The following is a 72,089-nucleotide window of genomic DNA, read 5'->3' on the forward strand; positions in this document are numbered from 1 at the left end:
AAGCAGATTGTGTTTTTATCGCTTCATTTCCTTTTTATAGCATTTTGAAAACCACTCGGTTTCGAAGAAAAAACAACACATTCCATGATAATCGCCTTTTACTGGAATATTCCAGAACGTTATCATTTGTCTGTCTACTTATGAATCGTTTTCAAATAAACGCTAGATGGTCGATAGTATATGTGTGCGCACGCACGCTCGTGCCGTGCGCTGATAATCGCTGCTATTATTTCCTCATGGCTTTTACAGTGAAACAGCACTTATATCTCCATGAAAACGAGTCTGATTATCCTAACACTGATAACATAGATTCCTTACCTGACATCAGATGGTATCCAAATGGTATATTCCAATTCCTGATCACCATTCGAAAAAATCTATAAGTATATTGATCCAACGTGTGTACAGTATAACCCATGATCGCCGCAGCTCAGAGGCTCCGGAATGAACTCTGGTAACTCCGGCTGCATCAGTGGACTGGAAAATGTGGACTGGAATATTTTTTCCCCCCATCCATTTTCATTGAGTCCATTCCAAAAGGGTGATTTACCATCTGGGAGACGATAGGGGGTGCTTTTTTCACATCTGATCGCCGGCGGCCCCTGGATCTCCAACGGTAGGCTCGCGTGATGCAATATGATTTCAGATCGCTAATAAAAATCAAATAAAAAAATCCAGAGAAAAGCCGTGACGTGGCTTTCAACGTCACAATCGTAAACCCGAGATTAGCCGTGAGTGGCGCTCAAAGTGTTAAAGATAGACATCAGTCTGTATCCTATAATGGGATAAATTCTCCTTTTCTTCCTTTACTTTGCGGTCTGCCCCAAGGTTCAATTCTTGGGCCTTTGTTATTTTTGTTATATATTAACACTTTGGATGCCACGGACGACATAACACGTGTTAGCAGGCCGCCCCCTGAATGCCCAGCACGACAATTAGCGTGATTATTTTTTTTATTAGCGATCTGAATTAATATTTCATCAACTGAGTCTACCGTTGGGAAACCAGCCCCATCAGGAGCTCAGATGTGAAAAAAGAGCCCCCTATCATCTCCCAGATGGTAATGCACCCTTTTGGAATGGACTCAATGAAAATGGATGAGAAAAAAAAACTCCGGAATCCACATTTTACTACTCACGCATGTAACCGGAGATGATCCCAGTCATTGTGGACCATCAGAACAGCGTGTAATATGTCTTTACAGTACGTAGCATTGGATCAATAAAATGATTGATTTTTGGAATGGCGATCAGGAATTGGAATAATCTTTTTGGATACCATCTGATCTCAGGTAAGGAATCTATTTTACCAGTCTTAGGATAATCAGACCTGTTTTCACGGAGATATAAGCTTTTCCCCTATGTGTGATATGGCTGTTTGGCTGTGCGAGCGATCAGGAACTAAGAGAATACATTTTCAGCTCGCGTGGGGCACCAGCGTGCATACGGACACATATACTATCGATAATCTAGCGTTTATTTGAAAACGATGTCTGTCCGTCTTTCATCATGATTATATACTCAACATATTTATTTATGTTCTCATTCTAGATTGGTGTGATTTACAAATGTATACTTGCTTGAATAATTCGAATCTACTGTAATATACTCTAATGAAATATCTGAATGCAATTTCTTTTTTACTTTAGACTCAAAACCTGCCCACCAGCTCGAGAAGGTGCTCCTAAACACGAGGATCATCAAAGATGTCTCTAAACTAAGTCCACACCATCAAACCTCTTCACTGGAGTCCTATCACAGTGTCATTTTACGTTTTGCCCCGAAGAACGTTGTCTTTTCATACATTGGAATGCTTTGCAGGTATTTTATATTGTGTACAAATGACTAATTATGGACTCCTAATGTGTCGAATCACTCATTATGTTGCAAATAGATAACCTCAGATCAACTAGAAATATATTGCTTATCGAAATGTTCCTTTCAGACTATACCTAGCTGCAATGCATTTCAATTAAAACGCCAACCGCCAGCAAGCTTCTGACGCTTTGGGAGCGCCTGCCTACCGAATGAGCTTTCCCAGGGCAAAAAAGGGTGACACAGTATAAAACCGAGGAAAACCACTCAGACAGTCAGTATTTGCATATAACGGTATGCTGCTCTTTATAAAGTATATAGCAAGTTATCGAAGCAAGCTAGTCAGAAGTAAGTACTGCTCAATACACACAACTGCTTGAGGATGCTAGGATGGAGACCAGGAAAAGACTTTCGTCTTGTTTACATCAGGGTCCCCCATTTTCAATTCATTATAACATATGACATACAGTTAGGGTGACATGACATGGTGTCCCACTTTTGATTATACTGCACAGCCAATTGACCTAGGATGCATGTTCCCAAATAACTTTACTTTATACTAATGTTACTATTGTAGTGACTGTACATAATTCACACAGAACTGTTGTTGGGAATAGTAGTTCCCCCCGGACGATATTGTGTGTAGCACTTCCTGCCTCGAGCATTCATTCTCTCTATCGATTTGACTACGTTGACATTGTTGTTATGCTGCTGTTGAATAAAGGAATTAGGTTCAACTTCGACACACCGCCTCCGACTCCTTTATCCCAGCGCTACACTGGTGACACCGACATTAGTCTCGAGGAAGTTTCCGAGACAGATAATACAACAAACATGGCAAACAACGCTGTTTTTCTCAGACTGCCTGAGTTTTGGGAGCAGTCGGCAGCTGCGTGGTTTGCCCAAACTGAGGCGCAATTCGCCCTACGGGGAATCGTGGATGACGCCGCAAAATACTTCCACGTCGTCTCGAGTCTGAACAACACTACGGCGGCAAGGACGGTAGGCTTCATTACCGCTCCACCGGCCCAGAATAAATATGAGGCGTTTAAGACGCACCTACTCAGGATTTTTGAGTTATCACAGTCTGAGCGGGCCCGACGCTTGCTGGATATACAAGGCTTGGGAGACAGCAAGCCGTCAGAGCACATGGAGATGATGCTGAACCTACTGGGCGCCGAACAGCCGAATTTTTTATTTAAAGAGCTGTTCCTCAGACACATGGCACTTGCCAATACAACCATTGTGGATCCCCGTGCTCTAGCAGAAGAGGCGGACCGGTTCTACCTGGCCACGCAGCACTTGGCCCCAGAGGTACTAGCCCCGACACGGGCGCACATGCCCAGAGGGGGAGGGGCGAAGATGGAGAGAGGCGCCGCGGCCGACGGCAATAATGACACAGGCCTGTGTTATTTCCATGCACGCTTCGGCGCGAGAGCAACAAAGTGCCGCCCACCTTGTACTTTTGTCAGGGCAGGAAACGCCAACACCTGCGCAGTAGCGGCCGTGAGCGCAGGTACGTCTAACAGGCTACTCTTCATTAAGGACACACTCTCCGGTCGAAAATTCCTCTGCGACACCGGAGCACAGAGGAGCGTCCTACCGGCGACGGTGGAGGACACCGCCGGCGGGGATGGGGGTCCGCGACTGACGACCGCCAACGGTAACCCGATCCGCACCTACGGCACAAGGACCGTGGAGTTGTGTTTTGGGGGACAGCGGTTCACGTGGGAGTTTGTCACGACCGACATCTCGTTCCCACTACTCGGGGCGGATTTCCTCTGTGCACATGGGCTCCTCGTGGACGTGAGGCACGGCCGCCTGGTAGACGCCCAGACATATGCTTCCTTGACATGTGTGCGCAATGAAGTAGTATACAGCGGGCTGGCCAGCTCGCTCGCAGAAGGTGACGTGTACCAACGCCTACTGCAGGAGTTTCCCGGCTTGACACAGCCTACGTTCTCGGCCGCGACCACGAAGCACGGGGTCGAGCATCACATCGAGACTCAAGGAGCTCCCGTGTACGCTAGGGCCCGCCGGCTCAACCCTGACTGACTAGCAGTCGCTAGGTCAGAGTTCGCCAACATGGAGAGGTTGGGGATTATCCGACGCTCGGACAGTCCCTGGGCCTCGCCGCTGCACATCGTGCCCAAAGCGGACGGGGGATGGAGACCGTGCGGTGACCACAGACGCCTCAACGACGCTACCACGCCAGACCGCTAACCGGTCCCCCACATCCAGGACTTCTCAGGGCACCTGGCGGGCAGGGCCGCCTGGGAGAAATGCGAGGCCCTGTGCGAGATTTAACGCGAGCCCCCTCCCCCCCCCCCCCCCCCCCAAAGGTAAAAAAAAAAAAAAAATGTATACAGTCAACATATTCTTAAATAATAGCGCTGCCCGAGGCGGGGCATGATACAGTCAACATATAGCAAAAGAGAGAGCGAGAGAGAGCTCCCGTTCTACAGTCAATATACAGTGTACAGAGAGAGAGAGAGAGAGAGACACATTGGAAAGAAATTTAAATGCTATTTGGCCCTAAACAGAGAGTACACAGTGGCAGAATACCACAGCCTAGCCATCGAGAAAGGCCGCCATAGGCAGACTGTGTGTGTTAGAAAGAGAGAGAGAGAGAGAGAACATGTGTGTTTGTCATGTGTGTGTTAGAGAGAGACTAGAGCATGTATGACAGATTCAAAAGGACAAAGATCAACACTTAAATCCAAGAGAGAGAGAGAGAGAGACACATTGGAAAGAAATTGAAATGCTATTTGGCCCTAAACAGAGAGTACACAGTGGCAGAATACCTGAGCACTGTGACTGAAGATCCTTGAGCACAGCCTAGCCATCGAGAAAGGCCGCCATAGGCAGACTGTGTGTGTTAGAAAGAGAGAGAGAGAGAGAGAGAACATGTGTGTTTGTCATGTGTGTGTGTGTTAGAGAGAGACTAGAGCATGTATGACAGATTCAAAAGGACAAAGATCAACACTTAAATCCAACAAGAAGAGGGTATACCAGAGAAACCAAAGCAGCAAGGAGCCAATGGCCGACATCAGCTAAATAGGCTAGCCAGGTACTGTGACACCAGGCCACACACAGCTTTGGCCAATGGCCCAACGCTACCCAAGCTACACAAACGACCATTCACACACAGCACATGTCGTATCTCCAAATGTTGTGAAGTAGCATATGTTTTGCCTGGAAAAAAACATCGTTATTAACAAAACATTCGGGAGGGGAAGGAAGGAAGAGTGGGGTAATGTCATGACATTTTCATTAATCCAAGTTACCTGCACGAGGAATGCAGGGCGAAAGGCCGCAACACAGGTCTCCACGTTGACGAAAGGCCTCTCGCTGGCGGGACAAAAAGAAGCTATGGCCAGAGCCTTGTCATGGTGCAGGCCCGACTACATCTTCTGTCAAAGGGCCTGCTATTCTCAAGGCTAACTGATAGCATCAAACGAACGTTCCCAGCTGACGCTAAACAGCTAACTGGCTAACAGTTAGCTCACACAGTTAGCTACTAGTAGTATTAGCTAGTCGACCAGTTTGGCTCCAGAGAGAGAAAGAGAGATAGGGTCAGGTGACTCAGGTCCACGGCGGGTATATAATCATAGGTTGACTCACCATAACGCAGTATCAACGTGGAAGGAGACTTTCTTGGCCCCAGGTGTAATTTCTTCTTCTTCTTCTTCGAGTACTTTCCGGCAGACTGGACACCTTTCGGCGTATTGCTGCCTAACAGATTTATCTGCTCACAAGTTCTCTTCTCCTTCTTTTGAAAAGACATCCACTCGCCTCGCCTCGCTCCTCTGAATAGGTTAGCTAACGCTAGTTAGCATTTAGCTAAGCTAGCTACTAGCCGACATCATGGCTATACCATGAAAGGCTCCGGCCATTTGTCCCGCTAGCGAGAGGCCTTTCGTCAACGTTCCTTGGTGACCGACCGACTGATAATGACCGACCTCTTTCTTCGTCTTGGCTATTGGGCATAACTAAGCATAGTCAAAAGCTGCACGCGCGAAAATGTCAAACGCAGCCGACTCACGCTGCCACGCCGGCGTACTGCACTGTCTACACATGATGTAAGTAAAACCACTCCCTTCGTTGAAACCAATGCTGCTGCAGAACCCCAGAGGCTGAGCTCCAATAGTGAGTATGTCTGCAGCTGCAGGACTGCAGACCCAGGAACAAGTCAGACACATTCTACAAACGTGTCTAATGTGAAATATATAAGCATATAAGCAAAACTAGATTTTAGGTCTGTGATGAAAAAGGGCCTTGCGGGAAGGGGGGCCTCGCAAAAAAAAAAAAATTAATAAAAAATATATTTTTTTTTTGCGAGGCCCCCCTTCCCGCGAGGCCCTGTGCGACCGCACTGCTCGCACACCCCCTGAGGCGGCCCTGCTGGCGGGTAAGCTGTTCTTTTCAAAAGTAGACCTGGTACACGGTTACCACCAAGTGCCGGTACACCCCTTGGACGTCCCGAAGACGGCGGTGGTAACACCCTTCGGTCTATTCGAGTTCCTACGGATGCCGTTCGGACTTAAGAACGCGGCACAGTCTTTCCAGAGGCTAATGGACTCGACGCTCAGAGACATGCCGTTTATTTTTGTCTACCTGGACGACATCCTCGTTGCCAGCTCCTCGCCCGAAGAGCACCTGGCGCACCTCCGATGCCTCTTTACGAGGCTTGGCCAACACGGACTAATCATCAACCCGGCTAAGTGCCAGTTCGGGTTGACCTCCATACAGTTCCTCGGACATTTCATCGACAGGAGGGGGGCCGCACCTCTCCCGTCGAAAGTGGAAGCCGTTTCCGCTTTCCCACGACCCCCGATGGCCCGAGCACTCAGAGAATTCCTCGGGATGGTGACGTTTTATCACCGGTTCATCCCCCGAGCGGCCCACACCATGCGGCCGCTTTACGAGGCTCTGAAGGACAAGTCCCCCAACCAGCCTGTCGACTGGACGGCCGAGAGGACGACAGCCTTCGCGACCACCAAGACGGCCCTGGCGGACGCAGCCATGTTGGGTCACCCGGGGCCCCGGTCGCCATTACCACCGACGCGTCAGACTACGCGGTGGGTGCGGTTCATGAACAGTACGTTGACGGCGCCTGGCAACCGCTGGCGTTTTTCAGCCATCAACTGACCCCCAGGGAGCGCAAGTACAGCGCATTTGACAGAGAGCTCCTAGGCCTCTGGTTGGCGGTGCGCCATTTTCGTTTCATGCTGGAGGGCCGAGAGTTTACGGCCTTCGTCGACCACAAACCCCTCACGTTCTCCATGTCCAAGGTGGCTGAACCGTGGTCCGCGCGACAACAGCGCCAACTCTCGTATATTTCTGAATACACGACAGACATACGGCATATCGCCGGGAAAGCCAACGTGGTCGCAGACTGCCTATCCAGGGTCGTCATTGGAGCTGTGCAACTGGGCCTCGACTACGTCGCCATGGGCTCTGAACAGGCCTCCGACCACGACATCCAGGCCCTCAGGACAGCGGATACCAGTCTGCGCCTCAGAGACGTCGCGATTGGCGGCTCGGGCGCGTCCCTGCTCTGTGACCTCTCCACCGGGCACCCCCGGCCGCTGGTCCCTATAGGCTGGCGCAGGCGGGCTTTCGAGGCGGTGCACGACCTGTCTCACCCCGGTAGGAAGCCTTCAAGCAGGTTGGTGTCACAGAAATGTGTGTGGCAAGGGCTCAAGAAAGACATGATGGCCTGGGTTGACGCGTGTGTGTCCTGCCAACGGGCTAAAGTGCACCGACATACCAAGGCCCCGCTTGTGACATTCGTAGTTCCCGAGAGGAGATTCGACCACGTCAACGTTGACCTCGTGGGCCCGCTTCCTTCCTCTCACGGGTTTACCTACCTGTTCACTATGGTGGACAGGACCACCCGATGGCCGGAAGCCGTTCCCCTCGCCTCGACATCTTCTTCCGACGTGGCCCGCGCCTTTATCAGCACGTGGATAGCACGTTTCGGCACCCCGTCCTACCTCTCCTCCGACCGGGGCTCGCAGTTCACCTCGGCGCTCTGGAACGCGGTCGCCAGCGGCCTGGGGGTTAAGCTGCACGTACAACCGCGTACCACCTGCAGGCCAACGGGCTATGCGAACGTTTCCACCGGTCCATGAAGGCAGCGCTGCGCGCAGGCCTGACGGACGGCAACTGGGTGTGATTAAGCTGCCGTGGGTCATGCTCGGACTTAGGAGTGCCCCCAAAGAAGACCTGCAGTCCTCGTCCGCGGAGCTGTTATACGGCCAGACATTGCGCGTCCCGGGGGATTTCATTCCGGACGCGACAACCCCTTGGTCCGCGGCCAGCCAGCGTTCCACCCTGCGGGAAGCGGCTCAGACCTTCGCCCTGATTCCCACGTCGCAGCATGGTACCCCCGTTTCCCGGGTGCCGCGCAGCCTGCACACTGCGGAGTACGTTTTTGTTCGCCGCGACGCGCACCGTGGGCCCCTACGCCCCCCTTACGATGGCCCGTTTAGGGTCCTGCGACACGGTGGTAAGGACCTCATGGTCGACATGGGCGGTAGAACGGAGACCGTGTCTATAGACAGGATCAAGCCCGCTCACATGGACGTTTCCCAACCTTTGGAGTTGGCCCTTCCCCCCCGCAGCGGTCGTCCGCCGTTGCCCCGGGAGCCGCCTCCCACAGAGCCACCGGCAGCCTCACCGATGCCAGTGCTCCCGGGTGTCGGAGAGGGTACGGGCGCTTGCGACGTTTTCCCCTCTCCGCCCCCGGTTTTCCAATTGTTCCAATTGTTCCCCCACGCCGGGGGGATTTTGACTATGGGTGAATTCTGGGGGGGCTTGTGTAGTGACTGTACATAATTCACACAGAACTGTTGTTGGGAATAGTAGTTCCCCCCGGACGATATTGTGTGTAGCACTTCCTGCCTCGAGCATTCATTCTCTCTATCGATTTGACTACGTTGACATTGTTGTTATGCTGCTGTTGAATAAAGGAATTAGGTTCAACTTCGACATACCGCCTCCGACTCCTTTATCCCAGCGCTACACTATATACATTTGTGGGGGGACATTAGGTCAAATGGCTGTGCAGTACAACCAAAAGTATGGGACACCTGGTCGCGTATACAGAACTGTTGCATATAGCGGTATGCTGCTCTTTATAAAGTAACGTTATAGCAAGCTATCGAAGCAAGCTATGTTGTGACTTTTTGATATAATATAATTTGAACAGCTTGAAATATATCATTTATTATTGTAGCAAAAGGTGTAATCGAATTGGCATAAATATGTTTTATAATAGCCTAAATGGAGATTCACTTTAAATTGTTTATCATATTGTTTAGAATTAGATTGCATTATAGACTAGATTCTGTAACGCACCATTTTTGCCCCCAGTGGGAAGTCAGCTGCGCGCAGGCCTAGACTACACAATTGAACGCTAATTAGTGACGCGTGCCACCTGTAAAAGGGTGTGTTTGATCCTTCGGGAGAAGTTGACAGAATGTTTGTTAGAATACAAGCTACGTTATATAGACAGGTCATGTTTTGTAAACTGACGTTATGTTTAGAATGGGAATACATGGGTCGGGAAAGATAGTTAGCTCAAAGCTAATCCGGAGGGCAGCTAACAGTAGCTACTGTCTAACTGTGATGCATTTTCTGTTTGCAGTCCAATGTTCACCAAAACACACACCCACACACTTATAATTTGTTCCTCAACGTTATATAGACAGGTCATGTTTTGTAAACTGACGTTATGTTTAGAATGGGAATACATGGGTCGGGAAAGATAGTTAGCTCAAAGCTAATCCGGAGGGCAGCTAACAGTAGCTACTGTCTAACTGTGATGCATTTTCTGTTTGCAGTCCAATGTTCACCAAAACACAGACCCACACACTTATAATTTGTTCCTCAACGTTATATAGACTGGTCATGTTTTGTAAACTGACGTTATGTTTAGAATGGGAATACATGGGTCGGGAAAGATAGTTAGCTCAAAGCGAATCCGGAGGGCAGCTAACAGTAGCTACTGTCTAACTGTGATGCATTTTCTGTTTGCAGTCCAATGTTCACCAAAACACACACCCACACACTTATAATTTGTTCCTCAACGTTATATAGACAGGTCATGTTTTGTAAACTGACGTTATGTTTAGAATGGGAATACATGGGTCGGGAAAGATAGTTAGCTCAAAGCTAATCCGGCCTGTTTAACCACTAGCTTCTGTTAGCTAATGAAGGCTAATGCTGGCTGAGCAAGGAAACTAACAGTAAACGTTTTTACATGAAATACAGCCCAAAAACCCTGCTGACAAACGTTTGCTTATTAAATACAAACGTTTCATTGCCTCTCTGTGCCGACAAAGTTGTTTAAATAAGGGGAGAAAAGTAGCTAAAACCAATGTATTTGGATGGGACAGGAAGTACTATTGGCAACCGGAAGTCAGCCGGAAGTGCCTACTTTCAATTTGTGCAAGTGGAGAATACGGAACGTTTACAATTACGGGACGATTCCGTATTTTAAGGGACGGTGGCAACCCTATATGCAGCATCACTTTTCACATCAAAACAAAAGTAGAACTGTAATGTGGACTTTCTCATATTATTAACATTGCCAAACATATTTACAATTAGCATTTTATAAAGTAGAACTGTAATATGTACTTTCTCAGTCAGTGCTAAGTGCAGTCATCTTATGCAGCATCACTTTTCACATCAAAACAAAAGTAGAACTGTAATGTGGACTCTCATATTATTAACATTGACAAACATATTTACAATTAGCATTTTATAAAGTAGAACTGTAATGTGTACTTTCTCAGTCAGTCATTTTATGCAGCATCACTTTTCACATCAAAACAAAAGTAGAACTGTAATGTGGACTCATATTATTAACATTATAAAATGCTAATTGTAAATATGTTTGTCAAAGTAATAATAATAACTTTATGTTCAAAGTGCTTCACAACAGTAAAAAATACAGACATGAGCGAGCATAGCAAGGTATGGTAAATCACAGTGTTTCACATTAGGATCTAACATCCTAATAGGCTCTCTATTCAGTAATACAAATAATAAAATAGTTTAAAATGATTAAGTTTAAAAATAGTCAGAAAAATTATAAAATAGAACGGACATACAACAGTAAAAAATACAGGCATAAGCGAGCATAAAAATAAAAAATGTAAATAGCAAGGTTACAGTGAAAAAAAAGTGTGATAAGATTGTTCACGCAGATGAAAATGGCCCAGTTAGGAGAATCAACCTTGGCACGATGTACCTAACTGGAATGGTAAACAACTTTGCTAGATTTAGGTCAAAAGTCATCTTCTCCTCACAACAGAGCATCACTCTAACATACATATGAATTTCATTGGACGTGTATGAAAGTAGGTAGGGTAAGAATATAGCTCTGTTTACAGTTTGATTCAGTAATACAAATAATAAAAATAGTTTAAAATGATTCAGTTTAAAAATAGTCATCAGTAAGAAGTAAAAAGTGTGATAACCGACACATGAATTTGATAGGCAGTGTATAAAAAGTAGAACTGTAATATGTACTTTCTCAGTCAGAGCAGTCATCTTATGCAGCATCACTTTTCACATCAAAACAAAAGTAGAACTGTAATGTGGACTCTCAGGGAAAGATAAAAATATATATATATATTAAATAAAATAAAAAAATTCAGGGAAAGATCTACAGGGAAAGTCTCAAAGATCGGATCACGATCGACGGGTTGGTGACCACTGCCTTAGGTGGTCATGTTACATATGATCTGTAAATACTAAATACCTGATCGATATACAATATCTACTAACCTGATCAATACAAGATATTCCTACCTGGTCGATATAATAATAGCTTTACTGCATTTCAAGTTTGTTATTTGTAATAGTAAACTACAGACTAATGTATAATGCAATGGTTTTTCCTGTGATTCAAGAAATAAGTTTATAACACGTTCGATAACTTCGCGCCCCACCCCCATGTTGGTTTTGATAAAGGAACACTTGTCTTGTCATGACGTGGAAATAATGTTTCAGGCAGCAAAGAACATGATTTGCGCATCGCGCAGAAAACGGCTCATAACTATCTTTCTAGGAAATTAGCCTGGATTTCCGTCAATGTTTACCTTTTTTAGCTTGGAATTGTGAACGAACGAAGGCATGTAGAAACTAACGTTTTTTTTTCATATTGTACAGCAAATAGTGTTTGTCAAATGTACCGAACCATTTCCCCATAGCTATAAAATAGAATATAGAAATAGCTCTGCAAATATCATGAAATATCGCGAAAACAGTCCCAAAACTCTGGCAGATCCACAACTCTAAGCAATTTCCGCATGGCACTTAATGTGTTAATGGGAAGATATTGTGCACACGGACATGAACCCATGTGTGTGTGTGTGTTTCTGCGCTTGTTTTTATGTTAATGAATGATTGACTAGGAATGCTTGTGGTGTGGTTATGTGCTTGTGTGTGTGGACAAGACTAGGCTTTATGTTGCTGTTATGTACAATACCTTTTGACAGAGTGCTGTGTTTTTCTTTTTATTGACACCTACAGGTAATAGTCGTGAGTGAGTTTGTTGATGGCTAATTACATGGAGATGCTAACTGCCACATCTGACCTGGAAAAACTAATTCCCTAATACCAATAATCTCAACAATAACTGCAGGCATAATTTATCTGCCAGTGTGTCTGGCTGTGATTTAGAAAAGCTTTTATAATGTGTGTGTGTGTGTGTGTGTGTGTGTGTGTGATAGCGAGAGAGAATGAGAGATTGTGTGTCAGTGTGTCTCTGCGTCCGGTACAAATACTCTCCCATGCCTCAAACAAACAAATGAGGACAGCAAATCTTCCTCTGCCAAGTAGATTTACTTTTATCTACAATATCACTTTGCTCCCTTACCACTCATAAGATTAGAGGAAGCAAGCTGCAATATTGGATCCCTTTTGTCAGCTTTGATGACACGCTGTCCAGCTGCGATTTCCTCGCAATAAATCGGAAGCCCCCCCCCCCCCCCCCCCCAATCCCACAGACACAAAGCACAGAGCTTAATCCTGAGGTTTCTCCAACCACCCACCCCCCACCCCCACCAGGAGTAGGAAAAGTAATAAACTCTGTATTGGGAAATAAGGATAACGGTTGCTCTTCCACTTAGAAAAAAAGAGCTTCCCCCATCTAATACCCTTTAGAGCCCCCCCACACACACACCGTTTTCATTTTGTTTGGTGCCCACAAAAAGCCATCCATCAGGTGAAAAGACATTGTGGGGGCCGGACTATAGGCGGGGCGACATCGTTTCTCGCTTTGTCACGGCGACCGGGGCAAGGCTCCTGATGGGAAACGAAGCTGTTTCCCCTGGTCATAATCTGTTTATATTTATGTCGTCCCCTTTTGTCAAGGGGGGTCGATCCAAAGCTGCTTTTGTGAAGCCCTTATCGGGCTTTCTCGATGGAAGCCAAGGGCTGACCCAATCTAATTCTGCGCTCCAGCAATATTCCACAAACCAATAACCACATTCAGCCCCGGCTTTGATCATATCACATCCAAAGGAAAAGAGCAATATTTTCCCATCGTTCTTCTCTTTCCTTTTTTCCCCCACATACCCCCTTTAATGTTGTCCCCCCCCCCCACAAGGGGCCTGTGTTTATTGGATAGAATGAAATAAGCAATAGTGTTAATCCCCTCGAGCCCCCTGTTATCCAGAGTCACGAGGTTGATGGGTCATCCAAAAATGTGCTATGGGGGAGACATTACTCAGCCTTTTGTTTAATTAGTTAGACTCATTTAGATATCGATACCACTGGCATCAAAGGGATAGTCCAATTTGCTAAGAAGTCTTAACACAGAGCACAACGCTTCTGGTTACGAAGCAAATGAAAAACAGATAGCGTGCAAAAAAGAAGAAGAAGCAAAGCAGGCACAGCCGCTCTCTATCTCTCTCAGCCGGGCTTGTCTGTCCCTGAGGCGTGTATCCTTTCGGAAACTTGCTTTTCCTTCCGCGTTGCTCTGATTGGCCAGCGACGCATGAGCCGCGATAATGCCCATAATAATAATAATGCAAGAGCCCTCGCATAGATAATAATAATAATAAAGAATAGTATACTATAGTGTGGCAAGTGACCTAAGCCAGGTCACCCACACTAATAATGCGAGAGCCCTCGCACACACGCAGGTTTTGCCGGTAGATAATAATAATAATAATAATAAAGAATAGTATACTAGTGTGGCAAGTGACCTAAGCCAGGTCACCCACACTAATAATGCGAGAGCCCTCGCACACACGCAGGTTTTGCCGGTAGATAATAATAATAATGCGAGAGCCCTCGCACACACGCAGTGTAAATTATGCATTCGTCACTCAGTTTTAACATCGACGCACTTAGCTCAACTCGTTCGTCAGCTCGCTCTGGAGCCTATGGTCACAAGTTCAAATCACTCTTAGTTAAATTTTAACGTTTAATAATCTCTATATTAATGTAACTAGCTATTCATATCAATCGAAATAACGTTCATCTCTCTATATTAACGTAACTAGCTATTCATATCAATTGAAATAACGTATTGTATTGTTTTCATCTCTCTATATTAATGTGATTCCATCAACACATAGGTAATATGCTCTTGCGCGTGACATCGTCTCCCAGATGGTAATTCACCCTTTTGGATTGAACTCAATGAAAAAACCCCGGAATCCACGTTTTACTTCTCACTCATGCAACCGCCGTCGACCAGTTTCACTCTGGAGCTTCAGAGCAGCAGAGATTATGTGTTTTTACACTATACTCCGTGGATCAATAAAATGATAGATTTTTTCGAATGGCGATCAGGAATTGGAATAATCCATTTGGATACCATCTGATCTCAGGTAAGGAATCTATGTTACCAGGTTTAGGATAATCAGATCCGTTTTCACGGAGATATAAGCTTTTATGTGATTACGTGATATGGCTGTTTCACTGTGCGAGCGGTCAGTAACTAGGAGAATAGATTTTCAGCTTGCGGCACGAGCGTGCATGCGCACACATATACTATCGATAATCTAGGTTTTATTTTAAAACTATTCATAAATAGGCCGAAAAATGACAACGTTCTAGAATATTCCAGTAAAGGGCGATTATCATAGAATGTCTTATTTTTTTCGTGAAATCGAGTGCTTTTCAAAATGCTAGAAAAAGGAAATGAACCGTTAAAAAAACAATCTGCTTTGACAATGTTGACTGGAAAATGAGTCTTTGATAAGCGACGGGCAGATTAGACACATAATTTAAAACATAGATTAGGCGATATTAACGCTAACATTGAAGTGGTGCTGGGCATTCAAGGGGGTAAAATGGAATTAAGCTTGGGCAATCAAACTGTTAATATAGAGATGATAAATTAATTAAACGTAAATTTTTTTTAACTAAGAGTGATTTGAACTTGTGACCATAGGCTCCACAGCGAGCTGATGAACGAGTTGAGCTAAGTGTGTCGATGTTAAAACTGAGTGACGAATGCATAATTTACACTTGTGCCAATTGCGTGCATTTGTCTAAGTATTATTATTCTAAGTATTATTATTATTATTATCTACCGGCGTGGGGGCAAAACCTGCATTATTATTAAAACCTGCGTGTGTGAGCATGTGGGGGGCAAAAAAAAAATTTGCATGCGCGCGCCACCGGCATAGGGGCGAAACTAACGTAGATCGCTGGCCAATCAGAGCAACGCGGAAGGAAAAGCAAGTTGCCGAAAGGATACACGCACGCCTTTGGCGTGTAGCTTATTGCCAGCGGAAGAGTGCAAGAATGCTTCCGCATTCGTCACCGCACGCCAGTACGGTAATGCGCCTTTCCTTTCGCCCCGCTCAGACAAATGCATGTAGTACATTGCAACACAACGCAGCATTTCCGCGTACATTGCAACGAATCACTTGGAGTTTGAAAGTGATATCAGAAGAAACTACTCAACCTCGGCTGTCTTTAACTATGAGTGAACACAACGCATTGTACATTTACATTTAGTCATTTAGCTGACGCTTTTATCCAAAGCGACTTACAAGTTCTGTATGACAAGCCATCAGGAAGGGCACAACTCTATCAGCTGAGCAACAATGTTCATCAAAGTGTTGAGTGCTACAGTGTAGGTTAGTTTATTAGGACAAGTGCATGACAGTACGGTTAGTTAGGGTTAGATTTTTTTTTTATTTTTTTTTCAGATAATGGTTGAAGAAGTGCGTCTTTAGTCGACGGCGAAAGATTGGACGTGATTCGGCTGTCCTAACTGGGGTGGGTAGTTCATTCCACCATTGTGGGGCAAGGACTGAGAATAGGCGACTTCTCTTTGATGACCCTCCCGGAGCTTGGATAGGAGTAGGTCTGAGGCGGCCAGAAGATGCAGAGCGTAGGGGTCTTGAGGGTGTGTAGTTAGAGACCATTGACCGGAGGTAGGCGGGAGCGGTTCCCTTTGCCGCACGGTATGCTAGGTCGAGGGCCTTGAAGCGGATTCGTGCAGCAATGGGGAGCCAGTGCAGGTCCCTAAGAAGTGGGGTGACATGGGCCGACTTCGGTAGGTTTGAGATCAGGCGGGCCGCTGCGTTCTGAATGAGTTGAAGAGGCTTAGTGGCAGTGGCCGGGAGGCCAGCGAGCAGTGCATTGCAGTAGTCGAGGCGGGAGATGACTGTTGATTGGACGAGGAGTTGGGTGGCTTCTTTTGTCAGGAAGGGGCGGATCCTTCTGACGTTGCTCAGGAGGAATCGGAATTGTAACGTTAACGCAGCTGTCAACTGTACTTTACTATGGAATACATCATGTATATTATCGCGACGCGTCGTCACAGACTAAACAGTGTTCTGGATTTTCCTACAATGGATTATTGATTGTAAATTGAACCCTTGCACTGAAGAACCATTATGAATCTGTGTTAGAAAATGTTTTGGATCTAAATCACTTGGAGTTTGAAAGTGATATCAGAAGAAACTACATCTGATGCTAGAACACCTCTGCACTCACTGTGTGTATAGCATTTAGCACAGTCCCAATAGCTTACAGCACACACACACACACACACCACACAAGATCAAAGGCATGAACCCTCTCCAACACCTTTGAACTTCGCAGCACATGGCGAGGCCTCTATGCATTATCCAATAATGTAGCTTTAGCATGCAACTATCGATTTGAACATGCATGACATCCAAATCAAATATAAGCAGATCACTGCCTGCATATCACACACCACACTAGGGCTGACCCCTATTAATCGATTAGTCGACTAATCGGTCGAAAGGGGCCGTAGTCGACTGGCCAACCTCTTAGTCGAATATAATAATAAAAAAAAAAAAAAAAAAAAAATTATAATTTTTTTCAAAAGAAAAGAGGCATAGAAGCGTGGCTAACACTAATGGCACGCATACCAGAGGCTAACTGCCTACGAAAACAGGCACAGAGGCACTGAAAGAGGATTTCACCCATCTAATGAACACACTATAGAGTGTTCTCACGGCGCGTCATCAAACCGGAAGTCGGCCATCTTGGCGATACACTTGGATGTAAACAACGCGTGATTGCATCGAACTAGCAACTCTTCAAGTTCATTGTTGCTCAAAATGGTCAATTATTGACGTGTTCTTGGCTGTACTAATAGGTCGGATAGGGAAAAGCATTTGGAGTTCTTCAGATTGCCAATTGTCATCACAAATCAAGGAGAAGAGGGCAAACAATTGTCTCAGGAAAGGAGACGTTTGTGGTTGGCCAAACTGAACCAGGATTTCCATGGCAAGACTCTTGTCAACATTCGAGTTTGTTCTGCGCATTTCTTGTCAGGTAACGTTATGTGAAATATATTCTTGGCTGGATATGATTGTTATCTCATTTCATAACCTACTACAGTAGTAGTGTAAGACTCAGTTTACGTTATGGTAACGTTACGTCAGGTAACGTTATGTGAAATATTAATAACCAACTATCATTTTACAGTGGAATAGTATGAGGCTGGATATGATAAATCTTGGCTTTCACAAGACACATGTCATCGTCGATTATCTGGTACTGTGCATCTCTCACCCATCCACACACCATCTGGTTGTAGGCATCCAACCCTTTGTAAGCCTTAAGATCTTCATTCGTGTATGGGTTTGGCGAAAATACTAGGTAGTTGACTATATCTGGATAGGCAACAGAAGGCAAAATTGTGGGGTCGCAACTCCAAGACGACGCAGCTAACTCGTAAGGATCTTTATCACCTATTCGTCTGAGTTTGTCACAATATCGCGCCCTTTCCTGCTGACCAAGTCCTTCTCTATATGTTCGAGCAGCTTCCAGCTTACTCTTTTTGGGTTTAGACATATCTTAAATATATAATTCATCGCGCAATTCATTCATTCGTTCATTCTATCACCTGTTGTTGCAGTATAACGCCAAGATGGCGGCGCACCTTTGGCACTGACGTCATTCGTGACGTCGGTGAAAAGACTCTATAGAGAGGACAGATCCCTTAAGAAAGGTGGTGGAGTTGCTACTTATGTATTATCTAGCTTGGTCTCTGAATTAATCATCCCTGAAGTTGGGCCTCTAGACTTTGAATCCATTTTTGTCAAAGTCACCCTGCATATGAATAAATACTTAACTATTGGAAATATTTATAGACCTCCTTCAGCACCTGCAGAATCATTTAATTCTATTAAAGCTACTTTAAATTCTATTTCCTGTAATAATGAACGTATAGTTCTTGGTGAAGAACTGGCTAGCTACATCACTAACCAAAGTTAAAAATATATTTCTTAATTTAAACCTAACCCAGTTAATTGATATGCCTACCCGAGTCACAGCTACCAGTGAATCTTTGCTTGACTGGATCCTAGTCTCTCATCCCAACAGATTTTTAAAAGCAGGGGTTTTGTCAGATTGCCTTAGTGATCATTCTATTGTGTACTGTATTTGGAAAATTAGACTACCTAAAGCACCACCCAAAGTGATTCAAATCAGGCAACATAAGAAAATGAATGTGGATCAATTTATCAATGACCTAATCTCAATCAACTGGGATAGGTATCAATTAATACCAAATGTTCACGACTCTTGGGATTTCTTTTACTCAGAATTTTCTGAAGTGTTGGATAGGCATGCTCCACTAAAATCTGTTAAAGTTAAGGGAAGTCATCTTCCATGGATAACACCGGATCTTATAAGCAGCTTCAGGCATAGGGATAGAGTCTGGGCCAGATTCCGAAAAGACAAGGACCCAGTTGTCTCGGAGGAGTATAAACGGCTGAGAAATGTTAGCAAGACTATGGTCAGAAATGCCAAATCCAATTATTTTAAGGACTCCTTAGCTCGTGATTTCAAAAATCCCAAACAATTCTGGAATAAGATCAAAACTTTAACTGGTGTATCCAAAAATAATATTATTGACCAGCCTGTCATTCATCCAGCATTTTTCATCTGTCACTGCTGCATCATCACTCGATCCCGTGTCTGATCTCTTCAGTAATAGGCCTCCTGATCATAGCTTCTCTTTTATGAAAATGTTACCTTTGGAAGTCTTTGATGCCATCAATAGCCTAAAAGTAAGTGGTGGTCCTGGATTAGATGGTTTAGAACCTAAGTTCCTCAAACTTGCATCCCATATTCTAATGTACCCATTATGTGATCTGTTTAATATGTCACTGTCCACATTCGAAATGCCTGACATATGGAAGTGCTCTCGTATTACCCCGTTGCATAAAGGTGGAGATGCACTTGAAATGAATAATTATAGACCAATCGCAATTATTTGTTCTATTGCCAAAGTGTTTGAGAAATTGATATATAATCAGCTCTCTAAATTTCTTGACAAGTACAATATTTTATCACCTCATCAATCTGGTTTTAGGTCAAAATTCTCAACATCAACAGCTCTATTAAAGCTTACAAACAACATCTTTTCTGCAACTAACGATGATAAATTAACTGGTGCAATTTTTATCGATCTGAGCAAAGCTTTCGACTTAGTTGACCACCACCTACTTCTAGATAAACTTCACTCTGTTGGCCTATCACGCAATGCATTACTCTGGTTCAATACATACCTTCATAATAGAAAACAATGTGTTGTCATCCAAGGGTTCAAATCGGATACAATGGTCCAAGAACGTGGTGTGCCGCAAGGTTCAACCCTTCAACATCTGTGGAATGGCCTGCCTCGGAACCTCTGCTGCATTTACAGTAGATTCACTTTTAAAAAGAATCTTAAATTGTTTTTAAATTGTTTTTAACACTGTAAAGTAATTTTTTGTTTTTGTTTTACACTAATGTAATTTTAGCTATATTAATTGTTACAGTAGGTTCATTATGCATTGTGTGTACTGACTTTTAATAATTTTGTTTTTTGCAATAGTGATTGTTTTTGTGTGTTTTTTTTGTGTGTGGACCCCAGGAAGACTAGCTGGTTGCTATCGCACCAGCTAATGGGGATCCCTAATAAAATAAAAACATCCAAAAATAATGTAGCACAGATTCAATCAGCCTTACAATATGACTTTAAGACACTACAGAAATGGCTTGCTGAAAATAAACGAATACTAAACAAAACCAAATCGCACTTTATGATTTTTGGTACTCGGAAAAGAGTGAAGGCAACCGAATCTAAGGCATGCGTTATCTTATGTGCCGATAATACACCTCTGCATAAAGCTGAACGCATCAAGTATTTGGGAGTATGGCTTGACCCCGAACTCTCATTCAATTTCCATATTACCTCTACTGTTATTAAAATGAATCGCAGCATTGGAGCCCTTTATAGAGCTAGACATTGTTTTTGCTTCACTGTTAGAAAGAGACTTGCACCACAACTTATTTTGCCATTAATGGACTATGCTGATGTTGTCTATCAAGCTGCCTCCAAAACCCATTTATCACCTCTAAATGTGGCTTACAATAGACTATGCAGATTTGTTCTTGACTGTCCGTTCACAACCCACCATTGTACTATGTATCAAACCTTAGACTGGCCTTCTCCTAATTTAAGAAGACAGAGACATTGGCTGCAATTGATTTTCAAATGTATCCATTCTGACTATCCTGCTTACCTGAAACAGTTGATGGTCCCTTTCTCTTGCACTTATCGTCTAAGACACTCTGTACAGTATTTTTTCACAGTTTCTCCATTTTCAAAAGCAATGGCCAAGAAATCTTTCATGTTCAAAGCCCCTTCGGACTGGAACAATCTTCCGGTGACCATTCGATCCATATCTTAAAGGAAAACTCCAACATTTTGGGAAATTAGCTTATTTAACATCTTCCCTGGAGTTAGACAAGAAGATACATACCTTTTTTGTCTCTGTGCGTGCATTTTAGCTTTGGGAATAGACGCTCCGTTAGCGTAGCTTAGCTTAATCACTGGAAGTGGGGGAGGGTTTGAGCCTTACAGTGCCTTACAGTGTATTGCAAGGTCTGACATTGACCAAACTTGATATGCATGACCTTGGTGGGCTCTAGGTCAACTCCTGAAAAGGGGGTCAATGTCAGACTTTGCAATCAAAAGTTAGGGGGCTAATAACCCTTGCCATAATTTCAGTGTGCCCCCTAACTTTTGATTGCAAGGTCTGACATTGACCCCCTTTTCAGGAGTTGACCTAGAGCCCACCAAGGTCATGCATATCAAGTTTGGTCAATGTCAGACCTTGCAATACACTGTAAGGCACTGTAAGGCTCAAACCCTCCCCCACTTCCAGTGATGAAGCTAAGCTACGCTAACGGAGCGTCTATTCCCAAAGCTAAAATGCACGCACAGAGACAAAAAAGGTATGTATCTTCTTGTCTAACTCCAGGGAAGATGTTAAATAAGCTAATTTCCCAAAATGTTGGAGTTCCCCTTTAATTTTACCTCTTTAAAAATGCTCTTTGTTCTAATTTTATGGTCAAGTGTACATGCTTCCTTGGTGGGGCTCCTGCGCTGGTGAGGGGACGTGGGGCACAGCCGTCCTTTATGCGGGTGTTACGGGTTAGCTAGTTGGCTCTACTCCTATTTTTAGGCAGGGGGGGGGGCGATTGGTTGATTTGGGCGCTCGTTGGGCGGATTGATTGCTCCTCTTCTCCTGCCAGTCCTGGAGCTCAATTTCTTCTCCTGCCAGTCCTGGAGCTCAATTTCTATTACATCCTGTATTCTACTCACCCTTTGAATGATTTGTTGGGCCTTTCTCGCGGCGGCTGCCTGGCGGTGTCATCGCAGGGTAAGCATATTTGTTTGCCCTGCGGTGGCAGCGTCATGTGACTGCCGTGGAGTGGGCCTCTTATGATGGAGATTGAGACATATCCTCTTATAATGAGACATATCCTCTTACAATGTGTACTTGTTCTGTTGTGTTTTTGTATGTCCTGTATTTATTAAATTTTTGTTGTTGTTGTTGTTGTTGTTGTGCGTCATGTGTTACATTGCACAAAATGTGGGACCCTCTCGAAAACGAGATACTGTATCTCAATGTGGTTTTCCCAATAAAAGAATTTCAATATATGGTGAAGAGCGAGACGTTCAGCCAGTATTCATATAACTAGGTTATAGGATAACCTTTCGTTCAACACAGTGTGTTCTCGGTCGTTTACATGGAGAAATGGCGCCACCGCCTGGGAAAATGCGGAACTGATATGATTAAAAAAATCACGCATTCCCCCCCTGCGCCCCTCCAAATTTAAGTGTCATGAGCCGCCACTGTTTGTTTATCTCACCACTTATACCACATGTGGTGGCGAATCTTCCCGTGGGACTCCTGTGCATAAATGCATCACAAGCAGCAGAGCTTTGCTGAGGTCAGGATCAGTGATTTTCTATTCTGCTTACACTAGATTAACAGGCTAATCATTAAATTCCAGTCTTCTACGCCCTTCACCTCATCCACATTGTTCATCCATACTGTAGACTGGTCTACCATTTTAGGTTTAGATGCTCCTCTCACCTACCGCCATCTCTGTCGTGTAATTTTGTGAACAACTGCAAACTTTGTTGTGAGCTAGTCATCTCAGAAATTCAACAGTTTAAAGTTTTGATTCTACCTTGTGAACTCCACGGGTGACTCACTGTATTCTATTTTTTTTTATTTGATTTATTGGGATACCGAGGGCCGTATTGTGCTATACTGGATTATTTATTGCTTTTGTAGATGTTTTTAATATTTTAGTCTTTTGGGTCTCGAAGTGCACAGGGGGGTATCTCAATAACAGTGACTCCGCAGTGATCCTGCCCCTCAGCACAAGGTCTCAAGGGGACAGGAGGGTGAGTATGAGAGTAAGGGGAAATAATGAGGAACAGAATGGAAAGTGCAGTATGAGGAGATTCTGGAACAGAGAGACAAAAGAGCGACAGTTTTGTCTTGCTTCAGTGCTGTCACTTTTTTTATTTAAAAGGTCCCATGCATTACTCGAGTTCACAAGATCTTCCCTCACTCAACTAAGCTGTTCTGATTTGACTCACAATGCGACGTAGCAAGTAGCTGATCTGCAGTAACGCCCCCTCTATGGTTGTAGCGCATAGTGTAACCCGACACTTCCTCAAACAGGTTTTGACAGAGGCAGAGAACGAGCGACCGAGAGAGAGGGAGAGAGAGAGATAGAGAGGGAGAGAGGGAGGGACCGGCAGGACCATGCAGAAGTGTGTGTAAAAATGTATGTGCGCCATCTCTCGCTCGTCGGAGCATTTACACACAAACTTGACTGCGTGTGTGTCGGGGATGCATCTCTCCTCTCTCCCTCGTCGGAGAATTTACACAAACTTGACTGTGTGTGTGTCGGGGACGCATCTCTCCTCTCTCTCGCTTGCTCGTTCTCTCTCGCTCTCTCTCGTATGTATCACACTGTGTCTGTCACTAAAAGCGCTTATGGGCGGAGCCCATCCAATAACAGCCTGAAATCCTGAGGCTGAAAAATTATGATTTTGAGTACTTCATTAGAAATATAAAACAATGAAAAAAAACTAAAAAAATGTACAGATGTCTTCCATAGACTCACAGGAATTGTATAAAGTTGCCCAAATAGTGCAAGGAATAGCAATGCATGTCCCCTTTAAGCATGGCTCATAAAATGTGTGTGTACTGTGTATTGATCATCATTTGGCATGAATAGTTTACAGTATGTGATTTTGAAATAGCCTACTTTAACTCTTTGTGCACCAAAAACGAGTATACTCGTGTTTCGTCACCAACGCTTGAGCGCCAAAAAACCAGGTGGCAGTATCGCCTACCTTTTGAACTGGGGATATCAGTTGTCTTCCAGTACTGAATTACCTCCGGCTGCTTCCGCCTCGGACTGTGGATCAGGACATAGCAATCGGCCGGATATTTGGTGCCTCAGAACTATTCTTTCCCGTATGGTAGCCATGCCCAATATACACGAGTAATGGCGATCGCGATGGGACGACTGGGATTTATTCATTTTGGAGTACCTTCTGACTGAGGTAAGGTCTATTTTAGGTAACCTGGTGGGATTTTTTTTAACCTAAAACATGCTTCTGTACCGATCAGTGTCGTGTCTTACCGGACCCAAAACATGCTTTTGGTTTAAGTTAAAACGCCCCCCCCCCCCCCCCCCCCTCCCTTGATGATTTTGTGAAGACATATGTATATGGTATATACCTTTGATTTGGAAGTATTTGGAGTTTCAGACAAGCAACCCGAACGATTTGGGCATAATGCATTTAACGCGTCATATCTCGCGATATAGGAAAAAATACTGGATTATTTTGGAAAGGGGCGATGTTTAGTATGGAATAGCGCACAAACTACAGTATGTAGAAATTAACAGCGTGACGGTCAATGAGTTAAAGGATTCCAGAGGTATCATTCTAGTAAAGAGAGACTTTTAGAATTATTTGGCAGATTTGTGATTATACAAATATATTATGTGATAATAACTGTTAAGCAATGCCCTGATTTGACTGTAAACTAGAATTACTATCATCAGGGTTCGTACGGGTGCTGGAAATCCTTGAAAATGCTTGTATTTCAATGTGCTGTTTTCAAGGTTTTAAATGTGCTTGAATTGTGTATAAAGTGCTGGAAAGTTATTGAAATTGTAATTGCATTTTATACTTTAATAATAAATCGCTATCTGACTGAATAGTTTGGTTTTTAGACAAAGAAATAAAATAAGTCGGAGCGACTCGCGAGCCTATTTTGCGTTCGCCTTTCATGCAAAATGAAATGTGGCTCGGCCCCACCCCGTAGTGTTTTTACCTGTGCCATGAGAACAGCGCGCGTGTGTGTGTGGCCAAAATGCCGGGAGGCTGCCGTTTTAATGAGCTCTGGCTCGGAGATATCAAATATAATTCAGAGGAGAACATCCTCGAGTAGCCGCGTGCAAAATATGCAGAAAGGACTTGAAGATTTTTACCATGGGGATTGGGGGAGTCTGCACGTTCGAGCCATGTTGAAAGGTGAGCCACTGAGCCATGGGTGTTATTAACGTGTCTCGGCCTGGCTCGCCAGGTAACTAAGTTCGAGACTACAAGTGCTCCACAGTCCACACCTGTCTCCGTAAATGTTTGTTATAAAAATACCACTTCAATAATCGAAATAGTCAAGTAACAGGCAAAATACACTAATGGAATTACAAGCTCGTGTTTACCGGACTCTGTTTTTCACCGCAGTGTTGTAGCATGTAACGTTAGGCAAATCAACGTTAGCTCATTTCCTTTAATGTATTTCAAAACACGAAAACTTGTTGTGTATTGAAATGGTATTTTATTTTTATAACGGAACATTTACGGAGACTGGTGTGGAACTGGTGTGGAGCAGTTGTAGTCTGGAACGCAGTAACGTACTGTCTACCTGTATGTCGTGTATGTCATAAATGTTATGATGAATTGAAAATGGCGGACCCTGATGTAAACAAGACGAAAGTATTTCTCTGGTCTGCATCCCCTTAACAATTGTGTGTATTGAGCCATAGTGTATTGTACCCATTCTGCAATCTGTTAATAACGTTTTCAATCGTGACGAGCCAGGCCAATTTTAGCATGTTTATTTATGGAATATGCAATCTAACAGCTAACGTGACCTTTACAGTTAATTACATGGATAATAATGTTAAGGTAGTTGGTTCATTCCAGGCCGTCTAAAATTCATAGGCAGTAGCCTATAAATGAAAATGAAATATACATTTATAATATCATAATGATCCATTTAGATTAGATGTCAACATTAAACAATAAATACTCTTAAAGTTAAGTGCAACCAGTGAGATTAAATTAATAAAACACTTTGTTTTATTTATAACATGCTGCTCCTTTTTATTTAGGGAAGAAGCATCAAATTCTGATGAAAGCACGTCTAAATCCAGGTCCTGCATTAGTGGATTATTTCCAGCAGACAAGCAATGCATCAAGCAGCACAGCTACATCCACAACCAGCAGTGTAGTGAGAGCCAGAGCAGCCAGTGGAGGAGCTTGCAGTGGAGTTGCCCCTCTACCATCCCCAGGCTCATCCAAGAACCAGTCAACCAGCAACACCACAGGCACCATTAAATCATTTGTTACCTCTAATCCAACACTTCAAGCTGAAATATGCTGGGCAACAAAAGCTGTAACCAGCCACTATTCCTACCATTCATGTAATGACATGGGGGCCATGTTTCAAACAATGTTTCCTGACAGTGAGATAGCAAAGCAATTTACTTGTGGGGAGAATAAAGTGGCATACCTCACCACATTTGGGATAGCTCCTCATTTCTCTTCCCTGAAAACTTTATTAACAGATTGCAGAATGGGTACAATACAGTACGGCTCAATACACACAATTATTAAGGGGATGCAGACCAGAGCAATACTTTCGTCTTGTTTACATCAGGGTCCCCCATGTTCAATTCATCATGACATTTATGACATACACGACATACTGCATAACACATCGGCTCAGCTATATATCAGTTATATATGATGCCAAGTCTACATAATTTTGGTTGTTTAGCACAATAACATCTGATTTAATGTGATGGAAGAAGTGAAATAATCATTTTGAGTAAATATTTAATTTACCACAGCCGCATAAGATGCTGGAAAATCTTGAAAATGCACCTTGAAAATGCTTGAAAAGTGCTTGCATTTTGCCTTGGAAAAGGTGTACAAACCCTGTATCATACTAACAGTCATTATTACATGGCGTTTTCACATTCGCCGAAATGCTTGCTTGTGATTGGTCAATAGCCCCCCGACAGCGGTCATTTTTCAATAATGACCGCTGTTTTTTCAATAATGACCGCAGTGCGCAGCTGTTCGCAATCAAGCCCACATCAGTGCAGCCAATCAGACACACCTGCCGCGCACTGACAGCGGAGTGTGTGTGAGTCTGACGATAGCCTACTTTTCAAAACTACTGCTTAAGTTACATCCACAATGGCCAGTGTTGAGGACTTTGACGTTAATTTCGATTTAAATTACGAATGGTCCCCCCCGGCAAAAAAAAGTAAGACAACGAAAAAAATTACAACCGGTCACGTTAAAGTTGCGAAAGCAGCCACGGAGACAGGCACTAAGAGACATCGAGATGTCGGTGAAAATGAGGTGGATCAAATTGAAGAGGACCGACATGAAAAAAACACCAAGAAAAGTACAGTATGGGCAATGGGGGTGTTTCAGGACTGGCTGAAGGAGACGAAGAGACCACTAGATGTGAACGGAGAGGTCAGCGCTGAAGAATTGAACCAGGCACTCCGCGTATTTTACGCATCCGTTCAAACAACGAGAGGAACGGCTTACTCTGTGGCAAGCTACATGGCCCTGCGCGCAGGAATCTGCAGACATTTTTCGAAAATGGATGCAATGAAGAGTAGGCCTACTTCTTTTGAGCCATGTAACGGGGTCTTTAAGTCCGTAATTAAAAAGCTGCGTAAAAATGGCCAAGACACCAGCCGACACCATCCTGGCATCACCACAGCGGACATGGCCATCCTGCGCACGTCCAGTGTGTTGGCACCAACTTCGGCGACTGGACTTGTGCGCAAAGTGTGGTTTGACATTCAATTACAGCTGGCCAGGAGGGGACGAGAGGGAACGAGGGAGATGAGAAGAGATTCCTTCCAGCTGAAAGTAGACGAGAACGGAAAAGAATATTTTGTCCTGACTCACAACATTGAGTCAAAAAACCACAAAGGATCCCTGCAAGGAGATGTACAGAGGAACAATGTTTTCAACGCCCGGCGACCCCACCTGTCCCGTGGCCAGTCTAAAAAAATATCTCTCCCTGTTACCCTCTTGTGCTACTGCCCTTTTCCACCATCCGCTGAGGAGACCACAGCATAAATTAAACACCGAGTCAGTGTGGTACTCCAAGGAGCCTATGGGGCATAATCATATAGGCCAAATGATGCCCACCATCAGCCTCGCAGCCGGACTCTCGCAGCGTTATACCAACCACTGCCTGCGGAGCACGGCTGTGCAGCGCCTGTCCGAGGCAGGTCTCGACACCAGGGAGATCATGACAGTGACCGGGCATAGGTGCGAGGGAAGTCTAAAGTCCTACTGGACCCCCTCCACCACAGACAGGGAGAAATGGAGCAATATCCTGTCTGGTGAGTGCTATGCCTATAACATCCTACTTACTATTTATTTAACAGCCATCACAAAATTGCCAGCAAACTGATGTCTATTATGTGTTTTAGGTACGCAAAATAAAAGTGGACGCGCCAGTCCTCCAGCCGTGGTGTCCTCCCCCGGGAACAGAAACGCTGGTAAGTAGGCTATAGTAACCCAGTACAAGGATATGCCTACCTTTCCTATATGTTGCATAGAAAACTTATGTTATATTATTTGTGTTGTAGGTGCGGAAAGACCTGAACCAGCCCCACCAGAGCGCACAGAGACGGGCCTGAACATGATTGTCCCGACGAACGCCCCCCTCAACTGGTCCAATTTCACCATAAATGGAAATGTCCAAATAAATTACCAGAAATGAGACCACGCTGTTAATTTTTTTTATGTCCAAATAAATTACGAGAAATGAGACCACGCTGTTAATTTTTTTTGTTAGTAAGTTAGCCATGTAATAAGTGGGGAGCAATCAAGCATTTCGATTGCAGTCATGAAAGCTGCTCAGCATAATTATGCACAGCTGCCTGCATTCAATCAGTGCATTTGATCTCGTCTTGTCGATTTTGTAAAATGAATTAGGTATATTGTTAGTAAGTTAGCCATGTAATAAGCGGGATAATGTATGGCCTACTCGGTCATTGTTGCAAAATAATTGACCTTCACTACGTTTAAAACACCTCGGCGCGGCGCCTCGGTATTTTAAACTCTGTGTCGGTCAATTATTTTGCGACAATGACCTCGTAGCCATACATTATCCCTTACATAATGTCATGGTGAGGCAGTTCAGATTTCAGATGAAGTCTGATTGGCAATTTTCGTTTACAGCAGTTCTGCTTCACAAGGAGTGATGAATAATGCTTATCCAGTAATACATATCCAATACAACATTACTTAACGTTGCATTTTCTTTATAGCTGACGACACAAAACCCAAAGTCCTTCAGTGAAACCAATCACAATAGGTATTGAGGTGGACCAGACGTCACAGTTTTTACTAGTTTTTACTCTGTGCCCCAGAAGTAGCTCACAACCTTTAAACGCATGCTAAATTAGCAAAGCTGTCAAATTCATAAAGCCTTGAGGTAAGAATAGTAGGATGTAATGCCATTAGGGAAAGCATGGGAGTGGAGGGGTGTTGGTTTATTTAGCAGATGCAGTTTATTCTCCGTCATCAAATCCCCCTTCGAAGAGAATAAGCTGACGTCGCTGAACTCCTAGGAGACCCAAATAAGCTCAATCAACAGAACTGGTAATATTTCATATAAACACCCCCCCCCCCCCCGACACACACACGCAATTTGAGGATGGAAGCAAATTTCACAGCTATTTGCTGTGATCACTTTGTGCGACCTCTGGAGTCACCCAACTCCCTGTTATAAGTGAGAGCATAGATTAGAATAGGTGCCTTTTGAACGTGGGAGGTGAAAACCAAGAGAGAGCTCTCTTGGGCTTTGTCGTTCCCTGGTTAAAAATAACACCCATATAAACTGTACTGTGAAAAGAAGAATGCTTTCAACAGCATGCTACTCCATGTGTGCAACAGCAATGATGTCACGGGAAGAGAACAAGACAGTAGGGATTAGTGTCTCACTGCGTGGTTGATTTTCTCCTTTTTCTTTTCAGATTTGTTGTGTCGGTAGTACTGCTGTCAAGTGAATACAATTGTTTAAAGGTCCCGTGTTTTGCTATTCCTTTCACTATTTGGGCAATGTTACACAATTCCTGTGAGTCTATGGAACACATCTGTACGTTTTTATTTTTTTTAATTCATTGTTTTGTATTTCTAATCAAGTACTCTAAAGCAGTATTTTTCCACTTCAAGATTTCAAGCTGTTTTGAGCTGGGCTCCGCCCATAAGCGCTTTGAGTGACAGTCACCCACAGCACTGGCAGACAGAGAGAGACATTAGAGATTGAGAGGGATACTAATAAATTTTGCCGCGGAGGGCATAATCCCACGGGACAATGCATTGGTAACTTGTTTCAAATGACAATATATACCCCTGTGAATATTGTTGCATGGATCGGAATACGGGCGTGCGTGTGGGAGCATGCGCAATGATATTTTGCAGCAGGTTGACAGTGAAATGCGAGTGCTCCCGACTGCGTGTGGTTATGAATCTCTTGATCCAGGCAGTCACTCTTAACACATTGGGTGCCACGCAGTATGCCCATCTTTACCACTCTCTGCCAGTGCTGTAACCCTATGGAGTGGCTCACCTTATTTGCAGGGCTATAACTTTTTAAATATTATAGCTATATCGACATTACTATGGCCCATTCAACATCAGGTATCTATCGTTCCGGATGTGGGAACGTTATATTTTTGCCATTCATACATTGTTGTGTTAGTACCGTTTAGAATATGTATGTTTTTAGACTGTATAGCAGTAATTCCTAGAACGCGTGCTATAGGCCCCGACGCATATTATACATTATCGATTGGCGTTTTCGTCCCTATACACGCTATATTAAAAATGAACGCTATACATTATGCTACATTATGCTCCATCATGCGTGAAGGAAAGGGGGGGGGGGGGGGGGGTTGTTTATGATTCCTTGATTGTCAGTAACGGCTTTCTTTAGTAAGACACCATACGTTGATCAGATGGATTGCAATGAAATAAATGGACAATCGAGCTAGAAATAACGTTAGATTCCTCTTACCTCTGGCCGATGTGTCTGGAGATTCTTTTTTCCAATTATTTGATGTTTATCTGCTAGATCCATTTTCCGTTTGTATGACGCAATAAACGCCGAAAGCATATTTATTCTTGCGTCTCGAAAGCGATCCCATGCACTCGAGGTGTGTATATTGATCCACGTTACAAGATATCTCTGGCGGAGCTTTTTCCCCGATGCACAGAGCGCCACTTCCGGTTTAGAGTGGAGTGTACCGGTAACTCGCCCGTTGCAATATCAGACAGGGTCCAGCTGGCTCCCGGAGGCTTCCTGGATGAATTATGAATGCCAATAGCGAATAAAAGAAATAACGATCATAAAAACGAGTTTACTCGTTGTTGGCACTCAACGCATGGCGGCCAATAACGAGTATAACGTTGATTAAACGTTACACATTACATCCTGCTAAATGAACGTTAGCTAATGTTACGGCCAGTGTTGAAAAGCCTTGCGGTCGCATTCAAAACCCCCGAGCCTGAACGGGTTAGCATGAATTTGTCGCTGTCACCGTTCAAAACCCAAACGAAAGAGGCCGACAAATGGTCCACTTTTGCCCGACATACAACTGCAAAACATTTCAGCAGAGGACGAGCAAAAGTCTTACGAAATGTCTAGCAAAGCCGGCAATCGAGCTGATGATTATGCAGCTTGAATGTTCATGTTGCTGATTGACTTTCCAACCTACACAACTGTGGTCTCAGAAGGATAATTGGAACGGCCTACAGGGAAAATCTGCCTTACCTCACAACCTACGACAGTCGTTGATCGATATAGTTAAACACCGCTATAGTGTTTTTTAATACGGAGCAGTTCGTGATCGAATCAATGAGCGTTTACGAACGCCACGGACAGAAGATCCGCTATAGTGTTTTTTAGTACGGAGCAGTTCGTGATCGGATCAATGAGCGTTTACGAACGCCACGGACAGAAGATCCCAGGAAGAAGTCCGTTGTGATTTAATTATTTGTTTGTGAGTTTTAATTGTGTGTATTGAGCCGTACTGTATTGTACCCATTCTGCAATCTGTTAAATAAAATTTTCATTCATTCATTCATCACTATTTTATCTTACTATTTTTATTATTGTCTATTTAAACAGAATCAAACCAGATTTTATTTATTGTCAAAAGTATGCATAATGTTGTGTTTATTCCACAACAAGAGATATGTAATGTTAATTACCTGAAATTATTCCATTTTTTGGGAGGGGGGGGGGGGGACCCTGCATATATCGGTATCGGTTGATATCGGTATCGGAAATTAAGAGTTGGACAATATCGGTATATCGGTATCGGTAAAAAAGCCAATATCGAGCATCCCTAATACCAATATATCTTTCACCCAGAGTGAAAATTGTGTAGTCCGCCGAGGTGGGAACGGGGTGAAACGATACAGCCTTCACTTTACGGCCTATAGGGACATTTTATTTCAATGATGCAGTCATCAGACACCATCCCATCTGGAGAGCCACGAGCAGGCCGCTGTCAGAATAGAATAGAATAGAATAGAATAGATCTTTATTGTCATTGTTACAGTTGACACAAGCAGGTCTTGTCTGAGGTGGTAATTTCTCAGTATTCTCAGGAAGTAGAGTCTCTGCTGTGCCTTTTTCACAATCGCCTTGGTGTTGATTCACCGAGACTCTATCCACGCATCCCCCGTCGATGTACAGGGGCTGTATGTCGGTCTTCTTCCTCCTGTAGTCCACGATCATCTCCTGGGTCTTTAGCTTACTGTATTCAGCTGCAGGTTGTTATTTTTGCACAGGGCTGACAGCTGCTCTACTTCATCGCGGTACGCGGTCTCGTCGCCTTTTGAGATGCAGCCCACCCCGGTGGTGGCGTCAGTCATCATGCCTGCAAAAAAGAAAAATTGTCAAATGTACAGTATGAAGCACAATCTCAGGAACCTCATACAGAACCAAGTGTTTCACTGTAATGTACATGTACCTTATGTGACAAATAAAACAAAACTTTAATTCATTATATTGTTTAAAATATATTTATAAATCAGTACTACTGAGTAATAATGCTAATCAGATGTATGTAGTGTACAGAGTTGTAGTATTATTATGTACAGTGATACAGGTATAAAGACACTATGGTAGTGGTCATACTGGCCAGCAGCGTAACTAGTAAGAGTAGGTAAGGGATGTGCAGATATAGATATAGTATCTACAGATATGTAAATGTCATTAACAGATTGCAGAATGGGTACAATACAGTACAGCTCAATACACACAATTGTTAACACTTTAAGTGCTGAAAACGTGTTTAGGTGTCCTTCCCCGCCATGCTCAAGTTGCCAAGGACGCCGTAACTCGTCTTTAATATCAATATTTCAAAAATCTGTGATCGGAATCATATTTTCCATCCGCAGCCTTCACACACAGTTCTGAGCTCCTCTCAAACCTCTAGCGGTTCAAGAGCGCCATCTGGTGGCCGATCGGCAGAAGCGCCAAACAGGAAGTTATGTGGTTGAAGTGCTGATCGTCCATATTACTTCCGGGCACTCTCTATAGGTCCCGGGACTCGATCTCGACACAATACATAGCGATCTGTTGCCAATAACTCGATAAACAACATGATTTGGACGTATATACTATTATACAACCTGGAAATAGATCGCGTATTTCTACATCCCATAATAGGAATATTTCAGTTCCACGCTCATCGTCCAACGGCGCGAGGAAGATACGGTAAGATTCAGCGTTATTTTTGAACGGGTTCGATATAAACTGCTCTGATGATCATATCACCCACACTAGATGAATGATATAACGCTGCCCACGGAATTATAAACGATCCCCCGCCCATCCGGTCATCATCAGATGATACGTAGAAACTTCTAGAAGTACGTCCAATTGAATTTTTTTTATCTCGCACAGATTCCTACCAAACTGTATTTCATCATCAATATAATGCATTTGGGGCTATAAATCACGTTCTGGAGAAAGCTGCAGAAAGAGATGAAAACATACTTATAACTTTAGACCATATTTTACTATGAATATGTGAATGAAAAAGTTTAACGTTGCTACACAATGAACAATACATATAGGACCTTGAATGGGCCCTAATAATGGCAATTTAGCAATAGAATTTAAAAAGTTATAGCCCTGCAAAGAAGGGGAACTTTTCCATAGACAAATAGAGCTGGCAAGGGATGGTATATCATGAATTTAGCCTTAGGCAATCAAAGTGTTAACATAACTACAGCTCAAATGTGCACATGCATTTTACCAGAGGGGCAAGTAGAGGGCAGATTATTCTACCCCATGCAAATACTAACAGTATGCAAAGAACAGTTTTATATACTGTAGGGCTATCAGGGCATGGACGTATCTTCCAAGTGACATATGTGACATAAGAGGTGTAGCAAGCTTCAAAGATAAATTTAAATCGTACATGTGAGCCAATATTGATAATGTTGAGTTATGCAATATGTTACCGTTGATGTATATATTTAGATATAATTTGTTTGTGTGTTAATGTTGTTGTGTTTCCTCGGTTGGTACGTCTTGCTATGTTGTGTTTCCTTGGTTGGTATGTCTTGCTATGTTTTAATTGTATTATGTTTTAATTGCAATGTATACTGTATGTTGTAATGTTTTAATGTTGTCTCGGACCCCAGGAAGACTAGTTGACGTCAGCTAATGGGGATCCTTTGCTAATAAACAAATAAACAGTAATTCTGCTCCTTAAAAAAAAGTATTGATTGAAAATTATATTAACAGATTGTAGAATGGGTACAATACAGTATGGCTCAATACACACAATTGTTAAGGGGATGCAGACCAGAGAAAGACTTTCGTCTTGTTTACATCAGGGTCCCCCATTTTCAATTCATAGTGATATATATTTTTGGTCATACACTTACAATATTTAGCAGCTGGGAAATACATTATTTGATGTATTCAGGGCCATTTCACGTTGATTAAATGTTACAAATTACATCCTGCTAAATGAACGTTAGCTAATGTTACGGCCAGTGTTGAAAAGCCTTGCGGTCACATAAAATGTTCGAGGGACCATAGCGTTAACTTGACAGCAAATGTGGATATGCTTTATTTGAGCAGTTGCTAATGTAACGTTAGCTTAGTTGATTGTCGTTCTGACATAACTGCAGTAAACAAACTAACGTTAAACCTAAGTTAACTTACCAGTAAATTCAGTACAGGATCCACAGGACAGCCTGATCACAATAATCGACGGTCCAGTTACATTTCCCCCAACCAGAGCCTAACTAGAGCCACAGTCTGCGAATCAGAGGCAGAGTAGGGGCGGGTCTTCGGTGCCAGCATGTTGGGTTGTCTCAATGTAAAGAATAATACTGTACATCTAGCTGATTATCCATAAAAAACGCACGTTAATCGAAAATACCACACCATTACTGTACCAATGACAGTCAAATAATCAACAGAAAAGCATTACATTGCAAAATAATATGTCCATGTCTGTAGTGCACACACACACACACACACAGCGGGGCGCTGGATGGATATAATTCCAACTTGACTTTGCGCCTCCTGGCAGCACAAAACAGAAGCCGCACCCACCCTAATAAAATCATTTGACGAGGGCGTTAACGGGCAGTAGAGGCCGTTGGAATGACGGTAGAAGGGATCTTCATTTCCAATGCTGGATCTGTAGCTTGTTCTGTATCAGGTTTTCTACAGTCTGTCCTCTGGTAGGGAGGTCAGCTGGATTTCCCTTCCCTTCTATGTGTGACCATGACTCTGGGTTGGTCAAGGACTGGATCTCTGTCACTCTGTTTGAGACAAACTGTTTCCACTTCTGAGCGGAGCTGCAAATCCAGGGCAGCGTAATCATAGAGTCTGTCCACATTGTGATTAGGGATGTCCCGATTGCATTTTCTTGCTCTCGATCCGATCCCGATCATGTGATTTTGAGTATCTGCCGATACCGATCTTTCCCGATCCGATCTTTCACATTAGTAACTGATTTGATGCATTTTTGTCAGAAACTGGCGAAGCGAGACAAGCCCCTCTGTTGCCTCAATAGCCCCAGTCGAGTGCGGCGGCTCACATTACATTCACCTTGAGCCCCTGAGAATGTGCTTCATACGAAAAATATTCAAAGTTTCAATCTGTTTGCACATTAGTATTCACAGTGTTCGACTTACGTAATGATTTGCTCCATTTTGGTCTGAAACGCAGACGATAATCCTCACAAAGCGAACTTAACTTTTTTTTTTATCCACTTTTTCTCCTTATTTTTCTCCCATCCCAATTTCATACTTCCCTCCCCTGTCTTGAACGTTGCTAGACTATGCCTCCCACTGGCCGGCTGTAGTGAGGATAGAAGCCTTCCATCAACCGACCTGTAGGAGTCGCTGTCCACAACGTGATCTGTTTGTGTTCCATTTTCAAAGTCTTCATCAAGTGGCTGGCTAGTCTTGCCCCAATCACAGCTCCCATGAGATCCAGGCGCGGCAGTGTCATTTTCTTGAGAGGGGCTACCCTGGTCTTGGATGCCACTAAGCTCGTTCTAAGTTCTCCACCTTGGTTTTCGTCCTGCAGGTAGGCTACAGCAGGGGTTCCCAAAGTGGGGGTCGCGAGCTGCCGCGGGGGGGGGTCGCCAGATGATTTTAATTTAAAAAAAAATTTATGCAGTCAGGCCACTGAACTTAGAAGCAGGCCAGGCCAGTGTTTCTAGTTGCAGCAGCGCAATAGTTAGATAACCTAGGTGGGGAACAACCAGGAGATCACTGCAACTCACACAAGTTTGATCTCAAGTGACTACCTGGTAAAATAGAGGTTAAATAAAATAAAAATCTCTCTCTCTCTCTCTCTCGCTCTTGCTCTCACACACACAAAGGGAGCCGCATGTGATTGGTGGAGGCGGGACCCTTACAAGAAACTGTTGTTGCTAATCATTGACACATGTTAGGGCCCGCGTCCACTTGGCGCATATTTCTCCGTGAAACATGCTGGGAGTGCGCCGGCAGAGCTGGCTTGACGCGCATCTTGTAGATGACAGAAAGAAATCTACAGCCATGCCGCGGTTTTGCACATATTATAGCATATTTGAATAACTTTATTGTATATTAATTATATATATAGTTATCGCACTTCCTAGAGGCGGCCGCATGCGCTCCCTCCCCATTGTAATACATTGAAAACAGACGCGTGCGGTCCTAAATATGCGCTAGGTGGACGCGGGCCCTTAGCCTGTAATAATCCCCCCCAGAAAAATCTACTTTGCATTTGATATATTGCAAATAATAGCCATCACACACACTGGCATTTAAAGGGTTAGAATTATAAAATGAATGTGTGGTGTTATGATGAGGGCTGAAGTTGAAAAGGTTGTATTTGTTTCAATCTGACATTACAAAAAAACTGAAAATCCATCAAAATCAGTGTTGTTGCTAATCATACATATGCTAGCCTGTTTTTTAACAATAATTTGTGATGCCATCACAAACACTGGCATTTAAAGGGTACGAATAAAAAAAATCCTGCACCAGAATGCAGGAAATGAAGTCTTTGTAACAAAACATTTCCTGGTGGGGGACCCCCAGACCCCCTGCTTAAAAAGTGGCCTGACTGGGGCTATATTTTGCACTATATTTCCTGGCCTGAATGATTTCCCCAGTCCGGCCCTGGTTAAAAGCCTCCAATGCTTATTAGTGTGTGTGCGTTTGAACGTTTGCATGTTTCAACCATACATTTCCATTTATAAATTTTTTATTTTTTTTTACCTCCTATAATAGTGGGGGTTGCGGCTCTCTGACAGTTATTTGGGGGTCGTGGCCTGAAAAGTTTGGGAACCCCTGGGCTACAGCACTGTAAGCCCTTTCACTGGCATCACAGAACACATGTAGTTTCAGGATGTGGCTGTTCTCTGTCTGCAGATCTATTCTGTACCATCTTGGGAAAGCGAACTGGTGTAGCTGGGGGAGCTCCGAACACCACTGTTGTCATTCTCGAGTCAGATCGGGTGTTAGCTCCTCATCCCAGGAGAGTCCTCTCTCCCACATTTCTTGAAACATGCACTTGACTCGGACTGTGAAAGGAGTCTGAGTCCGAATTGAGTGCCACGCCCCTTCCGGGAAGTGACCCCTTCCTTGCCGTCCATTAATCCCATGTAAACGTAGTTGTAGTTTGTAGAGCTAACCCTATATTTTATATTATAGCTATGGGTCTAATAACGCCGTTGAGTTTCAGTGACTTGCTTCTGGTCAACGTGCACAAAACGGATAATTTTTTCATCCGTACATTTCCGTTTTATACCGTTTTGAGAAAATACGCGAAAACTGCATTTTTGTGTAATTCAATAAATACGTTGTAATTTTTCGCCTGATTATCGGATCTTCCTGAAATCAATGCTAGACACATTCAGTACAGCATGCACAAGGTGCCCCGCTGTATTATGAATGGCAATAGCGAATAAAAGAAATACCGTGAGAAAAACGTAGATCTACGTTTCCGGCACTCAGCAATCGGGCGACAGAAACGTAGTTCTACGTTAACGGCACCGGATGTGTTAACACTCACGGATCTTCATCTTCTCCCTTTGGTGGGCCAGTGAGCCACAAGAACCTCACGGCATCTCTGTCCCTTTCTGCGAGGGATATCTGCAGGAAGGCCTTCTTGATGTCTGCCATGAAGGCGATCGCATGTTGCCTGAACTTAATCAGGTCATTGAGGAGGTCTGGGTTCAGGTTGGGTCCTGTGAATAAGAAGTCATTGAGGGATGGATGGCCATTTTCATGAGATCAAACACTACTCACAGTTTCGTCATCACCTTGTCCTCTCAGAGTACTGCGTGGTGAGGTAAGTAGTATTTCACACTGTCCTTGCATCATCCTTCGGCACGTCCTCTGCTATGTTCTGCTGTAAATAGTCATCCACTACTTCATGATACCTGCTGTAAAAGGTAACATCTTTCTTTAGTCTTTTCTTCAGACCATCAAACCTTTTCTTAGCGATTCTGTAGTTGTCTTGGAGTTCTGTTCTTTCTGCCTTCCATGGCAACTCCACTTGGTATCGCCCATCTTTGAAGGTTGTTGTTCTCTCGAACATCTGTTGAGCTTCTTCTTCCGCTGGGTTCTGTGTTTTCTCGCCTGTGATACCCAGAGACTCAATTTCCCAGAATTTCTTTAGTTGCTTGGAGACAAGTGTGTCTTCATCAATGGGGATGAACATGCATGCTGCCTCAGCTACACTTGACATGGACACCGGCCCCTGCACATACCATCCAAAGGTGCTCTCCACTGCAACCAAAGTTTCTTGTCAGCCTCTCCACTTTGCCTGATACTATTTGCCAATATTAGTCTGCTCCTATCAGGATGGAGAGCTCTGGATCACTTTCATTTTGTAAGGAGATTCATTAATATTCCCCTGAAGGATTCGATTCTGACATCCAGCTCTCTGGAATGTGGCTGAATGTGGCTGTGGGGTCCGGTGACGAAGCCAGGCACCCAGGCCATGCACCCAGAAATACTCTGACCTGATGACCTGTGTGACCTAATGTGCATGCATGGCTGTATCGGCCACAGGCCAGTGAGAGGAGCAAACCAGATTCATCCTTAGACTACCATATACGACCAAGCCTGTCTGATCATCCATTATTAACCAGTGGCTCGCTAAATTTGGAACTCCCACATAGGATAAAAGCCATGGTTGTGTCATCATTCTGGAGCCTTGCAGCCCTCATGGAGGGTTGTGGACTCCAGGACTGTTTCTCTTCTCTGTGTTCCTGTCAATAAATACCATCGATTGAATCCACCTTTGTCTCCTGAATCTCTGTCCAGCTGGCTCATACATATCAATCCAACTAATTCAGTTTTTATACTATTAACCCTTTATCTGCCAGGGATTATTCTGATCTTAATCTACTGTCTGCCAGTACTGTAAATCTATGGAGATGTTCCCCTTCTTTGCAGGGCTATAACTTTTTAAATTGTATTGCTAAATTGACATTACTATGGCCCATTCAACGTCAAGTATCTATCGTTTAGGATGTAGCAACGTTCTACTTTTTCATTCACATATTCATACTAAAATACGGTCTAAAGTATAAATATGTTTTTATCGTTTTCTGCAGCATTCTGCAGAACGCGAGTTATAGCTATAAATACATATATTACATCATCAAATGTAGTTTGATACCGATTGACGTCAGATTAAAATGTTCAATTGTACAAGGTCCTAAACGTCATGCCTCATCATCTGCTGGTGACCGGAGGGGGGGGGGGTTTATAAGTCCGTGGCCGACGTTAAATCATTCATGTAGTATGGGCGATACATAGATCACAGCAGTTTATATGGATCATAATATTCAAACACGCTGAAACTTACCGCAGCTTCCTCTGACCATTGGGTGGTCAGCGTGGAGCAGAAAGTTCGCGATTATGGGATGTTGATATATGCGATCCATGTCCAGGTTATATAATGCTATATGCGTCCAAATCATGTTGTTTATCGAGTTATTGGCAACGGATCGCTGTCCAGTGTGTCGAGCTGGAGTCCCGCTAACGATAGCCTGGACCGAATATGGATGAACACCACTTCCGGCGCGTCACTTCCTGTTTGGGCGATCCGCCGATCGGCCACCAGATGGCGCTCTTGAACCGTTGGAGAGTTGAGAGGAGATCAACAGGAGATCTCAAGTCTCCGTGGGTGAAATATGATTGCCATCACAGATTTTTGAAATATTGATCTCAAAGACGCCTTACGGCATCATTGGCAGATTACGCATGGCGGAGAATGTGGCGAATAAAGGGTTAAATGGAGGCACTGCTGAGATTGATTTGGGCCAGCTGTCAGACACCAAGAAGGACCGCTGGTGCTTTTTCTTCAGTAACAGAACGAGAACTCCTGACATCAGAAGGAGACATGGAGAATGGAAGAAAAAGAGACATTGCAGAAGATCCAGACATTCACTAACAGCTGTCTGCGGCGCGTCTTCAGAATCAGCTGTGGCAGAGAGGGAGGTCGGCAGACAGGCTGTGCTGGTCAGAAAGGGCTCTCTCAGGGGAGAGATGCCAGCAGCAGCCCCTCAGACGTCAGAGACCCAGACCACCAGACGGCCCTCGCCGTCCTCCGTGGAGACCAAGAGAGGAGGAGGAGGCAGTTAAGCCCCATATCTCCTCCACCCAGCGAGGCCAAGCACCACAGCCTGGTGCAGATCATCTAAGACGAGAACAGGAAGAACAGCAGGAGGAGAGGCAGAGCTGAAGAAACGGGGTATCAGCTGGGGAGAGGCGGAGAAGACAGCCTAGAGACACTGAGGCAGACCACCAGAAGAGACACCTTGCCTAGAAACCGCACTCTGGAACGGGGACCTCTCGTTCATAAAGGAGACCTTATACGCTGGGAAGGGAGACCTGCACCTCTGTTGGGGGAAGGGGGTCTGCGGGCGGATGCAAGGCAGCCAAGGCTGGTTGGTTCGACGTAGGATCTACCTGAACCTTTTGGGGGAGGTGTATCCTAAGTAAGGGAAGGAATGCATCCGAACGGAAGGGGTGTACCTGAGTAAGGGGGGTTCAAGTAGGGCATCAAAGAAAATATTGTTTGTTTCCTGTTGGTTGTCAGTTAAGGCCATGGGTAGGTAGGGAATTTATTAAAATTTTTATTTTATTCTTTCCCACGGTGACTATGGATAGGGAATTTCTTTATTTAATTAAAATGTTCACAACAACATGGATGCATGTACTCTGCCAGCATGTTTAATATCCATAATACTAAAGGTTTGACTAAGATTTATATGAAACTTTATTGTGCATTTTTTTTTTATATTTTCTTTTAACTCAAAAAATATATTGGGTCGCACCTAAATTGGCAGGGTCGGTCGGCAACCGGAAACAAACCATTTTTTGTTTTAGGCCCAGGTGTAGTTCTTTTGAAAGTTGCAAATCTGTGTCTCTCTTTTCTCTCTCTCGCTCCCCCCCCCCTCTTCTCTCTCTCTCTCTCTCCCCTCTTTTTTTTTAAACATTTATTTATTAGTCATCAAAGGTACAGTTGAATACAGTACACATTGAATGGCACATTTTATATTTTCGCCCTCCCCCCCCCCCTCCTTCCAGGGTTCCCACAGACATTGCAAAATTAAATTCAAGGACTTTCTCAAAAAAGAAAATTTAAAAATAAAAGGATACAGTTCACTTTTAAGTGCTGTTTTCTATAGCAAAAATGTATAATAATAATTAACACTTTGATCGCCATGGTTCAAATTAATAATTTACTATCCCTAGCCAGCTCTATTTGTCTATGGAGAAGTTCCCCTTCTTTGCAGGGCTATAACTTTTTAAATTCTATTGCTAAATTGCCATTATTATGGCCCATTCAATGTCCTATATCCATTGTTCAGGGTGTAGCAACAATATACTTTTTCATTCACATATTCATACTAAAATATGGTCTAAAGTATGTTTTTATCGTTTTCTGCAGATTTCTCCAGAACTTGATTTATAGCTCCAAATGCATTATATTGATGATCAAATCCAGTTTGGTAGCGATCGTTGCCAGATGAAAAATTTCAACTGGACGTGGTTCTAGAAGTTACTACGTATCATCTGATATTGACCGGATGGGCGAGGGGGCGTTTATAATTCCGTGGGCAACATTATACCATTCGTCTAGTGTGGGTCATATGGTCATCAGAGCAGTTTATATGGAATACGTTAGAAAATAACGCTGGATCTTACCGTATGTTCCTCGCGCCGTTGGGGGATGAGCGTGGAGTAGACAGTTTTCGATTATGGGATGTTGATCCTGATGAATAATCCAGGTTGTATAATACTATATACGTCCAAATAACGTTGTTTATTGAGTTAGGGCGAGCGATTGATTATCCAGTGTGTTGAGATGGGGTCCGGCTACCGATCGCGAGTGCCCGGACGGATTATGGATGAGCACTTCCTGTTTGGCGCGCCCCTCCCGGATGGCGCTCTTGAACCGTTAGACAGTTGAGTGGAGCTCACCAGTACAGGGCTGTACGTTAACTTTTTTTGCACATAGCACATAGCACATTGCACATAGCACATAGCACATAGCACTGCTGCTACAGAGGTTGATCGTTTTGTAGCACAGGCCAAAATCTTGTAGCACAAGTATAAAATGTGTTATATTTGTAACAGTCACAAATGTGCCTATTGTATTTGTGTTATTTAGTTGCAGTGCCATGTTTGGCTGTCATTTTATGCTGACAAGTTGACGTCACACAGCCAGACACGTTACGTGTAAGGAATTATGGGATTTGGTGTTGGGTGTATGGACTCTACTAGGGGTGGGAATCACCAGTTTCACCACGATACGATACGATATAGATTCTTTGGACAACAATACGATATTTGCTGATATATGCCACGATATGATACGATGCAGGTGCCTGCAATCGATATGAGACGATATCATAACATAAGCCCATTTAACACAATCAGTAACATTTAGATCAACTCAAAAAAGGCAACGGAAATATCATTTGACATTTTTATTTTTGACCTCTTCTAGACTTTTAAAGGAAAAACCATCTATTGTTTTTAATACACATAGACCTCCTGTTCACTGTAAAGTGCCACGTTTTGATATATTGAGCTTTAAACTTTAAGTTAAATGTTTTGGAACTCACAACACGCAACCGTTTTATGTTGCATGATCATGAATACATTTATTTTGTATTGTATTTTTTATGTTTAAATATCAACATTATCTGTCCACCCTCAGTACATTTACTATCAATATAATATACTCGTCTGACTTCATGTGATCTTTCCAAACGCACACACACACACACACACACACAGAGAAGGGAGAATGTCTGCCCCCTCCTCCTCACTCTGCCCGTCTGCTGTTCTCTCTATATGGCTATGAACAGCTTGTTGTTAGCTCATGCTAACGTAACGTTCATTTCGGACTTTATGACGCGAGGATTGCAAAGCATGTTATATGCATTTGACCCGTTGCCGAATAAAACAGCAGGGATTTGTTTTGGGTCGCGACAACACTATCCACTAGCTCTGTTTCAATGTCCGCGTTCCAAAGGCTACTGTCTGCTGCTGAGACAAGTCCTGCTCACCTGCTGTGTTGTGAGCTGAGCCGAGCGGATAGAGTCACTGCTCGCAACTCGCAGGGATATTGTTCGCTAGGGATTATGGGATTTGGTGTTTGATATATGGAGTCTTACGCAGAAGGGACATTGTATTTAATCGCACAAGACTACAAGTACCAAGTGGATAGCGCTGTGGTCCATTCATTTACCGTCACACTTTTTAATTTAAATTTTTTGCTTGCGCCACGGGCCATCGCACCCGTGCTAGTGAAGTCAATTCATTCATCGCACAGACTGACGTCAGTGTCGCACGGCACTGTACACCCCTGCACCAGTACATCTCATGTCTCCGGAGGAGAAATATGATTTCGATCACAGATTTTTGAATTATTTATATCAAAGACGAGTTACGGCGTCTTCGGCAGAATGAGCATGGCTAGGAATGACGTCTAAACACGTCATCGGCGATTAAAGTGTTAATAAAGACAAAAAAAATACAAATTTAATCTGATCCAATATTTATGGCTCAAAGCCAATCTCCGACAATTAGCAATACCTTGTGTCAAAAACAAACACTAAGCATTTCAAGGACCTTGTACGAACCCCCCTCCCATTCTCCCTCCCGTCCTGCCCAATCCTACAAATACACAACAGAAAACATAGAACATACAAACACATATCTCTCTCACTCATCCTTCCTTCTCATTGTCCTAGTGTCTTTAGCTTGGCTATGTAACCAATAAAAGGGCCCCATACTATTTAGAACTTTTCACTAGACCCCCTTAGGTTGTATTTAATTTTCTTCAGATTTGAAAAGAACATGAGATCTTTGAGCCATAGGGATGCTTTGGGGGCTGCTGGTGATTTCCACGCTAGCAAGATCCTTCTGCGTGCTAGTAGGGATGCAAAGGCAATTCTATCTATTGTCACTCCTAACCCTTTGGTAATCCGGTCTTGGTAAGACTCCAAAGATGGCTATTTCTGCACTGGGAGTTAGCTCCATGTCGAAGGCCTCAGCGAGGTGTTTAAAAATAGCTGTCCAGAAGCTGTGTAGGCGGGGACAAGACCAAAACATGTGCGTCATATTTGCTGGGGACATGTGACATCTATTACAAGAGTCTGTAATATTGGGATATATTTTGGCGAGTTTAGAGTTTGTGAAGTAGATGCGATGGACCACCTTAAATTGCATCAGATTGAGCCTGGAACAGGATGTACTATCATTTACTCTGGCCAATACTCCATTCCAAATATTCTCATAGCATCGCCCTATTCCTTTTCCCAGTCCTCTTTGATTTTATCAAGAAATGATTCTGTGTTACGGGAGATCAGGGTGTAAATCCTTGATATAAGACCTTTTTGATTTGTGGGGATGTCCAGAATTGTGTCAATTACTGAGTTGGAGATATTAGGGAAGGAGGTATTATGTTGTTTAACCCAGTTTCGAACTTGAAAGTATCGGAATAAATGAGATCTCGGGAGGCCACATTTTTCACACAGATCGCTAAAACTACAGAAAACCTTATTGGTGTATAGGTCCCTCACTCTAACTAGGCCTGACCTTTGCCAGGTCAAAAAGGCTGCATCAGTGTGGGGAGGGATAAAGAGGTGGTTGCAAATGGGGCTGTGGCTGGAGAACCCAATGTTGGATTCTGATGGTTCAGCCAGTATCACTTCTTCATCTGTTTGGCTTGTGTTATCACCTCTGCATCGTTGTCGTCGTGTAGTGTCTGTATTGTGTTTATTTCCCTCTGTCTTGTCATACTGGCTGTGCAATCTTTGTCATTCCCCTTTAATGCAACTCTGTAACCATAAGTATTCACCACCTTCGTAAGAATTCGACACTTGACAGCGGAATACCTTTCTCGGAAAAAACGTTGTTTATTCCATAAACAAAACCTCATAATCAGATGGGAACCAATTTGTATTGTCCTTGAAAAGTCTATTCTAAAGATCTCTCTCCTTTCACCCCGCTCGGTGATCATCGCAGCCTGGTGGTTATTCCAAAAGCCTGTCGTCGTGGCACTTCTCTAGTGCTGCCCTTCTCCCCCCCCTCTCTGTGATGGGAGGAGGGAGCCATCTCAAAGTCTCTGATGGTTCCTCTTCTGTGTTCAGTCCTGTCATGTTATATGTTGATGTCATTGTTTGTCAACCTGTGTGTCTGTCCAGGTGTGTCTTGTTAGCAATTAGTCTCCCTATATATTCTGTCCTTTCCTGTTACTCCCCGGTCGGTTCGTTATCTTGTCATATCATTGTTATCCTGCTCTCCACGTTTGTACCCTGTATATCGGGTTTTCGTATTATGTTCTGTCCCAGCCCTGCTGAGGTTTTCTTTCGTGATTTGTAGTTTAAGCCTTGTGAAAGAACAAGTAAAGCCTTTTGTCAACTACATCCTGTTGTGTCCTGCCTGTCTCTCTACCCTCGTCCTGTGATTGCTATTGGGTCCACACCAACACTGAATAATCACAGAACGAACCGACCATAATTGGACCCAGCAAGCAGAACGAGGTAGACCTGGCACAGCCTCTACCACTAGCCCTCACTGCTAGCACGACCGCCACGCCAGCACTGCCTCCTCCTGTCATGGAGCTCCAGGGAGCGTTTCCCGGAGACCAGGCGTCGCCATGCCCGCTGATGGGTCGTGCCCTCCGAGGAGCCCCCAGGACGAGGCGTGGCTCCCAACGCCGCAGCCCCAAGAGGAGACAGGGTTTCTGTCTCGACAGGTCCCCTTCACCGCCCTGGTGGGAGGACTACTATGCGGAGGCAACCCAGGGGGCGCGTCCTTGGGAAGACTACACCGAACCAACTCGGGAGGAGCGTCCTTTTGTGGCCTACCACGCCGAGTCAACCCAGGAGGAGCGTCCTGGTCCTGCCGCCTCCCCCGGGCCTGCTTCCACGTCGGGTCGATACATGTTTTCAAAGTATTTATTTTCAATGCTATAAATTCGGTGTCTGAAAAAATTCAGATACATGTTTTCAAAGTATTTATTTTCAATGCTATAAATTCGGTGTCTGAAAAAATTCAGATACATGTTTTCAAAGTAATTATTTTCAATGCTATAAATGCGGTGTCTGATAAAATTCAAATACTTCTGGCACTCATTTGCTTCCAAAGTAATTATTGTCAATGCTATAAATGCGGTGTCTGATAAAATTCAAATACTTCTGGCACTCATTTGCTTCCATACATAGGCCGATCGTATCGTATCATAACAAGGCTCGATCGGGCTGTAATTTACGTGAAAAAGATCTTACCATGAGCCGGTTGGATCCCCCGAGCATTTCCCTGTTATCGATCGCCATCTGGTAGATCGATATGTCCATTGGCTGATGATAAATCCCCTTATTGCATAGTGAAATCCGGAATCCAAAATGTAATCCAAGCTACATGCTGCACATCCAGAATCTGAAAACTCCATTGAAAGTAAAAAAAAATAATGCTCCGTTCAGCCACAGGGCACACTGCATTATCGCGATAGCGCCCCCAAGAGGATCTGGCCGGTATTGCACTTTCTCGAATTCAAAGAGTAGGGCACATCTGCAGTGCCGCTCGGCAACCTTGAATAGGCTATTAAAATGGAATAAAGCCAAATAGACTAGGCAGAATTTCAGAAAATGTGCTTGTATAAAGTGCTGAAGGCATTTCGTGTTTATTTTTGGTACACAACATTTCTAGGGGTATTAAGGCGTGCTGAATCCAAATCTGCTGTATACCAAGCTCAAAAATGTCAAATAAGGCCTCAACATTGAGAAATCCAACATGGCCGCCAGCACCAGGCCCTCTCTCCACAAAAACAGGTGCTAAACCCAGTTTTTATTCTACTGACATGAAACTTTGCACAGAACATCTGCACCTATGGAGGAAGAAAGTAGGAATATAGCTGGGGTGCAACCATGAGTAACAGGGTGTTTTTGACTGTCTAACTGTAATCTTTGTATAGGCGAGGATACAAAAAATTACATTTCTTCAGTGTTTGCAGGAATACTACAGCAATTTGGTAATAACTGTACAGTGTTGGACACCAACATTAGAATCCCCCAAGTCTTAGCTTTCTTCAGGTACCAAGTTTATGCAAGTAGCTCTTATAAATCTGGATATATAAGCATTTTTATGTAAGCATGCTGTTTTAGGCAAATTTTCTAAAAATAAATGGTGGGGCTTAATGAGTTAAGTGTGACTACACAAGGTACAAACCTGAATTAAATGTGCTTTTGTAAGTTTTCTTACATACATCAACAAGGACGTAGTCACACCGGAGATTCAAGAATCCATACTTGGCGCAGAACACCTTGGACAGGCACAACTGAACATGTTTGTGGACAAACGTTTGTGTGAACCTCCAGATAGTGACCAGCACCTAAACCTGAAATCACCCATTCGAAAGAACAAAGCCAAGACATTTTCCTCTTTGTATGAAGTTGTGCAACTTTCCAAGAACAAGCAAAACACCATCAAAGTGGACAGGCAGATTCTACAAAGGCTCATCACAGCATACAGCAGGTCGTAAGGTAGACCTTGACAATATCCTCCAGCATGAGCTCATGCCCATCCCGCCATCTCTGGGCACAACTAACGAACACAAGTCTGTTCGCAAATATACTGACGAAACAAGTTAAAACCCCTGCAGATCTTACCCTTCAGGGACCCAGCTGCCTGGTCATTGATGGCTAAGCTCTGGTAATGGCACTCGGAAAGCCACCTGACACTACAACATTTGGTGACTATGCCAACAAGTTCACTGACACCGTGTTGAAGATGGGAGCAAAATACCAGAGGGTAGATGTCGTCTTTGACAGATACCATGACCAATCCATCAAAACAGGCACAAGGGTGAAACGCAAACAGCGCCACATAGAGTACGTCGTGAAATCAAAATCAAGTCTGTTCCACTTCCTGCCGATTGGTCGAGCTTCATGGCCCTTGAAGACAACAAATCAGATATCGCTCAACTACTCTCAAACCACCTGATAGAACACAGCCCGGATGATGAACCTGTAGTTGTAGTATCAGAGAGGTTTGCTGAAGCGACAACTGTCAAGTCAACAGATCCAGATCTTGAAGTCTCCGCTCTGAGTGCTGACCATGAGGAAGCTGATACACGTCTGATTTTCTCACCCAGGCTCAAGTGGAAACAATCGTCGTGTCAGCGCGTGACACAGATGTGCTGCTTCTACTCTTGGCTCACTATGACAGAATCCGATGTACGCATCTCTACATGAAAGCTGGGACATCGAAGGATCCAAAATATTTTCCAGTACATGACATTAGAAAGCTACTATTTGATGATCAACTGGACACAATCCTTGCCTTCCATGCCCTCACCGGATGTGACAGTGTGTCCCAGTTCAGTGGTCACGGAAAGAAAACAGCCTGGCAGGTGTTCGAGCACCATCACACTGATCTTGCTGGCCTTGGGAAGGGTCCTTTCACAGAAGATCTTGTGACATAAACAGAGAGATTCATCTGCAAGATCTATGGTGTGCCTGAGGTGGATACATGCAACAAAGCAAGAGTTATTCTGCAAAGGCCGTCCACAAGAGACTCTGCCACCAACCTCGGATGCTACATCTGTTCCTCCCTCCCCATCAACCTGGACCCCCTGCAATTTGCATACCGCCCCAACAGGTCCACAGAGGATGCCATAGCCCATGTGCTGCACACAGCAGCATCACACCTGGACAAGAGGCAGGGGAACTATGTGAGAATGCTATTCATCGACTACAGCTCAGCATTCAATACCATAGTCCCCTCCAAACTCATAGCCAAGCTCAGGGACCTGGGCTTGAACTATGACCTCTGCCAGTGGGTCTTGGACTTCCTGACGGGCAGACCCCAGGTGGTGAGAGCAGGCAACTGCACCTCCTCATCCATCACTCTCAACATAGGGGCCCCCCAGGGCTGTGTCCTGAGTCCCCTCCTCCACTCCCTGTACACACATGACTGTGTGGCACAGCGGAACAACAACACAATCATCAAATTTGCTGACGACACAGTAGTGGTGTGCCTGATCTCTGCAAACAACGAGAGGGCCTACCTGGAAGAGGTTAAGGTTCTAGCGGTTTTGTGTCAAGAGAACAGCCTCTCCCTGAACGTCAGCAAAACAAAGGAGATGATTGTGGACTTTAGGACGTCGGGTCAGGGACTACAGCCCCCTCAGCATCGACGGGGCACCGGTTGAGAGAGTGAACAGTTTTAAGTACCTCGGAGTCCACATATCCGAGGACTTGACATGGACCACACACATAGACAGTGTTATCAAGAAGGCACGACAACGCCTCTACTTCCTTAGGCGCTTAAGGAAGTTCAACGTGAGTCAGAAGATCCTCAAGAACTTCTACTCATGCACAATAGAGAGCATCCTGACTGGCAATATCACCTCCTGGTTTGGGAATAGCACTGCACAAGACCGCAGCAGACTACAGAGAGTGGCCCGTTCAGCCGAACGCACAATTGAAGGTGGGCTTCCCACTCTCCAAGATATTTACAACAAGCGGTGCATGGGCAAGGCTAAGAGAATAATCAAAGACTCCAGCCACTCAAACAACTGCCTCTTTGAACTGCTGCGGTCAGGCAAGCGATACCGGAGTCTCATGGCAAGCACAGAGAGACTCAGAAGGAGCTTCTATCCCCAGACCATCAGGATGCTCAATGAATGAACAATGAACAATAAGCAAACCATTAACACACCCACAGCGCACATACACTCACTTAAATAAACAACACACTGTAGCACCCACTTTAGACACACTTTACACTTTATATTTATATTATTGGTAAGGAAATTGCACATCATTCTCATTCCTTATTGCACCTCACCACTACAAGGTGGCACCACAAGCTAAGCTATACTTCACCATTCTTGTACCAGCTGTACTGTATATATAGATACACTGAACAATTTTGTTGTTTACACTTGTTTACGTACTTGACTTCTTGACTTTCTATTTTATACTTATTATACTTATTTTATACTATCTTGTTATTATCTAGCACACTCTCAGGAGCAACACAGAAAGAAACATTTTATGCAAAGTATTCTGTATGACAACTAATAAAGAAACTTGAACATTCACTTATATTGATATGGTAAAATAATATTTTTATTTTATTATATTATAATCTATTCTATTCTATTCAGGAAAAGTGGCATTGGATGAATCATGCAACTGCAAGACACCTGCGACACCTGCCTGAATACGATTGATGACTGACAATAAATTACTGTACCTAAGCTACTGTACGCATATTAAGGACTATCTAATTTGCATAAATGGCATGTTGATTAAAAAAATTCAAGAGAAAAGAGTTTGATGAATAAATCCATGGCCTGGGATCATCCTGCTTTTCTTTCTTATTTGGTTGATGAGTTATGCATCAATAACAACCACAGTTTCTGCTATAAATATGAGTTTCAAGCAACATTTTCACAACTGATCTAAAATCAGGATATGATTTTAAATTCCTCATGTATGCAAACATATAAAAACACATTTCATTCATGTTTCTACCTTGTTTAGTCAAAAATATATGCACTTAAATAGATTTCAGCCTGGCGTTGGCGGCCATGTTGGATTTCTCAATTTTGAGGCCTTATTTGACATTTTTGAGCTTGGTATACAGCAGATTTGGATTCAGCACCCCTTAATACCCCTAGAAATGTTGTGTACCAAAAATAAACACGAAATGCCTTCAGGGTTATGATTTTCTGAAAATTGACCCTGTCTATTTGTCCATGAATGTTTTGTGCATGGCGTTGAGAGCTGTTGCTCCTCAGAATGTGACAGCTTTCAGCTGAAAAACGTCTGTTCAATTCACTAACCAGTCGGTCGATTACTGGGAAAAAACAGTGGTTACGATAGTCGTCTGACGTTTCCAATCGCTCTCTTGACCCTGTTTGGCTGTTCACCATGAACCCCTGCAGGTGGCAAGGCTGTGCTTTTCTCCTAGGCTGTGGGCGCTGCATTTCAATGACCACCGAAGCACACTGGTCACTGGCAGACTCCTAGATTGCATTCCACGTTTCAACGTTGCGTTTCTCGTTGAGGGTATCGACAACTGAATAGACCAGATCAGTGGCAGATGCAATTTCTTTCCAGCATAGTGACGTGCAGAACAAACTGCCCATCAATCAATCCACAAACTGCCCATCAATCAATCCAATCAGTGACTTTGCTTCGGTCGCCCTGTGAGCATTTGACTGGTCGCTCACATCTGTGAGAGTCGCTGAAATGGCAGGGAGAGCTCTTTTTATTGCCCACAGTGTAGAATGTTGGCAGGACCATTGCGTGTCTGATAATCTTTTCAGTTCCACTACTCGTTTAGTGGGCTCAAGTTCCTGCTGCTTCTCGATAAACAGTTTGTGAATAACAGACCCGGAAAAAAATGTTGTAGAGCACCTTTAAAAAACTGCTCAAAACCCACCTCTTCAACCTGGCCTTCAACCCCTAACTTTCTCACTTTATATGTATGTATGTGTTGTGTCTGTCCACTATGTTTGTTGACTTGTTATCTCCCCCCCCCCCCCCCCCCCTTATGTAAAGCGACCTTGGGTCCTTTGAAAGGCGCTATATAAAACGAAGTATTATTATTATTATTATTATCTGTACTGTTGCAAAACATTCCGCGACTGGTTTCACATTATGCACACAGTCAACTAAAACCAAGTTTAGTCTGTGTGCGTGGCAATGGATATAAAGCGCCTGTGGAACTTCTTGGCGAAATATTTCCTGGACACCGTTGTTGCACCCAGACATAACATGCCCCATCGTAGCATTGGGCAATGCATGCGTTTTTGTCTATGTTACACGTAGCCAAAGTCTGTTTAACTGACTGGAGTAAAGACTGTGCATCTAAGCCATCTGCCGGAGTAAAATCCAAGAATTCTTCATGAATGTTGTCATTGTTTAGGTAACGAACAACAACAGATAACTATGGGGGTAGATTTCTATCAAAAATAAACAAACGCAAAAGTAAAAACGATCCACATACACACACCTCTCAATTTGTGTTTCATAAATCATAAAACCACGCTTGATTTGCTTAGATTTACGTACGGAATTCTAAAAACAGCTTGATCTGCTTAGATTTACGTACGGGATTCTAAGGGCACGCTTGATCAGCTTGGAGTTACGTACGGAATTTTGAGACAAATATTTAGCTGTTTTCCCCGTGGGGATTCGTGTGTGACGCTTCTTCTTCTTAGAGGTCTATCAAAAATAAACAAACGCAGAAGTAGAATCCACAATCGTAAAAACGATCCACGTGTGTGACGCTTCTTCTTCTTAGAGGTCTATCAAAAATAAACAAACGCAGAAGTAGAATCCACAATCGTAAAAAGGATCCACACACACACACCTCTCAATATGTGTTTCATTTCCGGTTTTGATGTATCAGTGAGCAGGCTCCGTATAAAACTTCATTTAAACCTTTCAAATCGAACAAACCTAAACGTTTGGGACCACCTTGCATTTAAACACTATTTGTACAAAAGTGCTGTGGTACAATGAGCGATACAAAGCAGAAACAACCGACTACTTCAACTCGTGCAATGAGCACAGCTGCTAAGCTTGCAGAGGGCAACATTGATGATGCCGGGGAACTCCCAATCAATAAAAACGACCTGGAGGAACTACTCAGTAGACAACGTGATAGCTTCAAATCCGACATAGCAAGCTTGATACAACAATCAACAAAAACTCTGAAAAAGTCGGTGGACTCACTGGGACAACAGATGTCAACGTTCAAAATCAGGCTCGACAACACCGACGTGCTGGTGGGAGACAACTTCGCAAAACTCACCGAGATGGAAACCACTGTTGAAGGGCTGCGGTCCACAACCGTGATGCTCCAGGACCGAGTGGATGATATTGAGAACAGATCCAGGCGTTTCAATTTGAGAATCATCAACGTACCCGAAGGAAGCGAGAGGGGCAAAGACCCGGCGGTGTTTATATCCGAAATGCTGACGGTGTTGACTGGACCTGGCGTCTTCAGCAGTCCTCCGGAGATAGAACGGGCCCACCGTTCTATCGATCGGACCAAGGTCGGGTGAGAGCCGTGAGGGGAAACCCTGAGTTTTCATAGTTAAATTCCTCCGTTTCCAAGATAAAGAAAAAATGCTAAGATGGGCAAGGCAAAATAAACTGGAATACGGCGGCCACGAGTTAAGAATGTACCCGGATATCAGCGCCGTTCTGGCCAAAAAGAGAGCCGCGTTCAACGCCGTGAAGAGCTCCCTTTACCACAAGGGAATAAAGTTCCGCCTGTTACACCCAGCTCGTCTTCAGGTCTCGTTCCAAAACGATACCCTCTACTTCGAGTCCCCAGAAAAGGCAAAAGACTTTTACGACCAATCAGTGGTAACTAATGACTTTCCGACTTTATAAATGGATAGCCTAGTCTTAATTTCCCTTATTATTATTTTTTTTGTGTACTTTTCTACCTTGACTATGCGCTGGTGACTGGGCCCTCCTACCTGAGCGTCTGCAGGAGGAGGTATCTCGCGTTTCAGCCAACGTGTCTGTGTGGGTGTGAGTGTGTGTACGCGCGCGCATACACCATGCGCGGACCCATGTGTGTGGATCTGTGTGTGGGTACCTTCATTTAATGTATACGTTAATGGCGGGGACGCAGGGCCTCTCACCTTAGCATTTGGGGGGGGGGGGGGGGTCTAGCGTTTCAGCCAAATTGATGTGTTTGGGTGGAAATGTGTGCGCGTATCTATGTGTGTGTGTGATTGTTCGTGTGTGTGTGTCGAGGGCTTGGTGCGGGGCATAGGAGCCGGAATCCATTATAATCTTGAAGCTGTCTATGAGCTCTGTCAAGCGGTAATTGGGGGTGTCTCTCGCGCCGGGCCCTCGACATGTACTATCCGTGCGGGCGTATGTGCGCGCGCGCATGTACACATGCGAACAGAAGGAATGATGTGGGTATGGATGGACGTATGGAGGGGTGGATGCGAGCATGCATGCGCGCAGATGCTCAAATGCTCGTCCTCTCCCCTCCCCCTTATTATCACTGCTAAGGTTTTTTTTTTTATCCACTTTTTCTCCCATTTTTCTATATTTTCTCCCATCCCAATTTCGTATCATCCAATTCAACCCTCCCCTGTCACGAACGCTGTTTCTTGCCTCCCACAAGCCGGCTGCAATGTGGACTAAGTCATACATAGCACAAGTCCCCTCCGGTACTTGAGGTAACAGCAGTCGCATCTTTTCACCTGCGCAGCTCGATCTCTCAGTGTCGAGGAGTAACGCGTGGGAGGCTCACGCTGCCCCCGACACTTCCTGATTCTACTGCGCAGGCGCACCAACCGACTTGTAGGAGTCGCTTGTTCACAACGTTCGATCCCCACCCTTCAGTTTTCCCTCCCCGTAATACGGCCAATGTGTATTACTGCGGACGACCAGCTAAACTGAAAACAATGTGGAGAGCTGGATTCGAACACGCGAATCCTAGCGTCTCCACACTGGTGGCGAGTGCCTTGCCCACTACACCACCTAGCCGCCCTATTATCACTGCTAAGGTTATAACTATTAAGGATATTTAAATATGGTATTTGAGTACTATTGTTTTGTATTAGAACAGGCGTATGTGTATGAATATACATGTAGATATAGGGATATACAACTTAGATTTGGATATGGTGATAATTTATTTATAAATAAATCTTGATTTTGTTGTTACTTACTCTATTTTGACTTTTCCTTTCTTTTGTACTATTATTTATGTTTTCACTCCTATTTTATATTTTTTGTTAATGATATTATTATATATATACTTTCTTTTCCAATAGATTTTTTAATTGTATTATTATTTTTTATTATTATTATTATTAATTTTCTTTTTCTTTTATATATACATTTATTTGTATCTCTATTTTGTCTATCTGATATAGTCCAATAGGGCTGCCATAGGCTATTCATTTGACTTTACCCTGCTTGACCTGGTTCCCTACCCAGGGGGGTTGATATTGTTGGCTTTCATACGGTCTATTCTAATATACTTAAATGGACATAACTGTGAATAAGACAGGAACCTCGTATGCTCAAGAATGTTAGTGATTATATCATACGGAAATGACACAGGAGCCCTGCTGCTAGTTCTAGTTCTTAGGACCTTATTTTCACTGCTATGGTTATAATTATTAAGGATATTTAAATATGCTACTTGAGTATTATTATTTTGTATAAAAACAGGCGTATGTGTATGAATATACATATGTAGATATATGGGTATATATACAACTTAGATATACATTTGGATATAATAATAATAATTTATTTATAAATAAATCTTGATTTAGTTGTTACTTACTCTATTTTGACTTTTCCATTTTTTTTTTTATATATAATGCCCCTTTTTTGTATTATTTATGGTTTCACTCCTATTTTTTATTTTTGTTAATGATATTATTGTACATATATATATATATTCTCTCTTCTAATAGATTTTATTTTTATTTTTTTATTATTGTTATTATTGTTATTATTATTGTTGTATGTATATATATATATATATATATATGTATATATATGTGTATGTGTGTGTGTATGTATATATATATATTTCTTTTTTTTATACATTTATTTTTATCTTTATTTTTTCTATCTGATATAGTCCAATAGGGCTGCCATAGGCTATTCATTTGACCCTGTTTGACCTGTTTCCCTACCCAGGGGTGCTGATATTGTTGGCTTTCATATGGTCTATTCTAATATAATTAAATGGACATAACTGTGAATAAGACAGGAGCCTAGTTTGCTCAAGAATGTTAGTGATTATGTCATACGGAAGTGACACAGTAATTGGAGCCCTGCTGCTAGTTCTAGTCCTTAGGACAAGCTTAGGGAGGTGTATGTTCTCCGCAAGGAGTGGTTGGGTGTCAGGGAAATTGGGTGTTAGATCCTACAAGTTTGTTTGTGTTAGTTTTGTCTGTGTTAGTTTTGTCCTCTCTCCTCGCCTCCTTTCAACAAGATCCTATGCTACCTCATCACATACCCTGATATCTGAATATGGCTAATGCATCGAATAAGAGAGGAGCAAGTCTAAGATGTGTCTCTTGGAACGTCAAAGGCATCAATGGCCAAGTCAAGAGAGGCAGAATATTCTCCCACCTAAAACAACTTAAAACCGAAATAGCTTTCCTGCAAGAATCCCATCTGACCACAAAGGATCATCATAGGTTGAAAGCCTCTTGGGTTGGACAAACCTTCCATTCCAATTTCAGTAGTAAAGCAAGGGGTACAGCTATTTTAATACATAAAACAGTACAGTTCAGACCAACTAAGGTTACAGCAGACCCCCAGGGCAGGTTTATTATAGTTTCAGGATCCCTTAATAATGTTATGGTAGTGCTAGTTAATCTATATGCACCCAATTGGGATGACGCAGCATTCATGGGAAAAGTAATAGCATGTTTACCTGATTTGAACTCTCACCATTTGATTTTGGGGGGCGACCTTAACTGTGCAATAGACCCACGGCTAGACAAATCTAATCCAAAGAATGTCTCTCCCTCTAAAATGGCAAAATCAATTACATCATTTGTGACCCAAATAGGATGTGTGGACCCATGGCGTTTTTTTATCCGAGTAAAAAATACTTTTCTTTCTACTCTCAGGTCCATAAAACATTCTCTAGAATTGATTACTTCTATATTGATAAATATTTCATTCCGGCTGTCAATAATACAGAATACTCAACTATAGTGATATCGGATCATGCCCCATTACTACTTGACATCGCATTCTCACTCCTACAAAAATCACGCCCCCCTTGGAGGTTGGACTGCATATTGTTAAGTGATGATGGATTCTGCCAAACAAAAACAGGAACAGCTCATGGAAAGTATTGCAAAACTAGACAGAAAATTATCAGTATCCCCAACCCCTGAATTAGACAAGGAAAGACAAAATCTCCAAATGGAATATAACTTACTTTCAACTCGTGAGACTGAAAAACAACTTTTAAGATTACGTGGGTCTTTCTACGAACATGGGGAAAAGGCAGGACGCCTTTTGGCACACCAAATTAAGAGTAGATCGACATCCCAACAAATTGAACAAATAAGGACTCCCTCCGGAGAACTCACAGTCATCCCATCTCTTATTAATGAGACTTTTAAAACATTCTACTCCGAGCTTTATACCTCACAAACCCCTGCGGATGATACAGACATGACAATGTTTCTTGACAACCTGGAATTCCCATCCATAACCCACACGCAAGCGAGCGAAATAGACCAACCTCTATAACTTGGTCATATAGCAGACTCGATTGGACTGATACAAAGTGGCAAGGCCCCTGGCCCAGATGGCTATCCAATAGAGTTCTATAAAAAATTCATAGATAAATTAACCCCCTCCTGTTAAAAATGTTCAATCACTCTGGACCAAGGGGCTCTGCCTCCAACTCTCACTGAGGCCTCAATAACCTTGCTATTAAAACCGGGTAAAGAACAATCTGACTGCAGCTCCTACCGCCCTATCTCCCTTTTAAATGCAGACTATAAAATCCTAGCAAAAACACTAGCCATGCGGCTAGATTCGGTTATGCCAGGTATCATATCATTAGACCAAACAGGGTTTATGAAAAACCGCAACTCCTTCTCTAATATCCGGCGCCTTTTAAATATTCTTCATTCTCCTGCATCTCCTGCATCCGGTGAGACACCAGAGGTGGTGGTCTCCTTGGATGCGGAGAAAGCATTTGATTGGGTGGACTGGGGGTATCTGCTAGAGGTCCTTAATAGGTTTCGTATGGGCCCCAAATGTATTTCTTGGATAACACTTTTATACTCGGCACCTAAAGCATCTGTGAGTACTAATGGGATGATATCCCAGTATTTCACTCTTGGTAGAGGTACCCGCCAGGGATGTCCTCTGAGTCCTTTGCTATTTGCCGTAGCAATCGAACCTTTATCTATTGCGCTCAAATCCGCCAACTCCAATCAAGGAATCTTTAGATATGGTTCGGAACACATACTCTCCTTGTATGCAGACGACTTATTATTATTCATTTCTGATCCACTGTCTACCATCCCTCAGACTATCGGACTGCTGAATAGATTCGGAACCTTTTCAGGTTACAAACTTAACTTTTCAAAAAGTGAATGCTTCCCAGTGAATAATCTAGCCTTACAGATCCCTGAAAAGCAATTCCCCTTTAAGATATCTAACGACAGTTTTAAGTATTTGGGAGTGAACATATGTCGTAGATTTTCAGAACTTATCGAGAATAATTTCTCACCCCTAATAGCCAAGCTTAAATTAGACCTGGAGAGATGGAATAGCTTACATATAACTATTGTGGGGAGGGTAAACTGCATACAAATTAATGTGCTTCCACGTTTTCTATACCTTTTTCAATCCCTTCCAGTCTTCTTACCCAAATCCTTTTTTACTAAAGTAAATGCACTGATTTCCCATTTTATATGGGGAGGCAAGCCCCCCAGAATCAAAAGAGAGTTCTTACAGAGGCCTAGAGAGGGTGGGGGATTGGCACTCCCTGATATAAGAAACTATTATTGGGCAGCCAACATCCACAAGATGATTTTATGGACCCAAGAACCGACACTGAGCTGGTGTGAATCTGAAGCAGGATCCTGCCAGTCTACCTCACTATTGGCTCTGCTCTCATCTGAATTGCCAATCCGGCCGACCAAATTTTCAAGAAACCCAATTGTTGTATCGACTTTAAAAATATGGCTTCAATTCAGGCGTGCCTCTGGACTCCTTGGGTTCTCCAGCCACAGCCCCATTTGCAACAACCACCTCTTTATCCCTCCCCACACTGATGCAGCCTTTTTGACCTGGCAAAGGTCAGGCCTAGTTAGAGTGAGGGACCTATACACCAATAAGGTTTTCTGTAGTTTTAGCGATCTGTGTGAAAAATTTGGCCTCCCGAGATCTCATTTATTTCGATACTTTCAAGTTCGAAACTGGGCTAAACAACACAATACCTCCTTCCCTATTATCTCCAACTCAGTAATTGACACAATTCTGGACATCCCCACAAATCAAAAAGGTCTTATATCAAGGATTTACACCCTGATCTCCCATAACACAGAAACATGTCTTGGTAAAATCAAAGAGGACTGGGAAAAGGAATGGGGTGAGGCTATAGATGAGAATATTTGGAATGGAGTATTGGCCAGAGTAAATGACAGTACATCCTGCTCCAGGCTCAATCTATGCAATTTAAGGTGGTCCATCGCATCTACTTCACAAACTCTAAACTCGCCAAAATATATCCCAATATTACAGACTCTTGTAATAGATGCCACATGTCCCCAGCAAATATGACGCACATGTTTTGGTCTTGTCCCCGCCTACACAGCTTCTGGACAGCTATTTTCAAACACCTCGCAGAGGCTTTCGACATGGAGCTAACTCCCAGTGCAGAAATAGCCATCTTTGGAGTCTTACCAAGACCGGATCACCAATACAAGGGGTTAGGAGAAGAACAATAGATAGAATTGCCTTTGCATCCCTACTAGCACGCAGAAGGATCTTGCTAGAGTGGAAATCACCAGCAGCCCCCAAAGCATCCCTATGGCTTAAAGATTTCATGTTCTTTCTAAATCTGGAGAAAATCAAACACAACCTAAGGGGGTCTAGTGAAAAGTTTGAAATAGTATGGGGCCCTTTTATTGGTTACATAGCCAAGCTAAAGACATTAGGATAAGAGAAGAGATATGAGAAGGAAGGATGAGTGAGAGAGATATGTGTTTGTATGTTCTATGTTTCCTGTTGTGTATTTGTAGGATTGGGCAAGATAGGGGAGGGAAAATGGGAGGGAGGGGGGAGGGTTCATACAAGGTCCTTGAAATGCTAAATACTTGTATTTTGACACAAGGTAGCGCTAACTGTCGGAGATTGGCTTTGAGCCATAAAATATTGGATCCGACTAAAGGTGTATTCTTTACTCTTTATTAATTATTATTATAAATGTTTGCTATAGAAAACAGCACTTAAAAGTGAACTGTATCACTTTTATTTTTTAATTATCTTTTTTGAGAAAGTCCTTGAATATAATTTTGCAATGTTTGTGGGAACCCAGGAGGGAGGGAGGGAAGGGAGCGGAAATACAAAATATGCCATTCAATGTGTAATGTATCCAACTGTACCTTTGATGACTAATAAATAAATGTTTAAAAAAAAAAATCTGTGTTTCATAAAACGCTTGATCTGCTTAGATTTATGTACGTAATTCTAAAAACACGTTTGATCTGCTTAGATTTACGTACGGAATTCTAAGGACACACTTGATCTGCTTGGAGTTATGTACAGAATTTTGAGACAAATATTTCACTGTTTTCCCCGTGGGGATTTGTGTGTGACGCTTCTTCTTCTTCGGCGCTACCGAACACGGCTCATGAGCGCTACCAGTGGCCAAAATCGCACATTATCTGTAATGGATCTGAATGGATCATCTGAATCTGAATGGATAATCCATGCTGTAATGGAGCACGGTGCCAGGAACCAGCAAGCTGGATGGGTAAGTACAGTAAATATATGATGGGCAAAGTAACTGAAGTTATTTCTAAGTATTTAACAGGGTATATGAATACCTACATTGGTAGCTTCAGCTAGCTAATTGTGTAGCTAGCTGGTCACGTTATGATGAATTGAAAATGGGGGACCCTGATGTAAACAAGACAAAAGTCTTTCTCTGGTCTGCATCCCCTGAACAATTGTATGTATTGAGCTGTACTGTACCCATTCTGCAATCTGTTAATAAAGTTTTCAATCAATCAATAGCATGCAGGTGTAGCCCACGATAACTGTATGGAACACAACATTCCTACAATGACAAACGAACATCTACCATGCCTGATGAATACACATTTAAACATTTAGTTGACTGCTGCATGTTCATCAACTCCTCTGGGATAAATGGGACACAAGGCTCCTTATGCAATACGTTAAAGCTAATTACCTTAGCATATTTGACATGTACTGTACAGTGTCATGTACAGTAACTGACTTATGTTTAATCAACACAAATAGAACAAATAAACGATGGGATTAGAAAACGACAAGGCTAAATGGATTCAGATTAATAATTTATACACGTTTAGGGAAATATTTGGGGTGGATGACTTTATTTATATATTATTTATATGAGAACTAGATACTCACATCACCGTACCGACTATCTTGTTTCCTTGCACTAGAGACTCATATCACTGGACTCTCACCACTGGACTAGCTTGTGTTTGTACTTTTTATATTACTATATTGTATTTGTATTGTGAAGCTATGCATCCCCGGATCCCCCACCCTGTATGCCCCCCCCCCCCCCCCCCATGCTGCTTTGACAGCCAAATTTCCCCCAAGGGAATCCTTGGATTATTTTATCTTAATCAGATTGTAAATTATTGTTGGAGAGCCATATTAATATGAGCTTACCCTCATTCAAGCAGAAGGGATTATATATAGGTATAGGTAAATACAAAAGGAGATTTTCATTACATATAGTGTAAAATATAGCAAAGTTGAATTGTCCCCTCACAGTTTTTTCCTTTCTCCATAGGAATTGTTAAAACAGCACATCATGGCGAGGTTGCAAGACCGCCTTTCACACGTGCTCCAGCACCCACCACTGGATATCGACTATCTTGAGTTTGTGTGCAGTCAGGAAATGTTTTTATTGATGCCATATCACAGCACATTCAAATGTCTGAGGGGTTTATGGAATGTTTGACAGGGCTGCACAACATGATTCAGAGACACAGACAAAACCAACTGCCACCTCCAGAGATACACCTGGAAAGAGGACCTGGACGCCCAAGGGTAGTAGTCGACATGGATCGCTTGGTTAATCTCCTTGAGATAGGGCTGCCTGTGGCTTGCATCGCCAATTTGTTGGGGGTGTCATATGCCACCCTCTACAGAAGGATGCAAGACAACAACATATCAGTCAGGGCATTGTACACCACCTGTACCAATGAAGAGCTGGATTCAATGGTCACAGAAATTAAGATGAGGATGCCCCATGTCGGCTATCGACTTGTGAAAGGGAGTCTGCAGGCACAGGGACACCATCTGCAATGGGACAGAGTCAGAGCATCCATGCACCGTGTGGACAGTCTTGGGGTTTTGTCCAGAATGACTCAGTTGGGATGCGTCATCAGGCGTACATACTCTGTGCCCTGTCCAAAGTACCTTGTGCACATAGACACAAATCACAAGCTGATCAGGTAACCAGAGTTTAACGTTTTCTTTTCGTATATTATATATACAGGCATTAAAGTGTTCCGTCTTGAGATGGATTTCCGTCAATTTGATTATATTTATATAATATTTTGATTTATAAAAAAAAAATTAATATAAAGTTTCCCAATAGGGATGTATCAGTAGTATTGGCAGTGGTAATAGTAATAGTAATAGTAATCCAGTCTGTTAGGAGTAAGGATAAGTTTGTTGACTGCGCGCGACAGCTGAACAGAGATGTTGAGACAGGAGTCAGAGGTGGAATTCAAGTTGGTAAAAGCCAACAATGGTTTACTTTTGAAGTCTGAAGCAGATGTAGAGTAAAAACAAGCCTGGACCAGAGCCTCAAGTGGAGACTCACGCAAGAGCACACCACCCGGCTAAGGTCCAGAGATATGATACAGACAGCTTTATATCCATTCTTTAATCACATTCTGATCATTGGTTGATGACTGATGGTAGATAGGTGGTGTCTAATGGTCAGTCTTCTATGTCTCCTTTGTGCCCTACTGGCTAGTGATACCTTGTTGGTTCCCTTATGGGTATGACATCATTGCATGCATGTTTAAGGGCCAGTCTGTGAACTGGGGTCGAACTAGGCCCCAGGGACATGGAGGTCGTTTAGGTCAAGCGATAGAGAAGGGGAGAGATGGGGTATGGAGAGAGAAACAGACAGAGAGAAAGAAAGACAGAGACAGGGAAACAGTGGAGAGATGCGCATGACACCATGTGAGCTGACATCATGCAGGATCAGGAGCCGATCGAGAGAGAGTTCAGTGACCGGGCACAGGGAGGTCATTAGGTCAAAAGAGAGACAGAGAAAGAGGGGGGGGGGGGAGAGGGACGCCTCTTCTTTAAAGGCAGCCCAAGAGTCCTTCCGCGTTTCTCTGATTGGCCGCAACGGCCCACGTGACAACGCCGCCGCGCGTCTGCCGCGGCATTATGCAGCTGTAATCCCCCCTCTTTTAACATCGATGGTTAGCTCAACTCGCTCGCCGCCTTGCTGTGGAACCTGCGGTGCGTTGGTGACAAGTTCGAATCCCTTCAATTATTATTATTTTTTTTTAACGTGCATTCTTTCGCAGGTTAAGTTTAGGCATTGTTTCGGAGTTGGTTAAGGTTAGGGTTAAGTTTAGGCATTGTTTCGGAGTTGGTTAAGGTTAGGGTTAAGTTTAGGCATTGTGAAGGTTAGAGTTTGTCGCAGAGCATGGCAATAGAATGCAGCCTATTTCCGCACTGCCGCTCTCTCGCGCTGCCGCGGTCACATGGGCGTCGCGGCCAATCAGAGAAACGCGGAAGGACTCTTGCGCTGCCTTTAACACTTTCTATGCCACTCACGAGTTTTCTCGGAATTATTAATATTACGTTGAAAGCCACTCACTCACCCATTTTTTTTTTTTTTTGCGATCTGAAATCATATTGCATCACGCGAGCCTACCCTAGTCTACCCGAGAGCCGCCGGCAATCAGATGTGGAAAAAAGCGCCCCCTATCGTCTCCCAGATGACATAAGGGATTTTGGAATGGACTCAATGAAAATGGATGGGGGAAAAAATCCTGTACTCCACATTTTCCAGTCCACTGATGCAGCCGGGGTTACCACAGTTCATTATGGATCCTCTGAGCGCCGCGGATCATGAATTCTACTTAGATACGTTAGATCTATACACTTATCGATTTTTTCGAATGGTGATCAGGAATTGGAATATACCAGTTGGATACCATCTGATGTCAGGTAAGGAATCTATGTTATCAGTGTTAGGATAATCAGACTCATTTTGATGAAGATATAAGCTGTTATGTGAAATGTCCTCTATCGGTTTCACTGTAAAATCCATGAGGAAATGAACACGGCTATTATCAGCGCGCGGCTCGAATGGGCGTGCGTGTACGTATAATATTGATCATCTAGCGTTTATTTGAAAACGATTCATAAATAGGCCGACAAATATCAACGTTCTGGAATATTCCAGTAAAAGACGATTATCACAGAATGGCCCAGAATGGGCTGTTTTTTACCTCAAAACGGGTGCTTTTCAAAATGCTCTCAAACGGAAATGAAGCGATAAAAAACCAATCTACCTTGACAGCACTGACTGGAAAATGATTCTTTGATAAGCGACGGGCAGATTAGACACATAGCCATAATTTAAAACATAGATTAGGCGATAATGTTAACATTAAAGTGGATGGTGGCATTCAAGCGCTAACTCTGGCGCCACCTGGTGGCACTGAAAGTGTAAAAGAAGACGCAAGAGGGACAGAGATACTTTGGGGGTTACCTGTGAGATATTTTAGAATAATCCAATAAGTCTATTTTTTTATTTTCAAAAAAATAAACTAGTTCAACACTTTTGCTTAATTTCTTTGATGGCTCAAATGTATGCTCTAGTCTAGTGTCTAGTCGATTTTGTGTTTTGAGCACAACGTTCATCATAGATCTAGCCTTTTAATTTTGCTCTCAAAGTGCACCAGATTGATGCATTTAACTTTAAAACAAAAAAAAAACAAAAAAAATAAGTCAGGACAGTAGGCTCTACAAAGTAGGCTCCCTTAACACTTTCAGAGCCGGCCGTGTTTTCCTTTTTACCCCCTTGAATGCCCAGCAACCACTTTAATGTTAACGTTAATATAGCCTAATCTATGTTTTAAATTATGGCTATGTGTCTAATCTGCCTGTCGCATTATCAATGACCCATTTCCAGTCAACATTGTCGAAGCGGATTGTTTTTTTATCGGTTCATTTCCGTTTGAGAGCATTTTGAAAAGCACCCGTTTTGAGGTAAAAAACTGTTCATTCTAGACCATTCTATGATAATCGCCTTTTACTGGATATTCCAGAACGTTGATATTTGTCGGCCTATTTATGAATCGTTTTCAAATAAACGCTAGATGATCAATAGTATACATGCACGCACGCACGTTCGAGGCGCGCGCTGATAATAGCCGTTTTCATTTCCTCGTGGATTTTACAGTGAAACCGATAGAGCACATATCAGAAAAAAGCGTATATCTCCTCGAAAACGAGTCTGATTATCCTAACACTGATAACATAGATTCCTTACCTGACATCAGATGGTATCCAGATGATAGGGGGCGCTTTTTTCACATCTGATCGCCGGCGGCCCTTGGGTGGCTCGCGTGATGCAATATGATTTCAGATCGCTAAAAAATAATAATAATAATTCCGAGAAATCTCGTGAGTGGCTTTCAACGTAACTATCGTAAACCCGAGATTAGCCGTGAGTGGCAGTCAAAGTGTTAACTGACAAGTGTGACACATTATGATGTAAGCGGAAACATCACGCTTGAAACGGGGCCAAAAACTGTCTCAGTGCACGGGCATACAGTACGTTTTCCTCACTCCCTGATGCTTTGCAGCCAGCTTCCTTCTCATCCCCCTCTCTGCCACCACCTCTAGTCTGACCAGCTCGACTACCACCACGGAGCTAGCCTTCCCAGTTTGTTGGTGTCCCTCGATTTGATGTAGCCCCCCCAGCATGCCACAGCATAGAAGCAGTGGCGGCTGGCCGATAGGGGCGCTAGAATAAAATAAATAAAATAAACATGTTTAAAATTAATAATATTTACTCATTTTAAGTATGTTTGTGTTTCCAATGCACAATATAACGTTAATATATCAAATATAAATAATTGTTTTCATTAACAGGAAGTGACTCCTTTCCGTAGCCGCATTTCTCTCGGGCTAGACGCAATAGGCGTCTATTCTTTCCGTAGCCGCATTTCTCTCGGGCTAGACGCAATAGCGCTTACAGTGGGCGTGCACTGGTTTCATCGCTGTATCCGTCGCAGCCAATCAGTGCGTAACGCGCTGTGCGTTGAAATATGATGTATTATGATGGAAGCCGGGCGCTTTTTCAAGCGATCTATTATCATCTAAGCAAGCAGCGTCTATACTTTCCGTAGCCGCATTTCTCGGAGACGCTCTCTGATTGGCCGACGCCAGTACTTTCCGTAGCCGCATTTCTCGGAGACGCTCTCTCTGATTGGCCGACGGCAGTTTCTGGTTAGGCTTAGTTAGTTAGTTAGTTACTCGATGCTGTTTTGTTGTGATGCAGTCACTCTGGACAGTGGATATACATCGACAACAACAGTCTGGGACTGTGGGACAGTGGACATTATACACTTTATCAAGCCCTCCGGCAGGACCACGTTTCAACTAAACAGTGAGTTAATGCGGTCTCTCTCTCTCTCTCTCTCTGTCTCTCTCTCTCTCTCGCTCTCTCTCTCGCTCTCTCTCACGCTCTCTCTCGCTCAATCAATTAACTCGACTTAACGTTGGTAACGTTATGAGTCAGTATTCGCTTGGTCAGCTTGGTCAGATGCCCGCGCCCACCCAAATGTAGTTCACACCGGCCGCCACTGCATAGAAGAGGACGCTGGCCACTACAGACTGGTAGAATGACTGCAGGAGTCTATTGCAAACATTAAAGGACCTGAGTCTCCTCAAGAAGAACAGCCTGTTCTGTCCCTTCCTGTAGAGGGCCTCTGTGTTGTCCGACCAGTCCAGGAACTTATATGACTCCACCACCTCATCCTAAAACCCTATACTCTTGCTAAATCTAAAGGCAGAGAGGAGGATGAGAAGGAAGCTGGCTGCTATCCTGGAGAATCCCTCCCACCCCCTCTATGACGAGCTAGTCAAGATGAGAAGCCCCCCCCCCCCCCCCACACACACTCAACTAACCGCCTCGGCCAGTCCTTCATACCAGCGGCCATCAGACTCCACAACAGTGGGCAGGGACTGCTGCCAGACCTCCAACTAGGAACATATAGCACCTTATGTGAATACTGTATACTTTATCAGATCATATAGCATTTATAGATTATATATTATATTAGATTTACACCAAATCAAAAATAAAAACATCAAAAAACACTTTACAATTATTATATACAATTATTATATACTGTATGTATTTCTTACATAATACAGCTGCAGTGTTCATAAACTCTGGGATAAATGGGGACACTGCTCCATAAGCAATACGTTAAAGCTAATTACCTTAGCATATTTGACATGTACAGTGTCATGTACAGTAACTGACTTATGTTTAATCAATACAAATATAACAAATAAACAATGGGATTAGAAAACTACAAGGCTAAATTAATTCAGAATGCAGTTGTTGTAATAATTTCTCTATTAAATATGAAAGATATGAATAATATATTACTTTGAGCATACCCACAAACAGATATTCATCATAAACCCATTCAAGTTAATTTTCAGACGGAATTGTTTTATTACTATCACTATAATTATAATAACTTTTGAACAATAAATTATATTTCTAATCTGTCAGCTGTTCTATATTGCCCATATAATTGTCTATATCCCATACCCTCTAAGTTTCCTGCTAGATTGTCAGTAAAGTGGTTGAAAATGCAGTTGTTTGTTGAAATGTGGTGGCCGGACAAGATTTTTGTAATAATTTCTGTATCAAATATGAAAGATATTAATAATAATAATCATGATAATCATACAGATATTTTATATCATTTGAAAGCCCTAGTTGTTATCTTCAAAATGGTACTATATATATTTACTTTGAGCATTCATTTTCATAATGGAATGTTGATAGGGCTAAAGATAATGTGCGATTTTGGCCACTGGTAGCGCTCATGAGCCTCGGGCCGTGTTCGGTAGCGCCAAAGAAGAAGAAGCGTCACACACGAATCCCCACAGGGAAAACAGCTAAATATTTGTCTCAAAATTCTGTACGTAACTCCAAGCTGATCAAGCGTGTCCTTAGAATTCCGTACGTAAATCTAAGCAGATCAAGCGTTTTATGAAACACAAATTGAGAGGTGTGTGTGGATCGTTTTTACGATTGTGGATTCTACTTTTGCGTTTGTTTATTTTTGATAGAAATCTACCCCCATAGATATCTGCTCTTTCTTGCTTATGTCTTTGGTTTTGTCAACCAATAAAGGAAAGTGCTTTCCTAGCTTAACCTCGTCGCTTACTTGCCTCCTTATCATGCAAGCCATAATGTCAATCAATTAGTTTTTAATGTCATGGTGCACATATTTAGCATTGCCAGGCCCACTAGCTAACTTCTTTGACACAGTACTGTCAAACCTTCCAATCAGATCAAGCAGTTCAAGGAAATTACCTCTGTTGGTGGATTGCTCGTTTTCTCTGTGCCCTCGCCAGAGCATGTGAGCGGCGCGCGACTTCCGGAGCGAGAGTTCTCCTCCGCTCCAAGCCGCTCCGGGCCACTCAGTGCTGAGTGCACACGATCACACAGAAACTGATATAATATACATGTAGTACAATGCCAAAGCAACAGGTGGCGATGTACAAACATGAAGGCCATTTTCAACCAATGAGAAGGGTGAACCGTCACTCACATCCTGCTAAGTCCAAAGTAGAATCCGCCATCTTTAAATCACGGGTGACTGAACGCAACGTTTATTTTCAGTGAGAAACAAAGTCCAATAATTAAAAGAAATTATACATTCACTGTGTTCTGCCTCATTTATTGATGAAACGAAACCACCATCCCGCGAGCCGAAATATGGGTGAGCACCACTTCCGGCCGCTCACTTCCGGTTTTGGCCATTCGCCGATCGGCCACCAGATGGCGGTCTTGAACCGTTGGAGAGTTGAGAGGAGATCTGTTAGAGGTTAGAGGCAGAACTAGCGTAACGCGGCAAGTCAAGCTTTACTGCTCACATCTTAGGGGAAGTGGTTCAGGGTCAGGATGTGGACCGAAGACGGTACAAGAAGGCATGACAAATGCAACTCTGCCCCCCATGATGTTAATCCTCTGAAAAGCTGTTTTCTCGTGCGGATTAGTGCAGGGGGAACAAGGCTTAGTGCTCTCTGCGAAGTCGAGATGAGAAATCGAACACAGGTGCATGTCGGGACTCAGCCCAATGACTTTACGGTCCAATATCATACAACTGATAGTCCTCACAGCACCAGGTGGTATTACATCCAGGAGGGTGATATTGTTGAATTCAGGTCAGTGCTGACTTGTGCACTCAAATACCCTTCACCTTAGTGTATCCCAATTTATATCTTTAAGGTAGAATCTGTAATCCCGCCAAACAGTGAGTATTGGTATTGCAATTTGTTTACCTGTTTTGTTTTGGTCTTATGTGTGTGTTTCATACATACATACATTGCTTTAAACTACCACATCTATCATTATGAAACCTACTTGGTTAGAAAGCAAGACTAATTGACTAACTAGTACCACCCACATCTTTGCTTAACTATACCTCCCAGAGTATGGAACTCATTGTTTTAGCATTTTCTATTCACATACATGAAATGGTTAGCATTCCCTTTGCTATGCTACACTGTTCAGCTACTATCAACTCTGGGGGAACCACTAATGAGGGGTTATGCTATGGATGGCTCCAAGTGTGTCTGTCATCAAGCCAATTTCAGGCCCGCCCCAAAACAATTCTGAAAAACATTTTGATGGTCAGTACTACATAGTTCATGGCCTTTTCACATGTTTTCAGATACTATTTTCTAACATGTGTAATGTGTTTGGAAACAACAAATATCTGAATTTGTTTTACCCAGACTTTAAATACTAAAGTACACACCAAATGTAATGATTTTCTTCCAGGAGCTTTCATACCGTGGTGTTGAGATGGATCGTCCTGGGTGAGTGACCTTTGTCGGTGCAGTCTGCAAAGTGTTGCACATGGTGATTGTTGTTGTCGATATTTCATGTATAGATAGATTGTCGTACACAAAGTGGCATGCTGTTGAGCCACCACCAGGGTGTGGCTTAGTGTGATGAATGAATGAGTGTGTGAAGTTAGTTACATTGCCATTCATACATCGCCGGACATTTTGACAGTGCAGAAGGACTTGCACGTACATGCTCGCCCATACGCATGTGATGCATCTCTGTGATGATGATCAATTCTAGACCCCATACTGTACTGCTGCGTACATACGCTGAGTTTGTCCTTGTTCACGAAATGTTTCTGTCATAAATTTTTTCAACACACAGCTGGTCCTGCTTTGTGTGTTGCACATCCCTCGGGGGCCTGTAGCTACGAGTCTCTGGAGTTGTAATGCATGGCCCTGCTCACCTGTTAGACGTGGGAGACGCATGGCCCCTATCGCCGGCACTGTAAGACGGATGTGGGCAGAGAAACAGCAGCATCGACTCTCCTGGAGGTGACCCAGCTTTGCCTTTCGCCTCTGGGCTGCCTGCTGAACCAGGATCTGACATGGCAGTGTGATTAGGATAGGGCTGGGCGGTATATCAACCTTTTACGGTATATTGACCTTTTACGGTATATCGACATATTTTCAAACAAGATATTGGATGAGACAATACCGTTTATATTGATATAGTTCCATATTGTGTTAAAAATACATAACCTGTTTTTCTTCCATTAAGCCGTGCCAGTGTTTGCGTCTCTCCTCTCTCACACTCTCCACTCAACTCTGAATGCCGCGCCCTTGTATTGTTGGTGAGTCTGTGGTCTGCTGTTGTTAAGCAAACTTACACTGAGAGATGTTATACTGTATTACAAAAAACTGATATTTAATTTGGGTGATTCACAAACTTTTCTTCATCAACCGATGCTAATATACTGTACATGATGCCAGTTCAAAGTTTGCCAACAGTACATGCAGATAAGATAGGATTCGGGTGTCATAGCAGCAACAGGAGGGGAGGTATTGGCAGGATAATAAATACATATAAATACAAATGAAGATAAAGATCTGATCTACAGCTGGATCTCTGTGTGAGGATCTGACCTCAACATGAATGGCTCACGGTCATGGACTTGTGGGCAACAGCACCAGCTGTCAGAGTTGAGGCAGCTG

The sequence above is a fragment of the Notolepis coatsorum genome, assembly GCF_963971535.1.
Source record: "Notolepis coatsorum genome assembly, chromosome: 16".
Taxonomy (NCBI): domain Eukaryota; kingdom Metazoa; phylum Chordata; class Actinopteri; order Aulopiformes; family Paralepididae; genus Notolepis; species Notolepis coatsorum.